General features: G+C 33.9%; 9 protein-coding genes across 18 annotated transcripts; 6 read left to right on the forward strand and 3 right to left on the reverse strand.

Moving 5' to 3' along the window:
- Nucleotides 1–2,508: 2,508 nt before the first annotated feature.
- Gp150 (glycoprotein 150) lies at nt 2,509–18,955 on the forward strand. Of its 2 annotated transcripts, none has more exons than XM_070315929.1 (9): nt 2,509–2,688; nt 13,664–13,934; nt 14,235–14,536; nt 15,118–15,707; nt 15,925–16,267; nt 16,353–16,718; nt 16,835–17,008; nt 17,090–17,306; nt 17,467–18,955. In XM_070315929.1, the coding sequence occupies exons 2-9, from the start codon at nt 13,677–13,679 to the stop codon at nt 17,872–17,874; spliced, it is 2,658 nt and encodes an 885-aa protein (XP_070172030.1). In that variant the 5' UTR covers nt 2,509–2,688; nt 13,664–13,676; the 3' UTR covers nt 17,875–18,955. The 2 variants fall into 2 exon arrangements, with proteins under 2 accessions (XP_070172030.1, XP_070172031.1); XM_070315930.1 differs by lacking the exon at nt 2,509–2,688 and adding an exon at nt 12,243–12,490.
- A 985-nt stretch (nt 18,956–19,940) lies between these two features.
- On the forward strand, nt 19,941–23,933 carry LOC138944982 (hydroxyacid-oxoacid transhydrogenase, mitochondrial-like). Of its 2 annotated transcripts, XM_070316103.1 has the most exons (9): nt 19,941–20,114; nt 20,441–20,528; nt 20,584–20,692; nt 21,165–21,428; nt 21,819–22,051; nt 22,120–22,353; nt 23,007–23,169; nt 23,292–23,573; nt 23,716–23,933. In XM_070316103.1, exons 4-9 carry the CDS (start codon nt 21,165–21,167, stop codon nt 23,797–23,799), a joined length of 1,260 nt encoding a protein of 419 aa, XP_070172204.1. In that variant the 5' UTR covers nt 19,941–20,114; nt 20,441–20,528; nt 20,584–20,692; the 3' UTR covers nt 23,800–23,933. The 2 variants fall into 2 exon arrangements, with proteins under 2 accessions (XP_070172204.1, XP_070172203.1); XM_070316102.1 differs by lacking the exon at nt 20,441–20,528.
- A 687-nt stretch (nt 23,934–24,620) lies between these two features.
- Nucleotides 24,621–27,011, forward strand: LOC138944894 (glyceraldehyde-3-phosphate dehydrogenase). The gene is made up of 7 exons (XM_070315960.1): nt 24,621–24,698; nt 24,783–24,906; nt 25,248–25,363; nt 25,673–25,930; nt 26,218–26,393; nt 26,506–26,700; nt 26,894–27,011. Exons 1-7 carry the CDS (start codon nt 24,621–24,623, stop codon nt 27,009–27,011), a joined length of 1,065 nt encoding a protein of 354 aa, XP_070172061.1.
- Nucleotides 27,012–27,713: 702 nt separating this feature from the next.
- LOC138932083 (glyceraldehyde-3-phosphate dehydrogenase) lies at nt 27,714–31,744 on the forward strand. Its single transcript, XM_070293637.1, has 5 exons — nt 27,714–27,805; nt 29,792–29,888; nt 29,968–30,207; nt 30,300–30,554; nt 30,649–31,744. The coding sequence occupies exons 2-5, from the start codon at nt 29,811–29,813 to the stop codon at nt 31,075–31,077; spliced, it is 1,002 nt and encodes a 333-aa protein (XP_070149738.1). The 5' UTR covers nt 27,714–27,805; nt 29,792–29,810; the 3' UTR covers nt 31,078–31,744.
- Nucleotides 31,745–34,726: 2,982 nt separating this feature from the next.
- Reps (RALBP1 associated Eps domain containing) lies at nt 34,727–38,909 on the reverse strand. 2 transcript variants are annotated; one of them, XM_070293634.1, is made up of 7 exons: nt 38,873–38,909; nt 38,347–38,541; nt 37,688–38,274; nt 35,909–37,178; nt 35,755–35,819; nt 35,377–35,590; nt 34,727–35,107 (listed from the first exon to the last, which is right to left on the reverse strand). In XM_070293634.1, the coding sequence occupies exons 3-7, from the start codon at nt 37,859–37,861 to the stop codon at nt 34,926–34,928; spliced, it is 1,905 nt and encodes a 634-aa protein (XP_070149735.1). In that variant the 5' UTR covers nt 37,862–38,274; nt 38,347–38,541; nt 38,873–38,909; the 3' UTR covers nt 34,727–34,925. The 2 variants fall into 2 exon arrangements, with proteins under 2 accessions (XP_070149735.1, XP_070149736.1); XM_070293635.1 differs by lacking the exons at nt 37,688–38,274; nt 38,347–38,541; nt 38,873–38,909 and adding an exon at nt 37,263–37,333.
- Nucleotides 38,910–39,127: 218 nt separating this feature from the next.
- Nucleotides 39,128–40,750, reverse strand: LOC138944895 (uncharacterized; the record flags this gene model as incomplete). The annotated part of the gene is made up of 3 exons (XM_070315961.1): nt 39,128–39,362; nt 39,649–39,792; nt 39,878–40,750. Coding segments are annotated over 3 exons (1,251 nt in total), but the record flags the coding sequence as incomplete, so codon positions are not given.
- Nucleotides 40,698–47,912, reverse strand: LOC138932080 (ribonuclease P protein subunit p30-like). 7 transcript variants are annotated; one of them, XM_070293633.1, is made up of 9 exons: nt 47,494–47,912; nt 47,201–47,418; nt 46,894–46,962; nt 46,593–46,793; nt 46,344–46,411; nt 46,128–46,207; nt 46,020–46,056; nt 42,322–42,336; nt 41,003–41,349 (listed from the first exon to the last, which is right to left on the reverse strand). In XM_070293633.1, exons 1-9 carry the CDS (start codon nt 47,591–47,593, stop codon nt 41,091–41,093), a joined length of 1,047 nt encoding a protein of 348 aa, XP_070149734.1. In that variant the 5' UTR covers nt 47,594–47,912; the 3' UTR covers nt 41,003–41,090. The 7 variants fall into 7 exon arrangements, with proteins under 7 accessions (XP_070149729.1, XP_070149734.1, XP_070149728.1 ...); XM_070293632.1 differs by lacking the exons at nt 41,003–41,349; nt 42,322–42,336 and adding an exon at nt 44,888–44,974 and having other exon boundaries at nt 45,945–46,056; nt 47,494–47,604; nt 47,802–47,912; XM_070293630.1 differs by lacking the exons at nt 41,003–41,349; nt 42,322–42,336 and adding an exon at nt 44,888–44,974 and having other exon boundaries at nt 45,945–46,056; nt 47,494–47,604; nt 47,764–47,912.
- A 995-nt stretch (nt 47,913–48,907) lies between these two features.
- Nucleotides 48,908–50,716, forward strand: LOC138932054 (uncharacterized). The gene is made up of 3 exons (XM_070293536.1): nt 48,908–48,987; nt 49,371–49,747; nt 50,300–50,716. Exons 1-3 carry the CDS (start codon nt 48,937–48,939, stop codon nt 50,673–50,675), a joined length of 804 nt encoding a protein of 267 aa, XP_070149637.1. The 5' UTR covers nt 48,908–48,936; the 3' UTR covers nt 50,676–50,716.
- A 5,955-nt stretch (nt 50,717–56,671) lies between these two features.
- Nucleotides 56,672–65,321, forward strand: LOC138944896 (collagen alpha-1(I) chain-like). Its single transcript, XM_070315962.1, has 6 exons — nt 56,672–56,742; nt 57,201–57,470; nt 58,518–58,582; nt 62,020–62,048; nt 62,976–65,037; nt 65,101–65,321. Exons 1-6 carry the CDS (start codon nt 56,672–56,674, stop codon nt 65,319–65,321), a joined length of 2,718 nt encoding a protein of 905 aa, XP_070172063.1.
- Nucleotides 65,322–67,825: the final 2,504 nt, after the last annotated feature.

The raw sequence follows: 67,825 nt of genomic DNA on the forward strand, positions 1-67,825 counted from the left end.
CAATAATGGAAGGTTCAAACTCTTCCCATATTCTATAGAGGACAGCATTCACTTTGTATATCATATACTAACTACAGATCTCCATCCTATCGACGAACAAATGCATATCTCTCAAGGCTATTATATGCACTTTGCATATTTTTCTATAAAGTAATATCGCTGATGATCTTATATTTTATGTACGCTTTGTGTTTTAGCGTATCTTAATGATTGTAAAAAAGAGACTCACGCGATCATCCGCCAACAAATAATGGCATTTACAAAAGTATCTACGAATACATTATGCAAAGATCTTATATTGAATCTTTGAACTGTTCATAGGTAATTGTCTATGCAACGAAATTGTGTTTTCAAAATTGATATTTCTTATATATATAACAATATCGTCATTTATTAAATTTTATACGTTATTTATTAAATTTTATAGATAAATGTAATGACGAAATCTGTCTTTTTTTTCAAAATTCTATTATATGTCTTGAGAAAAATAGGATCTCCATGTTCCAGAGCTATAATCTGATTTTTTTTTTAACTACTCTAATTTTTTAGAGAAAGAGATACTTAGAAAATTTATAGAAATTAAACTAACCAACAACACGTACAACACGTTATATTTTACAGGATTAAATACTAGATGGCATGCTAAAGCAGTTTCGCACTAATAATAAGTAAAAGTTTATTCCTACAGTGTAATTACAATTATCATTAACATTAAACTATTTTTTGAAGACAAATTTTCATTTTTTCCAGAGTTGTATATAAAAATATTATTTATCTTATCTTTTATCTGTTTCACCTCTTCTCTCTTTTTTCCTCTATCACACACACACACACACACACAACGACATAATAAAATAGCGAAGCATTATGCTTTATTTATTACTACAATATAATAAGAATATAGATCTAATACAAATTATAATAATTATATAAAAGACTGACACGATACGATTGTGTAATATAATAAACTATTGTAATATAAAATGAATTAATCAAACATTATGTTGAGTAGAAACTAAACGCGGCATAGGAGTTTTATTTGTGATAGCTGCAAAATTATTATCTTATCTGACCTATTTTAAGCTTACCTTACCGTATCGTGTACAAATATTAAATTTGACGTAAAAAAATTCAGACAATTTTGTCATGAAGAAAGAAAACAACGGTCATAGTTCATTTAAAGTATATTTTGTTCCAATTACGTATATAATGCAATATAAATTTAATATTATATTTTTGCTTCTCTCATATATGCCTTAGCTTCAAATATTCTCGAATATGTAAGACACTTTGTGAATATATTACGCTGATTGATAATAAATTAGATCTATTTAAATCAACAAACAATTTCTCATTAGCATAATAATATCCGAATATAAACAGTATTTTCTTTATCAAAATATACTTTAGATATTATATAAGTTTCTAATTATAAACCACATTTTTACATTTAATATAGACGAAAAGAAAAATATTTAATATAAATGCGGATTAATATCTAATGTAGCTTGCTGCGTGTGATTATAAATTGCTTAATTTATTTGATGTAATTAGAGAAAGAATAATACGCTAAAATAAAAAAAAATTGTTAACACATTCCAATATTCTTGACATTATAATTATTTTTCACGGATTGCACACATTGCCATATTTTACCATACGTCAAAAAATATATAAAACATTCATTGTAATTCGCACCAATAACATCTCTCTATTATTATTATCTTATCTCTATAATATTTTCAGGATTTATGTGATATCATCGTTTGTATGTCACACCCTTTCGGCTTTAAACTACATTTGTACGTAGATATATATGAAAGATGCATTATTTTATCTGTAATCATCATCCGACTATCATCTTTAACCGTCTTTAAAAAATTTATCTCTATGAATTTATATATATATATATTTTTTATCCTCAAGAATTATTGATATTGTATAGTATTAATTATTATAGCGATAGCCTGATCTCTGTGATTACGCAATTATATTGCTAATAACTTTCTTCAATCTCTTGTTGATAATTTTTAGTTTAATTTAAAGATAAATCTTTTCATCCACGCGTCTATTTAATTCGTTATCGTTGACCCCAAAATCAGTCAACAAAAACATCGATCTGTGCCCTAAAATCGAAAATAGATTTCTCGCGTAATCTGCATGATCTACACTCATCCTTGTCGTCTACGTACTTTCTTCTAACCGGATCGCAGCATCTTGCTGTTGCATCGACACCCACGCAGTCGATCGGCAACCATAACGCCAACAACCTCTCTCTCTCTCTTTCTCTTTTATTCTCTTCTCTCTCTCTCTCTCTCTCTCTCTCCCTTTCTCTTTCTCTTTCTCTCTTTCAGCTCATTCTTCAGCTCATTCTTTTTCCAGGTGGCGCATTGGTGCTCACCTGTCAGCATAATTTTTACCTAAGACCCACCAACAAGTCCAGGGGATCAGCCCAACCAATCGGCGCGTCCGACCCTGGGGCCCCACGCTCTGCGTCCGTTCCGTCTCTCCGAAGGAAGGTACGCCGTATGCCTCGAATAGTTCGCTCAGTTCCGACAGGCGCTTTAGTTCAGAAATTCCGTCGTGCGCAATAAACGTGAGAACGATAAACGAAAACGTGAACCGGCTCCTTCCTGCTTGCACGAGCGAATCTCCCTCTGGAACCGTCAACAACACTCGCAGATCAGGGTGAGTACTCATCGCATCGCAGAATGGACTCGCGGATCCCTTACGATGCAGCAACGACGGTGAGATCGATGATCGGCAACGCGATCGATCGCCTCGTCAAAATGGCTCCGACCTCTCCGAAGATTCTTTAGCGCGTTAAGTTAGCGTATGACATTGATTACTATGGATTACTATTCCCAGGAACGTTATCTTATCACCCATTTACATTGCAAATTCATCGCGATATCTGTTTGTATTTTCCGGTTTACTTATCAGACTTTTGAGAAACTATCTTCTTCCCTTTTTCCTCATCGAGATTACACAAGACTTGCATTTTCGTTTCTTCACAATCGCCAACATTTCGAAGCACCACACAAACTGATTTTAACATTAGTCGATATTTTTTAAAGTACCGTTAATGGGATAGATTTGTGTCACGAAAATAAAATACACGTAACTTCTAAGAAATTTCGAAGCCTGCGTTTTCTTATCAGCAATTTCCTCATCTATAAAAGAATATGCTGAATAAGAATTTTATAAAAATGTTAGGAATTTCTCAAATATCAAAGCGTATAAATGTGTTTTGACACAAATTGAAAATTTCTATATCACAAAGTTATCATTTAATTCGAATTCGAAAGTTATTAATTAATTTGAAGATTTTCTAGCGGTTGTATTGACCTGTCACGTATTATACGTAAATTGTTACTGATTCTCATTGTCTTCAGCTTGCAATAATTATGACACTCAAACGCATTGTCTTCTCGAGTCATTCCTATTTCCGATTCTATTCTTCACGCATACGTCAATGTGACCTGGAAACTGCTACTGACTATCGAATGCAAATTTCAATCGCGAAGATATCGCGTCGATGTCAACTATCGTGAACGATCGCACAATTTTCTTCGAGCTTGTTACTCGGTGTATTTGCGCATCGGCGGAACCGTCGATGAAAATTCGCAGTTTGCACGCTCGTAGCGCAACGTGGTTATTGACTTGAAATGTCGCGTGTACGTAGTGATCTCATCGTATATTTTTAGACGTCATATATACGCGCGAATCTCGAATTGACGAATTCGATCGGAGTGATTCTCGATTTTAGGTCAATCTCCCTCATTGACCTTCGCAAAACTTTTCAGAAGGTTTACAGGCGAAGACACATAGGTGCGAGAAAATCCGTGAATCCTTCGCATAATATCGAAAACATGGAATAGTCTTTTTTTATTTTTCTGTATTATCTTATCGTTAGATACAAAATTCAAGAGTATAAATATGTAGATTAAAAAACTAGTTAATTTAGTTGCAGGCATAAACTTTTTGTTAAAAGAAAATTTTATTAACTTATCCTAACATATTCTAATTTCATGATTAATACGCAATTGATATGCATATCTTATTTAACAGATAACCCGCATATAAAATTTTATCATGTATTTTCAAAAATATATATCGTATATAAACCAGGAAAAAGCTTTTTATACGAAAGTTAAATAATGTACTAGTCAATCCGCTTTTACTAACTCGATAAATATTTAAATTCTTGTGTGTAAACGTATCTTCATCTTAATTTATCTAATAAGTAAAAATTGATGAAATGAATAGATAAGTCGATTATGTAATAATTTAAAAGATAGCAACTGTTGCTACTAAATAGCAAATAATTAAAAAGAAGGGCCTCTCTGGTCATTCTAAAAGCATCACAATGCGTATTATCTATAGACCTTTTTTATCACGATATTATTCCACACACGCTATTGGCAATATCGAGCTAATCAAGTCTATAGAACCTCCCATTATGTTTTCCAAAATATCGTCACTTTTCATTTTTAACGTTGATTTTTAACTTTTTGATTCCGTTTTTGATTTAAGAAAATAAATTCTTATCCACAAGCGAAATCTGACGTCTCGTGCTCGGTTCGCTACAATGCGGCGTATTTCGATTGACTATTATTATTATGTGCTTTCGCGAATCTCGCCATTACACAATAGCAAGGTCAGTGTCCACCCAGATGATCTATTTTTACATGTAAGAACCACAAGATCCATTGCGCGTCCGTCGAGTCTGGTTGTGAAAGCGGGCGAATGCCTGATGACGGTCAAGGTACGAATAAAGCCGCTACTGTATAGCGTATCTCTGACAAAATATGTCAGATCGTCATGTTACACATCTCACATTGAATGCTGTTATTTGAAATAATAGATATACATATCTCCGGAATATACCTCGTCTGTTTTATAGAAATTTATAATTTAAATTTTTGTATAAAATATTAATCTGAAATCTTGAATTATTTGAATAATTTATCCTACAATTGAAATATCTTATCCTACAATTATATAAATTATTTTTAATAATACATCAGATTTCTGTTAATATTATTTTTCTGCGATTTTCTCCAAATCAATCGAAATATTTTTCAATAGTATTATCTCGCTATTAAGCGTAAAGTCATTTCTTTGTCAGAGAACGCTTTTGTTGAATTTATCCCGGATATACAATATAAATATTGAATAGAAAAGCCAAATGTCATTCATTTCGTCTTTTTTATTCTAAGTCAAGCAAAGAGGAAAACATACACGATATTCTATGTAATGCGCTTCGGCAATTAAGCATTTTATCAATGCGATGAATAATGCGGTGCGATAAAAGAGATAATGATTAATACGTGTCGCTGATCGTATACTGAGTTTTAGGATTTTACTGGTGAACAAAGTAACCGGAGGAAAAATAAATCTTATTTAAAAAATTATTATATAATGCAATAATTTTTAGCGAATTGTATGAATGCTTTTATTATCGTTTATATATAAATAATATAAAGGACAGTATATAATCGCTATATCAACCGAAAGTGCTAATCGAAATTCAAGAATCGATCTACTATTAATCGAGAAACAGTTTGCTGAGAAAAATTGCACGAGAGCGATAGAATATACATATGTATTTTTTTTCTTCGAACACGTTTTCTTTGTGTTTCTGATATTAACAAACAAAGCCTGATATTAGAATGCAAGTGCAGCAAAATTATTAAAAATCATCATCTGAAGTTATCGGTATAATGTTTTTTTATTTAATTATTGTACTTGTAATTATTCAATATCATTTTTATAATTTAGGAAATATTTCAGAAATATCCCATCTCATTTTTCTCAGTTTAATTTTTTTTTTTTTTTTTTGACTGAAAATGATAACTCAACGAGACTCAGACTTGAGTATCTCCAGTAATGATTTCAGTATTATTAACAAAGAGCATTTATAAGAACGCTACTCCCGGAAGATATCGCGGCTTAATTCATGTGCAACTATAAAAGGCTACATGGCGACAAATGTGCTTTCGTTCTACGACACACGAACCATCGGAACGATTTTCTCAATGCCATGCGGTTACGACGAGGCCGCACGATGATGGGACAATGCCGACATTTCGAAAACATTAAATAGTTTCTGCATACTTTTTGAATCACAAGAAAGGCAATGTCAACTTTGTCGCAATCGCATCCAAGTAAAAAAAATAATCGTATTAATTATTTCATCACAAGGCACTATAATATAAACAATTTGTTAAAAATCACACATATCATTTATTTCTTAATAGAATTTATATGCTCTGAGTTCTAGATAATATTGAATGATAAGAAAATCCAAAACGGTAAATTCCTATTATCGCAATGTTGAACTCTCTATAAATTGGAAACATATATAATTGCAGACTATTAGGTTTCAGAATCTTATTAGTATATCGTATGCTGAAAATATCTAGCAAAATACAAAAGATTTAAGAAAGTATAATTGTAGACGATTAAGTTATCACGTAGATTGCATCAATACATACATATGTACACATTGCAAATGTCCATACAAAAGATTCGAAGAGATGTAACAAGAACGAGATGTAACAAGATTTATGATTATGAAAAAATTACTCATTGTCAAGATCAAGAAATGAATGTACATGCTAATATATTGTTCTTTATAATCGTCCTTTGTAGAACTGTTGCATATCTAAATCATAAATAAAATAGATTAATATATCTAATTTTCACCAATGAACACATCAAATTAATTAAATAAATTAAAATATAAAAACAAATGAAAAACAATCAGAAATATTCTATAGAACCACATGATTTTTTAGTACTACATATTTCTATCTGCGTTCTATGCAGTATATGAAAATATCATAAGCCGTATTTACATTCGAGCAAAGTACGTATATGTCTTTTGTCCTTCGCATCATTCATAAGCGGACAACTGAACAGCCTCATATCTTCCGTCTGTATCGAATACAAAATATCGATACGTGTGGCCGTATCATCCGTACTCACTACTTCCATTTCTCTTTCTCTTCTACCGAATCACGTAGACCTAAAAGGTCAACGACGTGGATTGACCTCCAGCGAGTTGACGGTTACTGACATGAAAAAAGCCATGTCATACGAGAAGTACAAATTAAATTGGATATTAACGAGATATTATCATCATTAATTAATGATTTCTAGGAATTAATGCTCTCGAGGAAAATGTAGTGAAGTAATCGAAATACGATATTTTCGAAGGAATTTCCTATGTGAAATTAGAAAATACAATTCGAAAATGTCTAGAAATAAAAGAATGCTCATATACATATATTCGTGAACTTATTTCTGTACATATATATATGAATGTGCGCGGTGTGATTTTTTAGAGAAACGAAGAAAGAGAGAATTTTAAGAAGCTGAGAATGCGAAAAAAGTAAAAAAAAAATAATAATAAATAAAGAGAAAATAGTCTGCGAATTTTTGTTCAAGTAAATGATTTGGATCAAAAAACTCCTATTCTCTCCTTCAATCAAAATAATTTTTTATTATCGAGAAAGAGAAAAAGACAGAAAAGAGAGATAAAGAGGGAAAAAGTTTAAAGAAATTCAAAACAGAATTTTGAAAAAATCTGACATATATACACGGATGCAACTACACGCTATTTGAACACATGCACAAACGCACACATAACGTTTATTGACTATACACTAAATTACAACAGGTAATAACGCAGCCGGAGACAAAACAAATATGTTCTTCGAGTACAGAGTACGAGAGATAAATATACCGATATCACGAAGAGATAAAACTCTATGATATCTTTCGCGATAAAAGAAAAATTGCGGAGCTGTTCTTAAGAGTTAAATCGTAACTATATATATAAGAGGATAAATGTTATTTAATTAAAAAGTTAATTTACACGTAGAACTTTTTTTAGATTTTTAAAATAAATTGATAATAACAACTAAATTAAAGATATACTATCTAAGAGTTCAGATCCAAGTCCAAGTCCAAAGTTATTATTTTCGTATTTTACGCTTTTATAAAAACGTAAATGTGTCGTAAATATTTTAATTATTTAATAATAATATATCTATATCATTGGCATTACAATGAGATTTACTATGTAATGATTGAAATCTAAATTACATCATTAAGATAAGGAATATCTTAAACAATATATAAGAAACATTGACGGTACAAACTAATTTGTAATACCAATACCGGATAATTGCGCAATAATATATTCATCACAATACGACGGTTTTAAAAGAAGTTAAATATAAATATATATATATATATGACCATACGTACTGCCGGATCTATTGTGTATCTAATATCTGCTTTGCATACAGCCATTAAACTGAAGAAACCAGACGCGCGATCCATCATTGTAGCATTCGCGTTATTAATATAATTGCGACGGTCGCGGAATTGCATAAGTCCCAATTACGATGCGAGAAACATTTACACGACGAAACAAGAGCATCACAATTACGGAGAATAATAGAATCCGGTTTTCGCAAAAAGAAAAAAAAAAGAAAAAGAAATGAGAATGTACTCTTACATTTAACATCTGCGTTTAATAAAACGATATATATTACGATTTATACATATTTGCCGATCAAAGTTGTATGTATGTGTATGTATACATATGTGAATAATAATCAATAGCTACCGTATATTCACTGGCATTCCACATTATACACACACATATTTGTGCTACATAGAGATGGTGACATTTTACACATCAATCTGGAATTTCTAATGCGGGACCAACAGATTCTTTGCGTATAATGCTACTAATAAAAAAGATTTCTATATAAACTATTAAGCATGTATATTACTACGTATGTATGCATCTACATACAATGAGTAGCAAAATTATTTATTATTATTACATCATTGATAGTTGACGATAATATTCTTTTAAACTTGTATACTTTTATTAATTCGCAAATGCGGGCTAATCGCGCAAGAAATTATTTGTTATTAAATAAACATAGAAAATACGAATAGTACAAGAGTACTAGAGTGTTTGTTAGCCCCTGTATGTGTGCCATTCCTATTTGGAAAGTAAAATACGCCTCCTCGAAGCGCATTCGCGTCGTACATAAACATAAAGAATGTACAATACATGTTTGCGTACGTTCGATGGAATGTGATTAAGTGGTATGGGTAATCGCAAAAAATATCAGACTGCAAAAGCAATCATATTTTAATATGGATATTTTTCCGTGTAAGATTTCCGTATAGGATTAAAACGTGCAATTTATGACAATCACGTTGTAATTTTAAAATTATCCGCGCTGCATAATTATAAGTTTTATTATAAAAAGAAAAGATTGATCAATGCAGTATAATTGCCATCGGCCAATCGCGCTACATACTTGAGTAAGGCGTTAACAACTTGGTCGAGAGAACACGGTAAACTGATTTGATAATTGATTTGAAGATTTTATAGAAATAAAATTGTAAATAAAAAAAAAAAGGATTTTTAAAAAGCTATTTATTTAATTAATGTTCAATATATTTAAATAAAGCATAAAAAGATTTATATATGTTTTCTCATTACTAGTTTGACATAACTACAACATAAAGCTTTACATAACATATTATGTCCTGGTCTTTTTCTCGGCATTTTCCTCTTCAATAAAAAAATTATATATAAAATTTTCTGATGTAGTTATATGTCAAACCAGTAATGTGACAAAACATATTATATATCCAAAAATTTTATATACATATAAAATTTCTTTATCGAAATTATCTTAGAATTTCGCGAACAACAAGAATTCTTTAAACAATTATATTTGTCAAACACAGAGGAGTTTACCTGTACAAGTATTTTTAAGCATAATAAAAATAATCAGTATTTTGCTTGCTCAGCTAACAATAAGTCAAAATCCTTTTAAACTTCCAAGTTTATTTTTAACTTGCGTCTTAAAATTCTTCCAAGAATATTTTCTCATAATTTTCTGTTTTAACTCTCTATTGGCGCGTTATTTCCACGCAATGCATTCTTGTTATCTACATAATCTGCTGTCTTATTCGAAAAAATGCCAGCTTATGTAGAGATTCATTGGGAGGCCTCTTTCGAATCAGGTTGATCTTCCGCTCCGCGCTTCTGGACCCTCCAACAATTTAGGGCTTAAAGGAAGGGACCCGACCACCTGCGCTTGCCTTGCCTCGGAGCAAGTAACACTACCTGGTCCAAACTTGGCCGAGTTATCTTTCAGAGATCGAACAAAGACTCCAGATGGAACTCGCGGGCCCTATACTTAGCTTCCGTCTCTTAAACTCACATTCACACGTATGTTTGTTCACTTTACGCATTCGATCTTCTGGAGTTTTGTATACCATTTAACAACGGCGGACCATTTTTTTTTAACAATTTCTTCACAGAATCTTTCAACAAAGAAAGGCTTCGTATAACGCTAAAAGGAAGAAAGCTGAATTTTTGTGGGAAAAAACGTTTCTTTAATATTTTCTTTCGGTTGATCTCAAAGGAACGTGTTACGATGTAGCCGAGACAACAAGAAATACTGATGTTGGCGCGGATGTCAAATATGAAGATCTCTTAATTCGTAAAGATTATTTGACCGAATAACCGAGATTTAAAATGGCATTCCAAGGATCGAAGGGAATCTTAAATCCTATTCTTTGTTCGTTCACAATACAATTTAAAGAAATCACCGAGTAACGTGAATAAATATCAACGAACTCTCGTGAAATCGCACCTTAGCGATTACTCATGTTGCCAAGCGAGATAAACAGAAGAGGCATCAGTGTAAGATAACTCTATTGTCCTTAAGAGACGAGAGGCACCTCGAGTGATTATTGCGCAGCGCGTTGATTAAAACACGTATCGTAAATTTCCCGAGAAATAAAATAACTTAGTCGCGCGATTTTCACTCAAATACGCTTACCAAAATAATATCGTTAAATAAATATCGTCAGTCTTATTGCGCTGCTTTTTCAATTTTAATTGCAATTCTAATTGAAAACTATTTAGAATTGTTCTCCGTATTTCTGACACGCGAAAATAACTTCGTGATTTTAGCATTTGCATGTCACTCCGTGACGTTTCTCTACCGCATACTAATGTACTTCTTATGTAGGATATACGTATCGCTGATAACCATTCTTTGCACATTTCCATTTGAATATTTCGCCGCGCCAAGAAATTGTTTACGCAGAAGAAAGCCTATGAACGACGCAGCTTACTCGCCGCTTACTCATCCTATACAATTCTAATCGGTGTTTGTCTGAAAATTTTTTGCCATCTTAAGAACTTTCGTTTGTACTTGTTCATACTTACGACGTTTCGAATAGATTTTTCGATTAACATAATATAACGCATCTCGGGAGCGAAAAATATTGAATATCGTGACTGATAAAAGCTATCAATCAGAAAATCGATCTTTGTATCTAAGCGGACTCGACTCTTGATAAAAAAAAGTGCGTGATGTAAAAACAAAGAAAAAAAAAGAATAAACTTGTGTAATATTTGTACAAATTGCTATATAATAATTCCAAAATAAGTGAAATTTAGATGCTAAAAATGTTAAATGTTCGCAAATCTTTTCTCTTTTCTTCTATCGCTCATTATTTATAAAATTGAAGCTCTTTATTACAATTGCATATGTTATTATATTTTGCAACAGCTGAATAAATTTTGAAGACAATAATATTCCTTCGCGTCGTTTAGGATATTGTTCTTCTCATCAAATTTATAACCAAAGACATCTGTAAAGGAAGCAAAGATTTCCTCTCGTGTTTAATAATCAAGTGTTATATGAAAATGATATAATATTCGATTTATAAAGACGTTATCGTAATTAGAATAATTCTTATTGTAATAATAATTATAATGATAATCGTGTTCTTTTTCTACTGCAAAAAAAAAAAATAACACCCTTGACACAAATATAGCTGTAAATTGAGTAATTTAACGATTGGTACCAATGGTTAAAATTGTATAAAAGTATAAGATAATGAGACATATAGCATCGGGATTTTATAACATTATCAACGTGATTTTGTACATTATTCAATCACGTATTAGATATCTATTTTCCAAGTAAAATACTTCCTCATCTTATCATTTATAGATATATTAAGACAATGTTGTGCAATAACAATAATTGCCCAATGTAATGTGTTCAATAATAATCGCGGGTTGTTCAATAATCACTGGGGCGCAATATTTCTGATTTTTTCATACTTCGAATTCCTTCTGAATTTGCAGTCGTCAAACGAGAATTCGTCACGCGTTTTCATTTCTGTCGAAAAGTTCGCACCGAATCCGATCTATTCACGTACGTGCCAGAAGTCGCGCCGGTCTGCAAACCGTCACGGTTATCTAACGTCAGCGTTCGTAGGTGGGGCATGAACGTTGTGCAGTAACAGCGCTACATCGGGTGCAACTGCGTCCGCTAAAATCTCTGATATCACGAACAGAGCGCAGTTTGTATTGTTCCTCGAGCTCGTGTAACACAGTCTCCCTTGAATCGGAATAAAGGTATATTTTCGCGAATATGATAGAACTTTTAATTATCATTGTTTAATCAAATGTTTGACAGTTTGATTCCGCGGAATCTTGGAATTTATGGACTGCGTTGCGTAGAAAGAATTAACGTTCCGCGATAAGTATTTTATTTATTTATTTATTTATTTATTTATTTTGCGGAGTGTCAAGAGAAGCGTTCGTAATTTAACGTAAGAAATTGTAATAGCGAATGGTTTTATTCTGAGAAAAAAATCATCTTGTTTATTTGGAATCGTCAGAGCTTTCGCTCTATTTGATTGCAATATGAACGTGATACTCCGAGGTAGCAATCGATTTCTTGGAACTTTAATATAGATTTGTCATGCAACATGACAATATAAAAGTATATTTGTAGTATTATGAATTGTGAGCGTACAAGTGATTATAAAAATTAGTAATAATAATTTTTTTAACATATCTTTTAAATTTTCGTTCATTTTTCGGTTTATCATTCAGTAACATTTCGAGAAGTCTAACAAAGCACCATTTGTCTTCGCAAACTGGCCACCAGATGTTACTCGAGAAAAAATGAAAGAAAGTTTCGTGTTACACGAAATGGCTAAAAAAATGGTGCATTTCTTATGGACCATAGATTTTAGAAATTTTTAGAATGCTAAAAAAAAGTATTTAATTATTTATAGGAAATACAAAGGATGAGCTAGTAATTCTTCCAAAGTCAAATATTTTCAAATTTATAAAAATTCTGAATAAATATTAAATTTGCCCTATGTGAGAATTATTATAATTATTTATTAGAAATTTATAAAATTATTTATACATATTTATTCAAAATTATTATAATTGTATTGTATAATTATTTGTATTATAATAAAAAAAAAAAAAAAAAATTAAATCTATTCCCTCATTCTGTATTGTTCGCTAACAATCTTTATTACAAAATAATTACAAACATTTATTATATGACCTCCCATCCAATATGTAATTAAAGTTATTCAATTATGATAGACTATTGTAATATAACAAAAAATTCATTATATCAATATTTTCGATCATAATATGCGTCGGAACCATTGACAAGCACATATATATTAATTAACATATAAAAAAAAATTCTTCTCTAAAATATCCGTAAAAAATCTCATAAAATATCTTTATCGTCCAGTAATAAAATTGGATCATTTTCAGAATACGCCATAACATGGAAATCTCGGCAGCTTCGCTGCTGATCATCTTCTTGGCGGCTACTATTGTCACGGATGGCGTGCTCACAAGTACTGTTTCGATTTCACCTACTACTACGGAGTTTGTTCGCAACGAAGCGAATGCGATAACTACCGAATCTGTGAAATCGACGACGCGGAGCAAATTTATAGATTATGTTAGACCTTTCTCGAATATAAAGAATATATTGTTGCAAGAGATTCGCACTTTAGACAAAGATGTTTCCGATGTCAAGGTCAGTATTTAATTATATGAAAAACGTTGCATAATATTTTTAATCCTCTAATAAATTATAGTGGTCAGCCTCTCGTATCTCTTCCCGTATTAAAAGAAAAATTCAATTTCGCCGAATATCTTTTTATTACATGAATTATTGAGAGATCATAAATTATAATATATTTACGTTAAAGAATTAAAATCGTTGTATCAGATATAATTTCAAAAATCAAATATATATGTATCATATCCTGGAGTACGGTTAGTCCCAATCTGATCTTCATTGTGCTTTTAATCAAGACTAAAAACGATTATACAGATTCAGGAAGAGGTAGCGGAGACCTTGAAGGCTGAAGCGCAAAGAGACTATACAGATTTGCGAATCAAAACGACTGCTAAACCGAGCAACTTAACGACAGAGAAAGTGGAACTTGCGACGGAAAATGAAGAATTCAAGAAATTCGACGATATGCCCTATGAGGAATTAAATGAAAACAACGAGGAGGACTACTACGATGAAGACGGGGATACAGAGCTCGACGATGACGACGAAGAAGTCATGACGCAGTGTCCTGATTATTGCAAATGCGCAGGACAATACGCCGCCGCAATGACTGCCACGTATGTTTCGCAGCTTCTATAATCGGATTATTATATAACGGAATAACAACATCCCTTGGTGTGACGGTAGATAAAGAGCTCGCTGATAGACAATTTCCTGCTCAGAAAGAGAGAGCAATTATTATGACACATTTCTTTACATTAAAAAATCGAATGAATAATCCATTTTTGCTTCTCGCGATTTTGATCCTTTGAATGTCATTGTTTATGCAATTAGCTGAAGATATAACCATGAATAGATAATAAATAAGATATTTAAAAAATTACGACGAATGTAATAGTAATTATAATTATTTCATCACATTATAACGGTCTCCTTTAGATCTTTTCTAAATTTTTCCAAAATTAAAATATTCGCATTTAGTTTTATAATAAAACCGCATGATAGTCTTTTGCCAAATTCTTACAAAATATTTTCTGAAATAATTAAATCCCGTTAATTAATACCAAACATATGATTACTAATTTACATTTGTAGCAATTACATTTATAGCAATTATACGTAACCAAATAGTATTGATATGCAAATTTTTTCCAAAAATTATCCTTACATTTTTCTTTTCCCCTTTATTTCCCCTTAGATGCACCAAATTAGTGGACGAACAAGCCTTCGGACCAGGCATCGCGCATCTGCGAATCGAAAACGCCCCCCCGATTCAATTAGGACCGAATGCCCTGCGAGCTCGCGGTCTCCAGCAATTGGAGTCCATTGCCATCGTCGACACGCAGATAGACGAGCTAGATCGTACTGCATTTAACGGAATCACATATCTGTTTGCGGTGAACTTGACGCGCAATGGCCTTCACGATATCCATCCGAATACCTTCCAGAACAACACGCAGCTCAGTTTACTCACAATCTCCGGTAACATGTTGAAACACATGCACGATGTACACATGAAGCCGACAAAGCACTACCTGTTGCATGCATCATCGATCACTGATTTCGATTTCTCGAACAACGGGATAATGCGATTGAAACGCACCGCCTTTTCAAAGATGCAAAGCCTCAGTTATATCAATCTGCGCGGCAATAGATTGAAAGAAATCGATAGCGCGATCTTCGACTCGCTGGACTCGCTCATGGAAGTGGATCTCTCAGATAATATTCTGAATGAGCTCCCGCTCGATCTGTTCATTGGCAAAGAGTTACAAGTTCTTCGTGTCGCTGGTAAAAAAATGACCATATTTTTGCAATGTAATTTAAATTAGAAAATAAGCGCAAGTGTGCAAGACAAAGTGTGCAATTGATAATTGAATTTAACAGAGAAATAATTGAGTAGATTTTTATTTTATCGGCTTATTGCTGATGCCGATGAATAAACTAAGATCGGACAGCTACTTCATTGTTGAGAAATACTGATTAATATAGAAGAAATTATTTTCAGGAAATAATCTATCTACGTTGGCCACCACAAATAGTTCGAGACTGACGACGCTTGACGTTTCGAGGAATAAGATCAGAGTAATCGCTAAAGAAGATTTTGATAGCGTACCATCATTGGACACACTATACATCAAATCGAACAATCTCAAAAGGATTCACCAACACGCTTTCAGCAATCTCGATCAATTGCAACATCTTGATATCAGTGACAACAAGCTCTCCTCGTTAACGGAGCATCATTTCAAAGCCAATCCGAGATTACAGATTCTGCTGATGAATGATAATCCCACTTTACAAACTTTACCAGTTTTCAAAACTTACGGTTTGATATATAATACGTTTAGGTAAAATATCTTAGCATATTGCTATATTTAAAAAATATAAGAAGCGAGCAAGTCTTTTATATCAATAATTGTCGTTTTTTAACAGCGTCTTCCGTTTTGAATGCGCGAATTGTGGCCTGGATAATATCAAATCGGGCACATTTGACGAAATGCCGGCGATAACTCGGTTGAATCTCGCGAAGAATCGTCTAAGCAGTTTCCCTATAGCACTCCTGCAACGCCTCTCGTCTCTACGAGAATTGGATCTCTCCGATAATATCATCTCTACTCTGCAACCCGGAATGTTCTACGGTGCCAAGAGTTTGGGCAGGCTGAATCTCGCACATAATCCATTGACTACACTGCAAGTGACGCCGTTCTTGAATATACCAGGACTCATGAAACTGGACGTGAGTCGTTGCAACCTCGAACGTATTTGGAGCGAAGCTAGAGTACCGTTGAAAAATCTTCGGTAAGATTTAAAGAAACAAACTTTCTTCCGTATAATCCTCATAACTTTATGTATTTACAACGAAGATATTAAGATATTCATCGATCAGTATATTTCATGCTTTCGTTCCTTTTCAGGTACCTGTCGGTCCGCGGTAATCTTTTACGACGAATCACTGTCGAAGAACTTAAAGTTACGCCAATACTGTCGGGTCTAGATTTGTCGCACAATCCTTTAGATTGTGACGAGGAATTTAATCAAGCTCTACAATGGCTCATCAATCGCGGTGTTATACCGACAGAGACACGTGGGTTAGTAAATATTTAAATTCGTTGTCCCCAGCTTGAATATTACACAAGAAATCTCTCGATATCTCATAATATTTTTTATAGATATGTCAATGATTTTGCTGATGTTGACGACGACGCCGATTCGAAGGGCATCAGTCAATGGACAGACTTGGCAAAGATAGCTTGTGATGGAATCGAGGATGGCCCACCACCTAGACAGGCTCCTGGTAAAAACATACAACCGAAGGACGTTTTTCTCGATACCCCAGATGACTCCGATTCTCTACTCACACTCACAAACGAGCTCGATAAGGACGAGGTAAGACGATAGCAAGTAACATTTCTCAGCAACATATCCATTGAAAATATCCTTTATGTACATTAATTATCTTCAATTTCTTCGAGATATTATAATGTTTCAATCTCGATAATATCATCGCGAAACAATGATACAATAATGCCAAACGCATTTGTTACAGAAGCTTCTCAAGCTGAATATTGATCATGGTATTGATCATGCCGATGACCCGCGATTTTTGGAAGATCAGGAGTACGACGAGGACTTCAGGATCACCACGGAATATCACTCTTGGTACAACTTGAGACCTGGTTTAAAAATCTGGCTAGTTTCCGGTACTGTCCTGTTCGTTTTGGTCGTGTTTCTGTTGGTAGCGCGCATCGCTTGTTGTTTGGCGAACAAACGAGGACGTGGCCCCGTTCTCAGGCCGCCTATGATCCTTCGTCAAGGTCTGGTCGACAATAAAAATTGCGGTTTGGTTTACAAACCCCTGCAGGAAGAAATAGCCACACCTCACATGCCGAAACGAGGTAGCTTCTATTCCAGCAGCACCTTCCATTACGATAAAATTGTGCCAGAGAGTGTATAAAGAAAACGTTTTTCCTGATTAATTAAGTGATCAATTACGAAGCGACCGACCGATGTGATTCATTTTAACCGCCAAAAACTACTTTGCGTCGCTTTCGCAAATCAAGAGATATTCTTTACAGATTGGACGACGAAGTCGATAAGAGAAGAGGGGAAAGCAATTTTTTTTCGCAAAAATATGTATTAATTACGGTTTCCAATTAGAACAAAATGAGGCAGACTCTTCTCTGTTTGATCATAGGTAACAATACATACACACATGATCTTATCTTATTTTCCATCATTTCTATTAAAAGGATATCAAAATCAAACAAATATAACTGTCAGCATTTAATTAGACCTTATAAAAATGTATACGATTTATCGAAATGCATCTCGTTTTTGAGCTTTATCACGTTTTCAAAGTTTACAAAAAAAGCGATTAATATATAAGTACGTTTATTATCGTTATTAACACAAAGACGATGTCTGATAGAATTAATAATTTAGATATAAGCTACAACGCTATATCTTACAATCAGTTCAGAACATAAATTCCTTTATATGTATATGAAGATGATAGCAAAGTACTTATTATTTATAGGTTTTATTTATAGCTTATAACTTTACTCGTTGCTTAAGCAGCGGCCAGGCAAATTTCAAAGTTTAATTTAAATTTTTTTAAACAGTACTGCTTGTTTATAGAAAGATATAATCCAATACAGAAATTATAAAGCTATAACTTAATAATATTGATATTGAAAATTAATGTAGAAAATTTGAGCAAAAATGTGTCAATTGGTGATCGATGATAGATAAATGTGGGAACTATGCGTATGATAAATGCAAAATTTTATACAAAACAAAATAAAACTGAGCTTTTTTAAGATGTCCAATCAAATTGATATACGCCAATACAGTACCACGTAACAGTACCATAAATAATTATAGTTTTCAATTACTTATGGTGACAATATTCTTATCCGGCGGAGGTTCGTAAACTTACATACAGCATTAACATTATGCAAAATGTTGTGTTGCTGCGCAAATATTATTATACACTACTATATATATGCTGTAAATAACATTTGTAATAATAAAAAAATATCGTTTTAATAAAATATTAAGTAAAATTAAAGTTTATTTTCCGTCTTAATCGATGTTGCAAAAAAGCGAGCATTTAAAAATAGGGATACTTACAGATATTAGAAATCATGAAGGTGCAATTAGAAACGGAAAATATTTTGTTAACTTATTTTTACACATGGCCGACATTCATTCAAGGTTCAATATGAAAACAAAACAACAGCTAATATACCTATAGAGATAAATAACGTGAACTGAACGTGCTTGATTGATTAATTTCTATCGTAACAAGAACCAACGCAAAAAAATTATGCAAAACAAGAATAGCTGATCAAAATCAGATTAGAATCATTGACGTATATCGAACAGTAGCTTTATACAACAACAAGATACATTAAAACTTGTTATTGACAAATTGTACAAGTAAAAATATTCTTCGTAATGTATATATATATATATATATATATATATATACACATTATGTCTAGTAAATAAAATATGCTTTAAATTTGCAATACATATATTTTGCTTATAATGTGAAAAGTTAGATTAAACGTCTACATATGTAATCAATCAAAGCTTTTCAATTATCAGTTCAATTGTCAGCTTTAAAATAAATAATTGATATGGATGTAGAATTATTTAATGATGATTTGCGATAAAGTGTTATTCAAAGAACAAATAAATTTAAACCTGCAGAAATTTAAGAACATTAAATGCAAAACTTTCAAGTTGTGCGCCGAGCACTGAAAAGCACTTAAAAGTTTAAAATTCCAATGTCCAAAAGCAAGATTTCAGAAATTGTTCTTTAGTTATTCGAACGCGATAAACAGCAAGAAGCATCATAAAACGCATGATAAAATTCTATCGGTACAGCCCTGTCTACACATGAATACGAACACATATGACGAAATGACCTCATCAGAAACTTAAGTGGTAAATATGCTATAGTAAAAAGAGGGGGCATATGAACTGGTCGTGGTATCAAGCCGACTATGAGGATAGAGTGAAGCACGAGAGTTCGTAGAGAGCATTGCTTTATAATATTTCCGATCGGAAGACTTGTTCTAATTTTCTCCAATCGGCATTTGTGCAATCCTATTTGTAAAATATTGCGTATAAAATGCTACCGAGACGACGCGTCATCGATCTTTTGCAAGTTATCTCAACTCAATCGTAAGTAAACCAAATGTTTATGGAAAATTTTATATGGAAAAAAATAAGAATAGCGATATTGTGTGTCAAATGGTATCACGCAGAGTATTTTCACTGTACGCGATAATATAGGCCAGTATAATAATGATAAATTTAATCGAAAAATACACTATACATCTTATCTTATGGAATCAATATGGACAACGATAAGTACGATAATTGAGATAACATCGCACTTTATTTCGTCAAAATTATAAAAACAATTTGTGTGAATTTTTCGAAGGTATTGCATAAAAAATTATCAAAAAAAGTGGGATGTAATAATATCAAGTGGCCATCTGTCACAGGAATCTACACAATATTCATTAAGGCACCACATATTAGATCGAAAGCAATGCTTATTGTTAGTGACGAAGAATGGAATATTATTTGACGGTAAACATAAAAAATAAAAATTTTAGATGCAATTATTTTGACTAACATTTTTTAGATGCAGATGTCCAGCACATGGAAATCCAGGAGTTACCAGCGTATGGGAACATGGGAAAACACGGAGCACCGCGACAAACATCACGTCCAACAAGGAGTATGCATTCGAAGTAAGTCACAAAATTTTGTATACAATAAAAACAAAGCCAATAATCATTAAATATTTGTTAATTGATTATATCGCAGACCGTTAAATCTCAAAAGTGTGTTGTGTTCAGATAAAAATTATCTTTAAAACCATATTTGTATTTGCTGCCGCATGTTTTTAAACTTCTGACAATAATCTGAATATCATATCATCAAACTATATCAGATGCAACTCTCGCGCGATTGCTCTAATAAAACTATTCAAAAATTTGTTTATTATATAAAATAATACATACGCTTAACGAGTGCCCAGAAACGAGTAAATTTAAATAATGCAAAAAAATATTTAAAAAGTATTTGAAAAATAATAAATTTTTTTCAATGGCTTATTTTTCTTATAAAAAGTTTGAAACAATTCGCGTTTGTAATATAATAATAATTTTATATAATATATATATTAGTTATTTACATAGTTTAAAAATAATAAAATTTTAGATGGCTTGTTCTACTGTAAGATATGGAGTAGGAGTAACGAGAGAATTGGGAATGGACATGCAAAATTTAGGAGCGAAAAAAACATGCCTGATGACTGATCCTAATTTGGTGACTTTAGCGCCTGTAAAAACTGCTATTGATAGTCTCGCTAAGTACGGGATTCAATTCGAGATTTATGATAAAGTACGGGTGGAACCAACAGAACAAAGTTTGCAGGAGTCGATCGAGTTCGCCAAGCGTGGAAATTTCGATGCTTTCATAGCGGTATATATGCGAAAACACAATTACATTAACGTAGGATTTCATCGATAATCTTAATTGACTAAATTTTGTCAATAGTTCTCTATCTCTTTTTATATTGCGACCGATATGATATCGTCAGAATAGTAAAGTTGGATTATTATCAAAAATGATTAAGCTAAATGTTTTAAATAATTTTATATTAGATCTTGTATTTTCTTAGATTTTATATTAGATCTCTCTATAAGAAAAACGCAAAAGTTTTTTTTATGATATTATATAACTTGTTTATAATTAAGCACACGATAATACCATAAAAAAGTTCTTATTTAAAGTTCACGATAGATAAACAAACAAAATAAGAATTACCTGTACGTGAGATAAGTTCGTAAATTATTAATTTAAGTGCCATAGGTTGGCGGTGGCTCCGTGATGGATACCTGCAAAGCGGCTAATCTATACAGTTGCGATGGAGACGCCGAATTTTTAGATTACGTGAACGCGCCGATCGGAAAAGGGAAACCTATTCAAGTTCCTTTGAAACCGCTTATCGCCGTTCCGACAACCTCTGGTACCGGTTCTGAAACAACTGGAGTATCTATTTTCGATTATCGGCCACTAAAGGCCAAAACGGGAATCGCGAACAGGTAATAATTATTGTATATCATTTAAAAAGATATACAGAAAAATAAATTCGTTAACGCTTTTATCGCAGAGCTCTACGTCCAACATTGGGAATCATCGATCCTCAACACACCTTGACTCTACCGGAGAGAGTATGTGTTTATTCCGGTTTCGATGTGCTTTGTCACGCCTTAGAATCCTTCACGGCGATACCCTATACAGAGAGAACGCCGTGCCCATCAAATCCGATTTTGAGACCAGCCTATCAAGGTAGCAATCCTATCAGCGATGTCTGGGCGCGATATGCTCTACAAATTATGCGCAAGTAATGAATCAATCAATTGCTTATGTAAAATGTCCTAAGATATGCGTACTTATTTGAAATTATAGAGATTTGAAATCAAATTAAAATACAAAATTGACATATTTAAAATTAAATATTGGCTAAATCCTTATCAAGCTAGAAATATGTAACATTTAAAAATAATATTCCAAAGTTATATAATATCAAAAATAAAAATTTCCCTTTCTAAAAAAGGCACGAAACCTCGAACTCCAATATATCGAAGCGTTGAGGCCTCTTTTTTGTCCGCGATGCTGATTGGCTATCTCGCTTGTGCGCTGCGACTTGCTTCATTCGTGTTATTTGCAATTGTCAAATCATGCGAATTTTGACAGTTCGACAATTTGTGAAAGAAAAGTTAAGAGAATTGTAAAATTTCCATAAATAAAAGCGCGCGCCTGTGTTGTTCTAGTACTAATAAATAACAAAACTTGATCTCTTTTAATTTTCAATCAGTTTTAGTTTGCCGTAAATCAAATTTATAGAAATTAAAAAATTTTTTAAATTGCAAGTTTTCATGCAAAAAATGATTGACTTTAAATTCTACGAAGAAAATACGCATTTTTTTAAACGCATGCTTTCTAAAAATAGATTGATAAAAGGCATATATCAATATTTATTAATTTCTTGCACAGATACTTTGAACGAGCGGTTTATAATCCAAACGATTTGGAAGCAAGGAGTTGTATGCATTTAGCGAGTACAATGGCAGGCGTTGGTTTCGGAAACGCCGGTGTTCATCTTTGTCATGGACTTTCGTATCCCATCAGCGGAAACGTTCGAAATTTCCAGCCAAAGGTAATGGAAACTTAAATTTATACGCTTATACAATTATTTCTGTATTTTTTATTATATTAAACGTTTGTAAAACTTTATAATATTTTTCCAACTTAAATATATTCATTGCTATCTTATTTAAGGGATACAGCAACGATCATCCCATAGTTCCTCACGGTCTATCCGTGGTAATTTCCGCGCCAGCCGTCTTTTCCTTTACCGGAAACGCGTGCCCAGAAAGGCATTTAGAAGCTGCGGAATTACTCGGCGCAGATGTCAAAAATGCCAAACGTGCCGACGCCGGGAAAATTCTGGCCGACACGGTGAAAGAATATATGCGCGTTATGAAAATCGAAAACGGCTTGACAGAGCTCGGTTTCAAGAAAGAAGACATTCCTACTCTAGTACAGGGAACATTGCCACAGGTGAATAATGTATTTAATAAGGAATATTTTTCTGATATCTTTTATCAAACGAAAAAAAAATGTGACAAATTTAACCGATACAATCGATCAATATTGTATAGCCTCTATTTCGACAGTGCATATTGAATTAATTTTTTTCCAGCATCGCATCACGAAATTGGCGCCTCGAGAACAATCGGAAGAGGACCTCGCACAATTATTCGAAAATTCGTTTACCATCTATTAATAAATTTACGATAATTACGATATATACATATATTACCAGAAGATTGTAATAATAATAAATAAAAATTCTATTTTTTATGAAAAGGAGAACTTATAAAATAGTGCATTAATTTTATTTATTAGATATCATGTAGCTTATTCTGTTATCTTAAAACGCTTTATTAAACACGAAAATAAATATTTTCGATTAACTCAGGACTATTTTATCCATGTTCATAAGTATAATGATTTTTAATTATTTTATTTAATATATATTATAATTAATGTGACATAGTCACGTAATACGACATAAGATACTAATGGACTCGTTAATTTAATAATATAAAATTATCAATTAACTGCCATTAAAATTATCAATTAACTATCTATATAAAAAGAAATTGTTTTATTTAGTTTATTTTTACTTATTTTATTTACTTAGTTTATTTATTTTTCTTGAAACAACTATAATTAATTTTAATAGCAACTTGATTCACGTTTAATCAAATAATGAACTTTAATTAACTTCGTCTATTGTTGCAGGTATAATTTCTAGTAAAGTAAGTCTGTATGTGCGATAGTGGGTAAAAATAGAATAAAATGTAATATAAGTTTTATAATCATAATTCTTTCTTTTTTTCTCCCTCCTAATTAAATTTATAATAATGTTAAATAACAAAACTGTGACGCGTGTGTACAACTTCTCTCATAAAGTTTCGTAATCAGTTTCGTACTATTTGTTGTTTGAGATAATGTCATTCCAATAATGAGATTCTTAAATCTTTTTGTCTCTGAATAAGAATTGCTAAATATTAGCTGAAATAACAATCTTGCACAGAAATCATGGCAGTTGTAGGAATTAACGGATTTGGAAGAATAGGAAGAATGTGTCTTCGCGCTTGCCTCGAAAAGCATATTGAAGTAAATCTCCGATTATACGCAATATAAATACGATATATCACTGATTAATAAATAAATAAATAATATATTGATAAATATCACTAGGTAAAATTAATCAATGATCCATTCCTTACCACCGACTATATGATATATCTTTTTAAACATGATTCTACTCACGGGCCGTATAGTCTACATTTGGAATGTGACAGGGAATATATAGTTAGTGGTGGTAAATATAATTGTAATTTTTTCAGTGATATAAAGAAAAAATTCTGAATCAAATAAATTTTTTTTCCTCTCTGTGTAAATCATATTTTGAAAGAAAATATTGTAAATTTTGATAAAGTTAAAAATCTATAAAATTAAAATAAAAAAAGAATCGCGCGTATTCCAAAATTGTACATAATTATTGGAAAGATTTTTCCATAATAATAAATCTCAATTTTCCTAAACTCTCAAAAACATTCTAGTTACTTCTTGTTTTATCTAATATTTAGAAGAACATAATATAATAATATTTTTATGTGATAAAAAATTATGAACGTGTTTATTATTGGATCGTTCGATGAGAGCTAAGAATTGCCACATCGCAAGAAAAGCAACCGTGGAAAATACCATGGAAAGAAATGGGAGTGACATATGTCATAGAGGCTAGTGGAGCATTTACAACTTTAGAGAAAGCAAGCGTAAGATCGATGTTTTTCTTTGTACTCACTCAAAATAACAGAATTTATGTTGATGGATAAAACTGCTAGGCCATCCTCAAAATTCTGAAAAAAAAAAAAAAAATTATTTTCAACAAGTTATCAGTTTTATATTAATTTTGCCATTATATTTAGGCTTGAATAGATTTACTCAAACTCTATGCAATTTTTGAGATATAGTATTTTATTAATTATATTTTATTTTTTATTTTATTTTATATATGATTAAATTGTCCAATTATACAATATCTTAAAAATCCGTAACCCTAACGCTACGTGATACTTTTACAGTTACACATCGATGGTGGCGCGAAAAGAGTTATTATCACCGCACCATCAATCGATGCACCGATGCTCGTTTTCGGAGTCAATCACATGTGTTACAATCCTAAGAAAGATGGAGTCGTTTCTGCTACGTCCTGTACAACAAACTGTGCAGCTCCAATCGTCAAAATCATGCACGATAACTTTGAAGTTCTTGAAGCAATGATAACTAGTATACACGCGGTGACAGCATCCCAAAACACCGTAGATGGTCCGATAGAGAAGGTTATTCAATCTAATGTAAAACTTTAATGCTAATAATATCTTTTGCGTACGAAAAAAATTACTATAAGATCCATAAAAGAAGCACAAAAGGTTAAATGCATGCTTTTTTAATTAATTATTATATATTAATCACATAATATCATATTTCTGAGTTTCTATCCTCAATAAATTTTTATTTATCCTCGGAATCAATATCACAATTTATTTTTAGCTTAATTAATTTAAAATAAAATAAATAAGAAAAATTATCAAAGCTTTATTGTTTTGCGTGATTATTTTTGTTGCAGTGTCGGCCTACCACGTTATGGAGAGATGGCAGAGGCGCTCTTCAGAATATCATTCCTACTGCAACCGGCGCCGCCAAGTCATTAGCCAAAATTATCCCCGAGCTCAAGGGCAAGATTTCAGCCATAGCGTTTAGGGTACCGATCCCTAATGTTTCATTATGCGACATAACATTCAGGTACGGATGCAAGTTTGCCACAACTTTATCGAACAACTGACCCATAAAATCTGGCAACGGTAGATCTTGTGTTTGAAAATCGTTTTTGATTTTCCGTGATGTCATTTCTCAGAATTAATAAACCGACAACATACGAGGAAGTAAAAGAAGCGATGAGAGAAGCATCCGAAGGGCAGCTAAAAGAAGTACTGGGATACACGGAAGATGACTGTGTGTCGTCGGATTTTAATCACACTACCTATTCCTGTGTGTTCGACGCCAAAGCAGGCATTCCACAGACCAGTTCTTTCATCAAGATCGTCGCCTGGTAATAAAATTATTAATACCATTATAAAATTTTCTCTCAAAATTCATAAATTATATAAATTATTTAATTTATATTATTCAAAACATACAATCAATGTCTCATATATATATAGAATTTATATGCAGGAGATTTATAATTTTTTCTCGATCAGAGAATATATGTATTATTATTGAAAGTTTCGATTTTTTTACAGGTATGACAATGAATATGGTTATGCATATCGTATAGCCGATCTAGTTCAATACATGTATAACGCCGATTACGGTAATGTTCCTGAAACTCGACAAACTATCGAGCATGGTGATGCTTAAAGATTATTTAATGATACTTAAAAACTTACTTTTTATGGATACACAATCACGTGTTTTCTTTATATAAATAAAATAGAATAAACATTTTGACTGATATTTATCGAAACAGATGTCTTCAAGATATGAATAGAAATTGAAAAATTAGAACTATATGTGAGGTTAGCGCGTTTTGCCTCTGCATGCAAGATGTAAAAAGATACTATTATGGAAAGTTGTAAAAACTACGATTTTCGTATTATAACTATGTATTGTATATTGTACGTTTTGTGTAGCAAGATAACTCATATATATGTATATCGTATCTCACTGCCATTTTGCGAACAATTATCTCCAAGTACGAAACATCTTTGAAAAAAAGAGCTTTTGTCCTTACCTTCCGCTAAGCACACTTCGTTGCACTTTCATTCACACGAACCGTGAGATGAACACGATGATAAACACTGACTTTACACCACTCCATCGCTTTCAAGAAGTATTTACTTTAACTGATTCGATTCTTCACACACAAATGTGGATCCGAAAGAAACGACAAGATTTAAAATTTGAACGGACACCGGCGTCGGTTACTATCGTCGAACTTCGCGGCGCGGCACACGTCGATAATCGGATCACGTGACTCGTCTGACTCGCCGGCGTTGACAAGTCACGTGACGCCGAGCGTCGACGATGATGCACGAGATGGCGTCGGTTACGCGCCAGCGCGGGCGGGCATGGTTTATATTAGCGATCCGTGCCCTTCAAGTGACACTACTTCGTTAGTATCCGCGACGAACGGAACTGTTCTTTCTTACGTGGTGAGTATCTTCCTCTCAATTTGACACGTATTTCGTAGTTTTATCTTTATTAGTATGATGAATCATCCTCGCCGGTCGCTCGTTACATGGAGTTCGTTCCTGTTAAACATAATACACGCGTACGTGTCGAATGTCTCCCATTTCGCGACGAATGCCGCATCGGCCATTCTCGTGACGTCGAATGAACGAGTATCCTCTATCCTCATCGGGAATATCGAGATCACGAGAGGCGATCGGTTTTCTGCATTCCTACGGGAGAACTTTCGAAGAAACATGTCGCGATGATGTAACAACGAGACGAGATATCTTTTAGCCGGCCGCGAAAATTAATCTCGAGAAATGTCCTTCGCTTATGTATAGATGACGATCATTAAACGGTCCTCGCACAATCAATATTATTGCTCAACAATTATTGGCTATTAATAGGATCAATATTTGGCATACTACAATCACACTTATCGATCGGTTATTGTTAGTCGTTTAAAATATAATTTGCATATTGAGATTATTATTTTATTAGGTACAATATATTGCATCAGTTAGTAACAGAGAATACATATTGATTATTAAGATTTTTTACGCCAATAAAATATAAATTATTGTAGATATATTAGTAACAATATTATTTTTATTAAATATTGTACAATAATTCCTTGAAATTTAGTAATCTGTGCTTATTTTTGTCTCTCCTTTTTGCACTTTATTATTTTATTTATATATATAACTGTTTATATTCCAAATATTTGACGAAAACATTTACAAACATCGTTTTGTGATTTAACGAATTGTTGTAAAAATAAGAAATGAGTTTTCAGCTAATTATTAAAATAGAAAGATTAATATTGTATGAGCTTCATAAATAAACACAAAATCATCATAATTTTGATGATTCGATTACAAACAAATTTGTTAAAATAAAATAATAATTACAAAAAAATGTATCGCACTCTCGAGAAAAATTTAATGATATTTATATTGTAATATTTTTTTATTCGCCTGCATGTTTGACTAAAGATCCGAATAGTTTCCTCAATCCAAATTATATCATATGTAATTGTAAGAATGCATCTTTGCGTCTAATCGTAAGCATCGAATGATGCTGGCATTACGTGCGATTTATATTAATTTTATCAAATACTATCCAATAATTTCATATATGCCAGATCATGATCATCCTCAAGAATGTCGAGCTATTAAAAAAATCTAGCCACACCCCCTTTAACCTTGCTTAATCTCCAAGATCTGCTCATCCAATCCGACGTGGTGTTTTCGAGCAATGTGCCAAAATGTTGCTGTCACAGCTGCTTTCGTAGTCAAGTCATAAAATCAAGATTAACAATAAGTAACATTGAATAATTTCACATTGGAAATTACATAAACGATTATAAACGAATCTCTTCGATAATTAGTTTATTTATATTTTAATCGTATTTTTAAACTTAATAAATATTAAAATTTTTTAAAAATTTATCTAATATATTGGCAATGATATAATTATTAATGATAATGATTAATAATGATATAATTATTAATGATAATAATTAATAATTTATCTGTTTAATATATTGGCAATGATATCGTGAGAAATTCGCTTCAAACAATGTAATTTGTACTTAATAAAAGAAGATAATCTTTATAAGCACAGTGACGTGCATAATTAGTAATATTTAGTGCATCTACGTATATATGTGCGATATAAATAACAGCATCGATAATATCAATTGCAATTTATATGATATTTATCAATATCCTTGAAATATAGAGCAATTAGTATCCCGAAAGTAATGAAGAAATAAACCATGCGCTGCAGTCATCATAAATCACTTTCTGCAGTCTAACCTATCTAATAACGAGATTTATTACGATGAGATTTATTTTCTCGCATCTGTTTGACGTAACCGCGCAAGCATCATTAATCGCAATCGCGCAGAAAATATACGGCCGTCATGCAGCACTTTATAATACTCTCATTCGTCGATTTTCCAGTTGCGATCAAGAAGACAACATGAGCAAAATCGGAATTAACGGATTTGGCCGTATCGGCCGTCTCGTACTGAGGGCTTCCTTGGAGCGTGGTGGTCAGGTACGTTGAAGAGCTAACAATCTATGAATCGGACCGAATCACAATCGTTTTGATAATCCGAGATCTCTCTATCAAGCAGGTCGTCGCCATCAATGATCCTTTCATCGGTCTCGATTACATGGTCTACATGTTCAAGTATGACTCCACCCATGGCAAATTCAAGGGAGAAGTCAAGGCCGAGGATAACTGCCTCGTTGTCAATGGAACTAAGATCGTCGTCTTCAGTGAGCGCGAACCGAAGGCGATTCCTTGGGCGAAGGCCGGTGCCGAGTACGTCGTCGAATCCACCGGCGTGTTCACGACCATCGAGAAGGCATCTGTATGTCCTGAGATCAAAATATCCAATTTTTTATATCCAATTCATTGGTTCTTCAGTATTTTTGAGTTCAATGTCTTTTGGCATATTTGCAGGCTCACTTGGAAGGCGGTGCCAAGAAGGTCATCATCTCCGCTCCGTCAGCTGATGCACCAATGTTCGTGGTCGGTGTAAATTTAGAGGCTTACAATCCGAGCTACAATATAGTCTCTAACGCCTCTTGCACTACCAACTGCTTAGCACCTCTTGCCAAGGTGGTCCATGACAACTTCGAGATTGTCGAGGGTCTCATGACGACCGTACATGCGATTACAGCCACTCAGAAAACCGTCGATGGACCTTCTGGCAAGGTACGTATGATAGCTATTTAGCAAAAGAAAATCATTTAAGATGATGATTATATGCTGTTATATAACAACGTTTATTACTCTTTTCTAATGACAGTTGTGGCGTGATGGTCGTGGTGCGGCGCAAAACATTATTCCCGCTGCAACCGGCGCTGCCAAAGCAGTAGGCAAGGTTATTCCAGCTCTCAATGGGAAACTCACCGGCATGGCTTTCCGTGTACCTGTACACAACGTGTCCGTAGTCGATTTGACCGTTCGACTTGCCAAACCCGCCACATACGAAGCTATCAAAGCCAAAGTAAAGGAAGCTTCCGAAGGTTCTCTGAAAGGTATTTTGGGTTACACCGAGGACGATGTTGTCTCATCCGATTTCATTGGCGATAACCACTCCAGCATCTTCGACGCCAAGGCTGGCATACCTCTCAACGACAACTTCGTAAAGTTGATCTCGTGGTACGACAATGAGTTTGGTTATTCCAGTCGAGTCATTGACTTGATCAAGTTCATGCAGAGCAAAGACAACTAAACAGTTTTCGCGATTCGATTATTCATCCGCATTCTTTTAGCTCCGGTCTCGCCGTATGGCGAATCAATCGCTGTATGGTGCATATCATTATAAAAAAAGCTGTTATAAAAAACCATATTTAATCAACATCATTACTAACTTGTAGCAGATATACACGGAATAAGCAAGGCGTATAGCATACATTCTTTCTTGCACAGTTGATAGAGTTGTTGATTGAGTGTGTTCATCGCTAATTGGAATATAAAACAAGACAGGCTCTAGTGTTCATCGTATTTGAAAATCTATATTTATCTGGTTACACTGTGTCGGAGTTTAGCTACGAATCGTAAATATAAATGTGAATATTGCTACATAAATATTATGCAACAGTATGATCGCGAAAATTATGCTGCGTAAAATCGAGGTGAAATAAAAGTAGAGAGAAATGTATGACAATATAATTGCAATTAAATTTCATTGTATTAAATCCACAATAAACTCAAATAATTTTATTCATGAGAAAATGAAGAATATTTTCGTCACAATTTTTTTTGTGAGCACGAAAGTTTTATTGTACTTGTATCCTACCATGATAGAATTATAAGCATATATACTCGTCTTTCATCACTCGTTCATTCGTACACTAGAGATACATTATAAGTACTTGTGATTTTCTTCTGTATATTTGACATTTTTCATTCACACATACAATAACATCAATAAAAGTTCTTAGGAAACTAAAATAGTTCCTTTATTTAAATTCGGCAGACACTTTTGTCTATATGTATAGTCTACATTACATATTTTTACAAGATCGCAGACTGATAATAAGTCGAAGAATTCTAATATAAGCATTAATCTTATACAATTTTTACACAATATCTAAACAATTACAAAAGATTTATTTTGTCCCATGATTTCATTGTGAAAATTTTATCTCTCTAAATAGTTCCGTGATTTGTATTTAACAAGACAATACTGTCGGCCTCATCGTTAATGATAGTAATATAAACTTTAAAATTCCGCGGTATATGGCACAAAGAATTATTAGTTTAGTAACAACGATCACACTTGGCAATTTTATTTATCTGCTATTTGTATAATAAATAGCAGTGAAAATATTTATGAACGCATAATATAAATCTCTTGTATATTATATATAATCACGGATTAATATATAAATAGAGAAATATAGTTATAGAGAAATAGCGAATTGGGAATAAAGCACTAAGATATAGAACTACGCCATATAAAGGTTAAACTTTCAAAAACATAAAAAGAATTTATTTGAAAATATTATTCAATTTAAAAATAAAAACTTTGCTCATGTATTTATTGTAAGGCAATTGTATATGTGTGAAAAATCACTATGTTATTGAAAATCTATTCGAGTAGCTAGAGAAAACAAATTATTATATCGATTTTATGACTTTAATAGATCTATTTTTAGATCTATATTATTCTCAAACTTTAAATAGTATGTAACCAACTACAACACATATTTCTTCAAATCTACAATATAAATTTATATAATCATTTCAATGAATTAATACACAATCTCGACATATTTAACGCGAATTGATTCTGAGCATCATATATATATATATCTATATAAATTCATTTCCGTAGTATTCTGTTCCTGCAGATTTCACGTTTTTTATCTTATATATATCTTTTTTAATATTTAATAAGTATTTTATATAGATTACAAAGTAACAGTCCTGATTATCTCATTTCTCAGTTGACGTTATCTTTTTTATGTGAAAATTTTATATAATTAGATAATAAACACAATCAAAAATGCGTATTCGGGTATGCAAAGCAGCAAACTTTCCGAAGAGATAAATGATGATAAAAAGAACAAGGAATTAGATATGCAAAATCGTGTGACTTGTAAACATCATCAGTGCGCAAAGCTCTTTTCTTGGAAAAACTCTGTAGCAAGTTTGGTAAATTTCGACTTTACTGGGACGATACCTAGTCATCAAGGTTACGAGAAATTACACTTATGTATGCAAAAAAAACATGCAAGATATTTAGAACAAGGTAAAATAGTAAAAAACGATAGATAAAACTTCACGCATCGTTACTATTAGACAATACTGTTCTACGAACAATATCAATGTAGCAAAAAACAATCCTTGGAAAACAGTAACGCGACAATTATGGCAAATTTTGTTCTGCAAGGAAAGCAATAGTGTGTCATAATATGCACATCAAGAATTTTTTGCGCGCATATACATCCCACGATCGCAGATATTAAAAATAAATTATGAAAATACTTTCGTATTAGAACATTATATCACTACCATGTTACATATGACAGACATTTTAAGTGGAAGAATTAGCCGCTATATGATTAAAGCAACTTGTCAAGAAGTAAGGAATTAATTTTACTGTAAGGAACGGATATTCTTTTTATGAATCTCCATCCCTTAATTGGGATACAATATCTTTTACTTATAACAATGAAATGAATTCTTTATCTCTTGGTTACTTGTTATCATAATGTAGTAATTTACACTTAAAATCCCTTAATTCATGTACAGGGTCAGGAAGCAACTGAACTCGGATTTCCTGAATGACAAATATTCTAATACCGAGCTACCCACACACACAGCATTTCAACCTCTCATCTTATAATTATAGTAAGTATGCGTTACCGAGAGCGCGACATGAGTAAAGCATTGTTTAGAAAAAAACTTCCAATATATGTCACGAGTATTTTAACGATATTTCCTAAACATTACTATATGAATTTGATTATTTAGATGAACTTTAACATCTTTCTATGCTTTACTATTTTACATATTGTTTGACAGCTGGTCCTGATGATCCAAATAAAAGATCGACACATACGATTTTGAACAATTAATAAATCACATTTGAAGGAAAACTTGCGCTTCGATTACCGCGTCTGGCTCTCGATTAGTCATTTCACATCTTTTCTTTTCATATTTTGCATAAAAATAACATAGAAAAACAAACTATCGTAGAATATGTAATGCATTTAGGTGTGCTATATACCATATAATTACTCGAATGTCACTTATCAGATTGTCAAGTTGTTTCAGGTCATTATTGATAGGATTTTGATGAAAGCAAATAATCAATGTGGCTTTAACGTCTTTCACGATTCTCAAGTAAAAAGCAAATACTAAAATACCATCGACGACAATAATACACGATACATTAATTCTCTCTCATTTTATAAAAAGGACAACAAGAATATCAAAACCAATTGTTAATACCAATGATTAATACTGGTACCATAAAAAAAAATATTACAAAAGTTAGCTTACGAATCCCTCTCGGATTGTCAGGTTCGATAACATGTACCGTGTCTTCATTGTATTCGATTCTCGTCAATCTTGGAAATATATATAAATCTATGGCGAGAGACGAAAAAGGAAGCTATTATGCAAAATGTAACACGCAAGTTAATAAATCACAAATTTGATAATATAAGCTTTAAATTTTAGTGAATTTCTTAATACTTTTTCATATAAATATGAACAATAGTTCATCAATTTGAAAAAGCAAAAGTGAATTCATAAACATTTATAAATCTGAATATATAGGAATCATTTATGTAAAATCAATTTTGTATATACATAATTTATAATTTATATATCATACACTTCTTTGATTTTCAAGTAAAATACTTAGAAGTAATCTTTTTTGTAAATTCCCTTGCCGTATTTGTCCGTCTATATTGATTATTATGAATATGAATGAATACATCGTTGGGAAAAGAAGAATTTTAGACTAGCATAACATATAATAAATACATATGTTTACAATGAATTGAGGATGCATAGTACCTCATGCAGCTTTGATCGAATGGATGATAGCGAATAATAATCACATCAAGTCAAGAGCAGGAGTTTAGCACGTAGATTTATACGTTCTTGAAGCGCGCTAGCTAGTTCTCTTGTCAATTCTTCACAGACTAAGCGTAATTCCGCATTCTTCTCCCTTAATTCTTGCAAAGTTAGTGTTTTCCTGTCCTCCGATTCGTCTTTATTATCTTCTTCACCGCAATCTCGTTCTGTAACAAGAGATTATATTTTAACTATCAGATATAATTAAGAAAAACAAAAATATGATATTAAAAAACATTTGTTTTATAAAAATAAAAAATACTTTTAAATACTTTCACAAATTCATTTTCTTTAAAAAAAAAATCAGATATTTCAGCTTAAATATAATAATATTAATTACAGAAAGTTTACGTATTATAAAAAACTGTATATAATGAATATAAAAAAAACAGAAAATGCTAAATGTTTTTAAAAAAATAATGAGAAAATTTTTTACTTGGACTGGGTTTTCTATAAATATGAAACGCTCCGCACACTCCGGTGAATTGTTGAGATTGTGGCACTGTATTTTCTATAGATGACATTGTAGTCTCAGGTACTTCACTCTTGGGTGAAAAATGAGAGAAGTCAGCAACAAAAGCTTGACTTTCACTTAAGGTTCTTTGTCCTTCACCTTCGCTTCTTTGTCCGACCAATTTACGAGGCGAAGTCTGCAATAAAAATACATCATTACATCTTTCATAGAATATTATATAATCTATATTTTAAATATGTATGTTTTAAAAATAATATTATCTCTCTCTCTTATAAGATTATATAAAGCGTTTTTCTCTAAAAATAAAAAGAAGTTTCTTATTATATATAAAGAACTTACGATTCCTGGTGAGATTCTAGGTGGTACTAATGGTGGTGCCCCAAGAAAACTTTGACCATTTTTCCCTACAAAAAGATATGTGCATATAAGTCAAAACATGTAACTTTAGTTTAATAATCACAAAAATATGTCACAGATTATCAGCAATATATACCTAATTTATTAAGATCGAGACTAGAACTGCGCGCATGTGTTCTATATGGTCTGGGTGGCGGTGGAGGTGGTGGTTCCTTCTTGGGAGTCACGATTACGGTGTCTTCAGAAGCTGCGGAGGGTTTCTTTGTAAGAGGTCGTTGCACCAATGATGCCGCAGAATGTTGCAGATCATCATCCACCAAGGTAGTACAACTGTTACTGCTGCCATTAGCGCCAGAAGCGAGAATTGCCGCTTCGGGCGTTAAACGCAACGGCACTGGATGCAAAATCTTCGGATCTCGTTCGACGGCTGATTTTTGGAAATCGAAATTCACTAGCTGCAATCCTGGGCTGGTAACTGAACTACTCGCTCCAGTCGGCGAATCTACAAACTTCGTCCATTCTCTATTCTTCTCACGAGCATTCGCAGAATTCGGCGGCGATTTTTGAACAGTTGTTGCCGGTGGGATTTGCGATGCGGCAGTTGTTTGCATGACTAATGGAATTGACAAGGACGGAGGTAAAACGTCCGGTAGAGGCACATGATTTCTCCTCAGCACAACAAGATGCATAGCTACGTAAAATTCTTGTAAACTGAGCGCTCCGTCTCTAGTAACATCTGCAAGCTGCCAAATACGTCTTAACTCGGAAACGGGAAGTCGCGATTTCTCGAAAAACGTTCTGGCTACAGGTCCTGCCAGAAGACCTTCTGGATCAGGTTGCAGTTGCGCAAATTGCGCAGTGTAATAATCACGTTGCTCATCACTAATAATCCATACTTCTTCCGGTGGGAAACCCGAACCGTCGCCTTCTCCTTCACCTTCATCACTGCTATGACGTTCTGAACTTTCCTCCTCTGTACCCAATAGCTGTCTTTGCTCTTCAGAAACTAATAAACCTTGCCAACCTCCAGAAACAGAATCCAGGATTGTCTCACTACCCAACATACCATCATTCCTTTCTTGAGTCACACTGTTTGTTGGAGTAGGGGAATCTGTGCTGCCACCAGTCTCACGCGGAGATTCTGCTTCACTTTCGCTTTCGGTAGTACTTTCTGGAGGGTGGTGCCTACCTTTTATTCCTCTAATTGAATCTGAACTCCTTCCACCATCCTCGTCACCAGTTGGCCATGTAAATCTTGGTAAAGTAATAATATCCGAAGATCCAGTTATCATATCTCTGGAGATTTCCAAGCCAGCCTGATGGACAGCTACGAGTTTCAACGCTGCATAAAATTGTTTCTTGCCCAGAAGTGTGTTGTTTTTAGTTCCCATACAAATATCCAATATCTACAAATTGAAAGGACCATTTATTATTAAAAAATATATATCTATGTAGCAATATATAGTCATATTTCTATAATATTCCAATACCTGTATATTGTAGATTAATTTATCAGATATTTTAATAAATCAATCAATTTTTATTTTCTTTTCTTTAAAATGTCAATGATTTTATAATCACATCATTCTAATGATAGTAATCCGCTTTGCACTAAAAATAATGTACACTTTACAGAACGTAAACATTTAATCTCACGATGCCCTAGATTACGTTAAAAGCTACGGAAATTATTCAATATATTCCTACTAGTAGATTAATTGATTCAGCTGATACGACATAACCTCCACGAGTAAATCCGACACATTTCAATCATAAAATCTATATTATATCTATTTGATCTCGGCATCAGGAGCAACGAATCTCTCGAAAACTAGATAAATTCTATTCGCGCTATCCGCTATCAATGATGGAAGATAAAATACCGATTCAAACTCGAACCAGCTATCAAACTCACCTTCATCATGATATCCCTGGGTAAGTTAGCCGAGCGCAACAACTCGGCGACTTTGATAACGGGCACGCTGTCGCTGTCCGTGTTCTCGCAGCAGTATATAAATATGTCACCGTAATAGCGATGCTCGGTTGATGTCAGATGCAGACTCGCCATCGTCATCATGTCCCAATCCATCTTGAACGGTCGAGGACGTCCAGGCCGAGACCTCCGAGAATGCGTGCCGTCCCGGCTCTCGCGTTTCTCTTAACGTTTTTATTCCAACGTCCCGTTCTTCTCGTCCCGCTACTTTTCGTCAATCGCGACACGGTCTACTTCTTCACGTTACGGCCGCGATCTGTGCGGTCACATCTCGTCGCGCGAATCTCGGCGAGTCCCGCGGGAATACGAGAAACATTCATTTACAAGCTACACCCCCGTGCGCGATTATCGGATGATCGCTATCTCCGGCCTCCGGCTGGCTGCTGGCTGGCACGTTTGACATTACCATAATCCGTGTAGACTAACTCTCTCCCCTGCCGTGCATCTTCCGCGCGGTCTGTGCGTGGTAACTTCAGTTTCTAATTGTTCGCATCGGTCGATTCCGTCGACTGGCGGGAAACTCGAGATAATGTTGACAACGTTGTGATTATATAAATCCAATGAAAAAAATAGATTAATACCTTCCTAGTTGCGCATTCTATATTTTCTCGCAGTTTTCCTGCCTTTTTCTACCTAGTATCTGAATATTATTCTCTCTCTCCTCTTGTCTTGGGATGTAGTCGAGCAATAAACTATATATATTAATTATAGCCATTTGGATAAATAACTATTTCTACATGTAATTTTTCCGCATGTTGTGTACTATACATACAAAACTGAAAAAAAAAAATATATATAATTCAAAAGAATAACGATATATATAGATTGGTCAATATAATATATTTCACGATTCATATTATTCTGATCTAACGACACCTCAACAAAAGTATCGAAGTTAAAAAGATGGAAATCATTCATTAGTAATAGAGCCGTAACAATAAACGTGGAAATTACATTATTGTTGGTACGTTCTTTTACAAGAATAAATTCAATATCTGTCGATACACATTCACACGTTTTATATTATTTAATACAGATTTTTTTCATAAAGATATCGCTATATGAGATTGGGATAGAGTTATGAATTAGCAGAATACACACGCGCACATTTCAAAGTCGATGAAAATCGTCCAGAATCCCGTCTCTTCGAAAGTCAAGACAGAAAAGATATCGCTTTTCGATAATGGAAAGAAACGAGATATTATTAATTAATCATACAAAATGTGACTCGTGACTAGAAGAAATTATTACAATACAATATTTCCCCGATTAATACAACGATAATGCTAGTTTCATTAGCAGGATGCAATAGTGTTTTAAATCGGTCGATTTGGAGTTTGTAGGTTTAGATGAATAGCAACAGTCAGTGAAACGAAGAATTCTCCACGTTGGCCAACGAAGAAGTGCCCTTCTTTATGCTATCGCAGCGTCCTGCGTTCGATTTCTGTCCGGTCGTTTTCAATCGCAGCTGCACCGATGAATCTTCTCTCGGACCTTCGATAATATTTTCAAAGTCCCAATTGTCGAAATGTTCTTCGAGTAGGTCTTCCAATTTCTTCGAGAGCGCCTCAATCTTTTTTGTTCGCTCATCATCATGCTGTAATGAAACAACTTCCTGAGAATGGAACTTGAAAATCTAACACGAATTTTAAAAAATCGAAAAAAAATTATGAACCTTGTGAAATTAAATTTTCATCTTTTTTTTTTGAAATTGTATATTAAGATATTATATTCATAATCTTTGATTTATGTATGTGCGAAGATTAAATAATCTAAAATTGTATATATAATAATTCTATATATAATAATCTTTTTTTATCGAATGAATATCACATATCAATTAAAAGAGCTAAATACATTTTATACAACTGTTGATTACAAACCTGATGATATAGTCTTGCATTATGAATAATGCGACGGAAATCTTTTACGGCATGTTCAACTTTATGATAAATCCGATTCTTCAACTTGTACTCGACGATCTCGAGAAACATCGGACTCTTAACAACTTTACAGTAATCCTCCATCTGCGAATCGAGAAAAGAATATTTTCATCAAATATTATATATCTAAAAAAAAAATTTAATCTTTTTTTTTAAATCGTAAACTAACTATTTCTGCGGACAGAGACTGGTCATCCTTATTATTGCACGAGAGCGGATACTTGAAGATCTTCGCTTCGTCCATTTGCCAGACAGTTTGATGAATCGTTTCCAATTTACTCAGCGCAAGAGGACTGAGGCTCTGCTTTTTCTTGGAACTGTACCATACCGACCAACCGCGATCGCTCGATTTAATGGCACACTTATCTTTCGAGTGTTCCAGATCTTTCTTTCTATGCGTTTTCGCAGTAATTGACAATTTCGGCATTACGTTGTTCGATTTGGCACCGCTGACTTTTGCGCACGATCCCTCCTCCAATTGGAAATCGTTGCCGCCTGCACTTCTCACTGTCTTCTTATCAGCTGATTTTCGCGATTTATGTAGAAGTTGATAAGATTGTTCCGGATCTTTTCTCTGACACTTGCGACCAGGAATCGGTATTACGGTAGCCATCGATGAGTTGATTGTGCACGGCTTACACGTCTCTTTTCTCTCCAAAGGCACATTGTTCGGTTTTATGGATCTTCGCACTGTCTCGGAATACGTAGCTCGTCCAACATAACTTTCCGATTCTTTCGTCGACGTTTCATCATTTCTCGAGAAAAAACCAGAGATACGCTCGCGGGAGAAGATCGCTGGATATTCGCTATCGACGATTATCGCAGGTGTTTTCATATCTGTATCCGCAGTTGACGATGTTGCGAAATGATCTAGTTTTACGTCGGCAATTTCCGAGCTATTCGAAGATTCTAAACTTCGTGGATCTACGTCGTCCTTGTGTCGCTTCTGTTTGCCGACGATATTCGCGTTATTGAGAGTCCTAATCAGCCAGGAATCCGTTTTCACGTTGGTTCTGATACCGAAAGCTGTTGAATATGCTTTTTAGAAAAGGTTTGTTTTGCTTATTATTAGGTACCACCTGCAAAGAGATCGCGATATATTTTTTAGTAGTTTTAATAATCTTTTAAAGTAACGAAATGCGCTAAATTTCCTCACGAGAAGATTTATTGTTTCGATAAAACTTTGAATTTTTGGCTTGTTATTGATTTAATCAGTTCTTATAAAAAATATATAACACGATAAAAGCTATTTATTTTAATCAGCGCGATAATAAAATCACAAATTCGCGCGACTAATACGTTTTGTGTGATGATATTATTAAATATATATAAAAAATATATTATAAATTGCGTCACGATATTACATTTACTACGTATATTTTTTAATGAACTCGAGAATTAATTGTGATAAATCGCGATATCTCTTTACCATTCTCTTCCACGCGCAACTGGGATGCTGATAGGACGCTCGTACTGGGCGATAGTCTGCATGTAGATCCCGAATCGTCTTCCGAGGCTTCATAGGACGAGGCATAATCGACGTTATTACGCTTTAGTAATTTCAGATCGCTCTGCTGCGACGTCTCAGCATTCTCTTTATTCTTATTATTTTTTTCGGTATTATCATTGCAATCGATCTTTCTGCACGTATTGCCACAGTCCTTTATGTTAAGAGCCTCGAGAAGTATCTCGGCCGAAGCGCATGCAGCTTTCCATGTAACATCCTGATGAGCATTCTGCGATGAAGATCCCGTACGCTTTAAAATCCTAGGTGAGTTCTCGAGATTGAACAGAGGAGCAGGTAATTGCGAAGCCGGCGGGAACGACGTCTTTATTAGCGTAGCGTTACTGATGTTGGTGGTCGATGCATTTATATGCGATAAAGGTGTCGAAGACGCAAGTATCGATATACCCTTCCCTTTATTGCCACATACGTTGTGATGACTGTTCGTCGCGTGCGCGTTGCGAGACGTCGCGTTGTTGTTGTCCGATCGACGATTGAATCTTCTCTGGTGCCTCTTCCTCGGGACGTTGTAGCTTCCTGGTTTCATGTACACTCGCACGTCCTCGGAGCTATCGTATTCCTCCGGCGTGTGTTGCGCCTGATAAGGATTGATAAAGTTACTGGCAGCCCATGGTGTACTTTGAATATTCGGCAGATTTTGCAAGGCTTGAAACTGTCGATTCGGGTCAATCTGCGGCTGCTTGGAAATGCTCATCGAGTATTTTGGCATCTCTTGCTGAGCAAATAATCGCGATCCTGAGTTCTCATTTATCTTCGATTCCTCAAAAGTGGACGCAGCCGGAGGCTGCGCGTTTCGCATGCTGGCAAACCAGGCTGATAGATTGGCAGCCATTTCCTTGGACTCCTTGTCGAATGTTCTCGGCTCGATTTGGCTGAGCAGAGTCATTTTATTTCTAGGCACAACCGGAAATTCTATTTGATCGGTCTGCGATTTGCCGACGTACGTCGGATGGATCTTCGCGCTTTTAGTTCTGTAATTTTGCTCGGAATTTCTACTACTTTTTGAATTGATATCGGTAACTGGATAAGAATATCTCGAAGAGAGATAACCACCGTAAGTTAAAATCCCCGGATTGGGCACAGGATACGAAGAGCCCGAGTTACTGGGCAAAGGAAATGTGAAGGATAAACAATTCTGTGCGTATAGTCCACTATAAGTTACAGGAGTATTCGTCGCTGGATGTTGCAGTCGGATGGATTGGTCGGTATTACCACGTGATGCTAAAAGTTTATTTTCTGATTTAAAGTCATGTCTTTTGTCCTTCGTCGTATCCGTACTGCTCTCCATCATTTTATTCCTCAACTGATAGAACTCGGCGTTCAGCGATTTTTGAATGGAATCGTTCGTCCGCGACGCAGAGAGCGCATTCTTCGTACGCAATTTTGTACTCATCAGATTATTAACATTCATGTGATACACGGAGACGTTAGGCACGGACTTGGTGGTATTAATCACGGATGATAAATTCTCTGTAATCGTCCATTTGCTTCGTAATTTACTTTCTTTCTGAGCAGCCGATTGCTGTTCCTGTTGACCGGAATTGTATTGAAAATTATGTAGGCTGCTCGTTGATAATGGTGCCGATGTTGCATTAGTTGGATTTTCTCGAGAAGAGGCTTTTCTAACTATGTTCTGTTGAACAAAGGAGCTCGAAGACGGTTGAGCGAAGAGATTATAGTTCGTATAAAGCGACACATCGCCTGGAAATGAGGATGATCCGCAAATCGGATTGCATTTTCGATCTGTTATTTCGTTATTCTCTCCGAATTTCTGGAAGGTCCGCACTATTTGCTTCAGTAATTCGCATGTGCTCTCTTCCCACGCATGAAAGCATGTGATTAACTCGGGCTCCAATCTATCAAACAAATTGGGAAAATGTTGTTTGTTCAAATAATTGTCGAGACTCAACCATCCGTTGCTGATACGTAGAAGAGCATTTATAAGATCATTAGCGAGAACTCGATCTCCCGCGAAGACCGGGATACAAGTCGAAGACTTGGTAATCGCCGTCCTGGTAGCGGATGACAAACACGTTAACCAGCTTTGTTTAGAGTCCGTATCGGAATCCGTATGGGAATCATTGGAGCCGAGCACAATCTCGGCTTCCGTGCATCCCCAGTAAGCTGTCTTCCGAATCAACTCTGGATACTGTGATCTATCAGTACATGGATAAGCATCTGTTTGAACGCCTATCGACGTTCCATTTTCGTATTCGGAACAAAAATCGGTGAACCAATTCGCCTTATTAGACACGTTGTCGCCGGCGCCGCTAAACAACGGTGTGGAATCAGTTTTGTTATCGGGTTTCGATTCCTCCTTACCCAAATCATTCGAGGATGCGGTATTGCATAGAGCCGAGACCATCTTTTCGGCCTCAATAGTAAAATCGAAGCTGTTCGAAGATTCATCCGAGTAATGCTCCTCGTCGGTCTTCTCGGAAATGGGTTTCTGCGAATCGCGATCAGTAGATTCGAGACTCTTGTTGTTGCCCGCGATAGCCGCGTCGCATGAAATCTTGGCAGACGTTTCGATCTGAAGTGGCCAGCCGTTGAAATTATCGCTATGACTGACAGGAACGATTCGAGATTCACAGATGCTTGATGGTGTCTTGTTCGCATTATTTTTGAACGATGAGAAATCAGATGTGGGCGAAAACTTGTCCCTCTCCATTGGAGTGAGGACTAAACCAACAGGCGGATTCGTGAAGAGCGGGGAGGATTGCACCATCGCTGGGAATTGATTGCTATTGAAAGCAGTTAGATTGGTGTAAGGATTGAGGCTGGGAAGCGGGAAGGATGAATTGGGGTTGACGGTTTGCAAACTGCAAGTATTTGTGGCCGAGATATTGTAGTAAGAAGCCTGCATCGGATGCTGCTGCTGCGCGTTTTGTCGGTCCTGAATGAGGCAGAAGGTCTGTACGTTTGACGGCTTAAAATTGAAAGATTGCGGTAACAGATGCGTCACTCTGGAATTGTTGTTATAATGTTCGCTAGACAATGGTCCAGCATGAGCAAATGTGGATGAAGTTACTAAGAAGGACGTGGTCGACGACGGGATCGGGGCTCGGCTAGAAGACGGTTGGTCAAGGAGCACCACAGGTTTCGGGTTGCAAGAAAGCGGTTGTTGCTGTTGGTGACATAGTTGACCGCGGGATGGCTTGCTCTTGGAGTGCCATCGATTATTCTTACCTATATACAAAAGAATAATCGTCATTGCAATTGTAAAACAAAAAGATAGGAAAAAAATTTATATAATCTTATAAAATTGCGATTATGATTAATATATTATTTACAATTTATTTAATATCATTTTTTTCGCGTAGAACATTTAATTTTACGAAACAGATTTGAAAAAGAATTGAGGATAGAAAAAAAGAAATTGATCTTATAATATTAATCAAAATTAATTTCTTTTTCAGACCTTGAAGATGTAAAGCAGCGGAATTCGATGAACCAACATGAGATTGAACGTTTGGATAAACGCACGAAGGATGAAGTACTGTCCCATATGGTTGGAGAGTCACCATTGAATTACTGATGGGAGCATATAAAATTTGTTGTTGTTGTTGTGGTTGATGATAAACGGCCGTTGTCGATGGGCTTGGAATCGGGGATGATCGAGGATGATGTACAGATGATCGGTTTGATCGTACAGCTGTTGGGCGCATGATCCGCTTGATCTTTAAATCAGAACTGAATCCACCACCGTCTCCGAGTCGATGTTAGCAGCTTCTATTAAATCTGTCAATGTTATGTTATCGATATCGTTATTGTCCGAAGTTCTTAATATCATTGCAAATTATTTCAGGAATGCAATTGGTTACGTCTTTCGCACGTCAATTTACATTTTTTCAATATTAATTGCGCGATATTTCATCGTATATTTAATTTCATTAGAAAATAATTATTTACTTGATTAGGACCATAACGCCGCTCTAACAATGTATATTGCATGCAAAATGCATCCCACATTAAATGTAATAAAGTTAAAGTAATGTTATTTAAAAAAATCCTTATTTGAACTTATAGTGATAGTCGTTTATCTAAGTGAGATGAATATAGCCATTATATCAGCTGTTGATTGAAATTCATCTAACTTCTTGTTAAGAATTATGCGCATTCCTAAAAAAATCATTATTTTCGTTTCACAATATATTCTAATATAATAATTAATGTCTAGTTATAGTATAAAGTCTAGCTATGGTAATGTTGTTTATATATTTCATGGTAATGCCAATAACAATAGTATATATATATAGTATATGTATTAAATAAATACTATAAATAAAAACAATTTTTATTTAAAAAAAGAGAAATTATTATGTGGTGATTTAAAAAATGTTAGTTAATATATCGTTCATTGTAATATTAATGTTGCTATGAATACAGTGAAAATATGTATATACAATCTATTACAAGAAACATATGGAATAAGAGACTAACAGAAAGATTTTTTGAATTAATGAATATTTTTGAATTTTTGTACAGTTAGAATTACAGCAGAAAAAAAAGTACAAAAATGAGTCTTTACAAACTAGCATAGATATTAAATTGCACAAGAATTATAAATAATAGAAAAGCTTAGCTTTAGAAAAGAGAACAATACCATATACTGTGAAATATACGTAATATAATATAAAAAAGATTTTTTTTTTTATAAAAATTTTTTATGAAGTTATAAAATTAAATTTTATAGTATTGGTCTTCATACATTTACTTTTTTTTCATTCTTTTTTATTATCAATATTTTTCCTCATTTTCTTCTTCTATCGGGTCTTCTGTAAACTCCACTGTAAATACTGCTTTGCCGGATATTCGTCTTTCTAAAATGAATAAAATGAAATTATACAATCTCTCTTGTGTAAAATATATAGACTTAACTATAACAACTAACCTGCTCTTAAAAGAAGCAGTTGACATTGATTTAATATAGCTGCTTTTGATTTGACTTCGCTTAAACCCAACATAGATCCACTATGCATGATATTAACTGGAGTAATTATGGATAATATAGATTATTTAAAAAATATTAGATAAAATAATTGGCAAAGAACTAAGTGTGATTTTATTGTTATACTATTCATTATTATCACATTAATTTCAAGGATACAGATTTATGATATCATAAGGGTTTCTGATTAAATTCGGATGATCTGCACCACTTGATATGATTACATTCTATAATAAATAAGTAAATATATATATAAATAAATAAATTATACATATATATATATGTGTGTGTGTGTGTGTATATATAGAGAGATTATATAAACATTCTTATTTATAATAGCGATAATCGCTTTCTATAGTTATTAAGAATTTAATATATGCACACATGCACTTCATCATATGCACCTACCATACACTTGTAATACATATGAAGTAGATGAGAGTAACGAATAGTTGCTACACGTGTTTTTCGATTCAAGAGATCTGCATATTGTATTTCAAAACATAAACCTCTTGCTACTGCCTGCCGATATAACTTTCTTTTCATTCTTATGCCAGAAACTAATGGTCTCATCGTAATAAGATCTACATTTAATTGTGAACAAGCAAACTATAAACAATAAAAGAAATTAATAAAATGAGACAAATTAAAATATATATTTATACATTGAAAAATCACAATTTATATTAAAATATGAATATGTTCTAACCTCCAACATATCTTGTTTAGTTGGAACAATAGCATATAAATGATATTTTTTCAAATTTGGGCACTGTGCCTGTAATAATAAAATTAATATACTGGTATCGCTTTAATGTATAAGTAAGCTTTTTGTTTTAAAAATTATGTAAAGTTTTCTACAGATTATTTATTATTTTCAGTAGGTATATATCATAGATTTATATATTTTAATAGTATTTTATCTAAATTATATTTTCCAAAAGTATACAATTACACTTTTTTTAAAATAAATGATTCAAATACAAATTTTATTAATATGTTACTAAAAATTATACCAATGTATGTGTTTTTGCAGGATTTGAACAAATAAATGTAATCCTGTTAAGTATACATAATTTTCCCTTAAATTTCTCATTTAGTTCGCACACATTAATTGGATCTGGCACCATATTTGGCACAGTTTTACTCTCTTCACCTTTTTTCTTCTTTTTTCTATCATTATCGACAGTACTTTCCTCTACAGTTTGATTTAACATCACTGTTTTATAACCCACTGATAACAAATAAATTTATAAATATATAAACATACCGAGATTAATTTATATCATTTATCTCACAGCTAACTTACTTTGATACAATTTTAATAAAATATCGTTCAAACGATCCTCATTCTCGTTCGATACATTTATACACAAGTCAAAAAATCCATTACTTGGTTTAAAATCCATCTCAACAAAATCTATAATTCATGAATTAATATATATATCAAATAAAGTGCAAATATAGTGAGTAGAATACACAATCGTAACACGAAAAGTCTTTTATACAGAATTTCTATATTTATTAGAACAGAAAAAATGTGCGAGTGTGTCTTCTATAAAAAAATTTATTAACACACATGTTGCGTTTTATTATATTTTATTATAGTTTTCTAACATTTGCTAATGACACTGTGTTGTCTGTATATATATATGCGTAATAACAGCACACACACAAAAATAAAAAGAATACTAAATACAATAATCTCCTATTATTTATGATTTATGTACACATGTACAGGAAGAGAAGCGAATCAGCTGATTCGCGATTAGTGAGATAGCTGTGGCTGCCGCCGATGCTAAGCCAGCCGAACTACATAGCCAGATTCAATATTTAGTGCTATGGTAAAACAGCCGGTTGGTGCATGTCCTTGCTAGATCTATATAATTGTAGATAAAAATGCGAAGAAATATTATAGATTTATTAATGTTTTATTTAGCTGCGCCTGATGTGGTAATCATGGAACGCCGATATTGTCGCTCTCAGGCTTCTCTCACTTAGTAATCGTTTCACGAATTTTTTTACTTAACAAATTTGCTTGCCAAATTAATCGATATTAATAATAAAATTAATATCTTAAAGTTTTGTGCGACAAAAAATTAAATATATGCTATGCAATTTATGAGGATGAACAAAAGAATGCCGAGATGACCATTCTTGTTTCTGTATTTAATGTAAACTTAAGTATAAACAGGCGCAATTCGAATGATATCAAAATAAAGATTACTACAAGAAACTATAAAAATCTAATTACAATATATAAATTCTAATAAAAAAATTATAATTATTATAAAAATTAAATTTAATAAAAAGAGTTATAGGGATTTTGTAGCAAGATAACAAAAAAAAAAAAAAAAAGCGATAGAAATTATATAAAATATATATATTAAGATGTTGCTTGAATAATATAAAGTGGCGTGACACAGCCCGAATTAACCATTACGAATAATTGATTTTTAACAGGATTATTTCTTATTCTTAACATCCTGTAAGATTAGATCAGGAATTGTATATTCAGCCGCTGTACATCGATGAGGATGATACCTCGTCTTTGTTACGTCATTTTTAATTACTGAAATACAGATTACCTTCGTCGGTTTATCTATTCGATCGAAGGATACGTCGTTTTGAATGAGCAATAATCTCGTGTACCCGAATTCACATTTCTATATAAAGACCGGGAACTATATAAAGACCGAGTTCATTTTCTGATTTGACTTTGTTAGCTGAAGATACCAGATTAAACCTGATTATGGAATTTAAACTAGGATTACTTCTTATATTTATCTTTGCAAATTGCATGGTACGTATTTTTTTGTAATAAAAAATTGCGCTATATCAGATTTATTATCATTTATTATTAATATCAAATATAATATCAAACTTGACAATTAAAAGTCGGTTAAAATAAAATTTGCTTGCGAAATAAAATCGAGATTTCATTTATTTCAAATCATGACATTTAAACAAAAAGAATCAAATTTTTTTTTTCTATAATTTAGAATATCATGTTTTAACATTTTTATTGAAAAATCTTCGATTAAAACTGATTGCGAGTCACAAAATTTATCCCTAACATTTATCTCGGATAAATGCTTTAAATTAAATATATATTTTTGCATATAGTGTTTTTTTTATATATATATAATATTATATATAGCAATATATTTTCAAAATATATACTAGGCGTATGTGCGTCGCAACGAGCGGCTGATTTACAATCAACGATACAGCTATCAATATCCGCGCTATCAATCAGGCGACAATGGAATTCCCGGTGTAGCTGGGATAGATTATCCGATCTTCCGTAAAGTTCCGTGGACGCAATTCGAATGCGAACAGCAACGACATCCGGGTTATTATGCCGACCCTGAGACCGACTGTCAGGCGTTCCACATCTGTCAACGCGGCGGCCGTAAGGATTCGTTCCTTTGTCCGAACGGTACGTTATTCAATCAGGAGAGACTGGTTTGCGAATGGTGGAACACCGTGGATTGCTCTCGCGCTCAAAGTTTCTACTCCATTAACGGGGCAGTTACAAAAGCAATGGAGGAAGCTGATAGGTGAGCCACGCATTATGTAACGAATTGTTCAAAATGCATACCTACCTATTTACTGTGCGTTCGCGCACGGTATTCGCGTGCGATTGCATAATCGGACCATAATCTTCTTATCTCTCGCGGGTTAAGTACGAAAAATGTTGCGGCAACATTTCTCTTAACATTCTCCTCAACGTCGAATCATTTCGTAATAAAATAAGGCGATAAAAGTCACACACGGCCAGTTTAATAATAAGCATTTCATTCGTACAGGAAATGTATAATCAGACTCCCCCGCTTTCAGTTTTCACCGCTGCGTTGAGTGATATTTAAAAAGACTCGATGGTCGTAACATGTAAACGTCACACATATTATTAATCCAAATTTATGATATTTTTAAAATATATTATTTTTTTGCACGCCATAAAGCTTACTTTAAATACGCAATTTGGAATTTTTATATCTTTTTTATTGTATTTGTGTTTTATCTACCTTTCTTCTCTTTACAATATTAGTTTTATTATATAGTTTTAGTATATACACTGCTAATCATTCCTGTACTCTTTTACAATGAAGACGCAAAATAGCTCCTGAAAAGAAGCTCTTCGGAGATTATTATCAGCGTGGCTATAACATTGAGGCTGGACCTTGGAATAAATACAATTGGCAAGGCGAACAACAAGGATGGAATGAAGACGATACATCGCTCCGTTACAATCAAAATTCGCATTTCGTTAACAAGCTTTTTTATGAAACTCCAAGGAGATTGGTTCTTCCATCTTCGCGATCCAAATTTTTCGTCAAATCTTTGCCGAATACAAGCACTCGTTACAGCAATTTTTATTCGCCGAAACCGAATTACGCGATCGTCGGTGATGAATTTAACAAACAAACGACGACGAATGATCTTGCAACACCGTCTAACGTTTACTTACCTCCCCTGATCCCGTAACTGGATAATGCCGTAATAATAATAATGTATTGTACTCAGCACGTGTCATATTTAATATTTTTAATGTACGAGTCTTATATTAATAAATAGCACTTTTAAGATAAATTGTCCATTTTATGAATCTGTCTTTATTTTTTCGTTTTTCTCGCGAAAAGCTTTTTTTTTTTTTTTATTATATTATTATTAATTCAATTTATCAAAATATTTGATCAAAGAAACGATTTATAATTTGTGAAGTATAGCAAAACACAACTAATTTAAGAATTAATTTTTTTAAGAAAATTATTATAAGATGTGTAAAAGGAAAGAGAAGAAAAAAAGAGAAAAGGAGGGAGAAAGTAACAGTCTAAGTAATGGAATTGCACAACCACAAAACTTAAGCAAAATTTTCTTTGGAGATTCTGCTTTCCTCTTTTGCTACAAGATTTTGCTGCCCCCAGTTAATAGACATAGAATCGTGCTTCATCAAATCGTGCTCTTTAGTTCGTTCTCCATCCTTTCAAATAACCAGGATATATATTGTATATATACAAAGCGGGATAATGTTTAAAAGTAATTGCGACTGATTGATAGAATTAAACTTTCATTACAAATCATATATGTAAAGTGTAGATGTGTTTTCTGAAACAGGTTTATTTTAAGAAAAAGAATCGTTATTCTTTTATAGCCACACTATTAATTATTACATACATACACGTGTACACAAATATCAAGTAAAAAATAAAAATAAAATATAAAAACTTACGACAGTGAGTAATTTTAAAATTTCGTACAAGCTCAACGAATTATGAAAATTAATATTGAATGCCTAATAGACTTCTCGTCTTGGATTTCTCCTTGTTTGGCGTTAAATGGATTTCTCCAACACGAGCAATCTATTTAATCCTCTCGTACTTTTGCGGGTATAGATGCAGTCGAGCTATATTCAAGACAACATCGGCTTATAATATCACGATTTATGGACGATGGAAGGGCTCCCATCATCGATAGACGCGCGATGAATAAGCGATGACGCAAGCGCAGATACAGCTAGTGTTTCTCTTTGATATTTCCCGGTTTCTGAAAGCAAAAGGGGCAAGCGTTTCGCGAGTACTATCGATTTCAATGAGAGATACAAGAGAGTACGCGATCCTCTAAAATATATATCTGTCCACTGTATCGCGTCGCTTGAGAGCCAAGATTAAACCGCCTTTGCAATCGTTCGCGCGAAGGTCGATCGTGATTCATGGATGTAGGCGCATCCCCTTAGTCTTATATTCTCACGGATCCCAACTTGAATGCTCCTATTCATAGATTTCGAACGGACATGACGTAGACATGGAACAAACGTCCGTCAATTATGACATATATGCGTATTGCACAAATTGTATATATTGTAATATTCATATACGATTCACAATTCTCTTGCAAATATGCGCAACGCACATTGAATAACATCAATCAAAAAGATGGATCTCCACGACCTTGATTGAACATCTCGTTCTTACAGGAAATTGCGCACTAAATGCTCGCTTCGCGATCGGAAAGCAGTTTGAAAAATCTCTCATTAGAGAAATAGTGAAATATGCAAAGAACGTTTACACTACCCGTATAATAGAACTTGTAAAAGCAGTTAACTTAACGTACAGCTACTAAAGACGGTTGTTAACTACAATTTACGCAAACTATGAAGAAATATCAACTTCTAAAGTTATGAAACGCAAAACAAACTAACAATTCCTAAGTAAAGAGACCTTATCGAAGCATTCTCGATATTATAGAAATACTGTCTCTTGATGCTTGGCATAATAATCTAATCGATCAACATGACAGTGGAGACTAATTTTTTTTGATCTTTTTTATTGAAAGCTTTATTCATAAATAAAATGACATTAGGCTGCTCAAACAATCTTTATGTTTTTAATGATTTGAATATTATTTTTATAAGAAAATATAGAAAAGATATAGAGAAAGATGGTGTTTTTATATTTTTCTTTTTTTTTAAGTATTTATCTTACGTACGACAAAATTCCTACGAGCATAAATTCCTACGAGTATAAATTCAGCAATTATCACGTACTTTAATTATCTCAATTCTTCCTTGATAGTTACAAAGTTCAATCAACAACCATAATTATAACTTCAGATAATAATCCGACAAATATGTATTATCGTGATGTGTGTGTGTGTGTGTGTGATGTGCACACGATCGGTACAATATAAAGTAATTATAAAAAATAAGAGGGTACAAGATGACAAGGACGACTTGTCTTTCATTCCGAACGATCCGTCATCGATGTGACGCAATTGTTATGAGAAAGAGACGATTGCTGATATAATTCAGACCTCTCCGCATCACTTGCCCTAATTTTGATAAAGTTTAATGGCGACGCGAACATTCGCGAATATAATATTATACGTTTACTATCTCGAGATTTTCTCACGATTATGTCGTAATTGTAATTCTTTCAAGGATTAACGTGATTGATTTGTTGCAATAAATCGCTTTGAGATTTTGTAACATCTGCCGGAGATCATTACTCCCCCTCCCCCCCCCCCTTTTTTTTCTTACTAATGGAAATTATTTATCGATGGTACAATACGACTTAACCGTTTCTTCTCACTTGGGAGAGCTCCAGCTGCGGATCGTGAGACACGGTTGTCGATGTTATACATAATACAATAAGCGCGCACACATTCCGAGCATGTTTTGTGAGGGAACCAAGTGCAGCGCGGAAAGCACGATTGATGTCCCGCGCGCGTGAGAACAAATTTGATGTAATTATCACGAAGAAGCATCATATACGAGAAGTGTTATATTAGAAATTCCATTCTAACTACACTTATAGATTTCCTTTTTCCGTATTCCCCATATTATCGCAAGACGCAAGGAAAAGATATATGTTATAAAAATTTAATATTCTCAATAATTTATTATTGATAAAATATTTCTATTAACGAAATATAAATATATTAATAAAAATAATGTCAACAAACAAAGATTATTTTTTTTTTTTTAACGTAATATTTTTCGAAACTTTTTTTCTTTTTCTTCTCCTGAAATTGAACATTTTCTTTTTGCTATGTAAACATATTACATACATGTTTTATCTGTATGTATGTGAATATATAATTTAAAAATTAAAATTAATTCATATATACGTGTATATAAATATTCATATACTTGCCACAATAAGATCTTATTCGTCACAGCGGCGAGTGACGAATGCATTGGATACTATTGCAATAAATTATAATAAAAGGTAATCAATTTTTTGTTTTATGACATTAAAACTATTTATTGTAGTCATATGTCACAAATGTAAAAGAATTCTTAAAATATTCATGAAATAGATGAGTTCTGATACAACCAATCGATAGACTTCATTAACGATTAGTTCTAGAGGAATGGATGATTTTGCAATGCGTAAGTGATTATCGCAATCGTATTAAATTGCTGATGGATCTTAGAAAAGACGACCTAGCTAATACGATTGGAGCCTTTCTATACTAGATTCTCGGATCATTGATGAATATTGCAAGCTTTACTGTTCAATAAAAATGAAAATAGTACTCCTGACATATCCAGATTTTAAGATTAATTTTAAGTTTTATTTTAACGTGAGTTTAAAAAAGCGCTATACGTAAGACAATAATTTTTAAATTCTAAACATAATCCTAAATATACTTTAGCAACTTTTATTTAACAGTTTTCTATCATGTGCAATAGTCCTAATTAAAAGCAGGATTAGTATTAACAATAAGTAGATTATTATATAAACTAATTTCTAAATTTACTACCTGTTTCATAAAGAAATTTCAGTTACAAGCACTTGATGATGGTGTAACATTTAACGCAACTAAACTGGTTTTTATAGTACAAGCAAGGAATCGCGGAGTTAAAGGGGCGAGCGGGGATATTCGCCTCAGGAGGTCGCATCTAGAACCCTCGAGGTTTTGTAAACTGAAATCCTCATCTGTGTAAGATAAATTAGCAAATAGCTATCGAGATGCCATCGTTACAGGACTCGCCGATTCTTATCTCTGCTAACTTGATGTCAACACGTACGCGAATGGCATTGTATACGAGGAGATTGAGAGAATAAATCGGACCGTATACGGGGATTACGTAGGATCGCGCGCGAGAAGCGCTATCGATATTGATACCCGCTTTTGTCTCACCGACGTGTGAGATACGCGCCTTTGTGCCGCCCACGCACGATGCAATAACTCGCACTCATCAGCGCGAACGGTGAAAGCCCCGAAGAGGAAGACGAGCGAAGACACGTCGTGTCACTACGAAGGATGATGATTACGCGATGATACGGGCCGATTATGAATTTGAAACGAAGCGCCCGATCCTTTGACGGCGATGGAGCGCGCTACGTCATTCTGCGGGGAGGCCATATGAGAGATTAGTCGAACAAAAGTAGGTCTTTTAAAAATTCGTCGAAGAGATAATAATGAATTAAACCGATCACCGATTCGAGATAAACATGTATATATATACAATACATGCACAAGATAATTGCTTTAAATTATTATATATTTTTTAAAATAAATAGTATATATATATAATTAATATTTCTAATTAATTCTTGTTTAAGAAATTTGTGTTTAATTTTGAATTAATTTTCTTTTTTAATCACGTGATAGAAACTCTTGGCACACTTTGCGCAAGGTGCTCTAAATTTACTATTAAATTCGACTTGCCCTTTTTCCTTCTCATTACAAAGTCTGAAAAAATTAATGCGATCTATTCTACTGCCCTTCTAATGATTTCTTGGAGGATAGCCTCGACATCTTGAATAGAAAACAAAGCAAAAGACTCTTTAGGTTGCAAGAGCGTTTGTGATCTCTTCTATGTCGAAGGGTATTATTCTCTCTACAGTTTTTCCGATACCATGTATTATTTATTAGGGAACACATCTCTCTTTTGATCAGAGAGGCAAAAGTTCAGAGGCAAGAATAATCATAACAGTTTTACGTATACAATTATTTCAGCAACTATTTATGGACCGCAATATAAAAATTTTTTAAAATATTATTGTATAAATTAGTAATAAATGAAAAAGGAAGTTTGCAAAAGTCTTTCCTTTTTTGTAAAATCTTTGTATTTTATTTCGCCCAATAATTTTTAAAATATATTATTTTAAATTTTATAGAAAAAAAAAAAATTATTGATGCACACAAATCGTAATTATTATAATTATAATGTAGACAATATTTTATATAATAAAAAAGGATTATTAGTAGGAATTATTTGCCAATAAAATCGGGTAAATATTTTTTTCACCAATTTCTCGTTTTATATTTAATGGCAATCTCATTTCGGAGAATAGATAATATAAAAATATTAAAAATTTATAATCTTCTATATTTAATTTATTCCCGAAGATATTACATTAATATAATACATAAATTGATGAAAAAATCATTCTTAACTCTGTTTTCAAAGATTACGCTCCATTATACCGATGACAATTTTTCATAGTTTTATCAGAAATTTGCAGAAAAAAATATTTTAAAAAAAAGTAAAAGAGAGAAAAAGAGAAAAACATATTTTCATTGATATAATTTCTCTCTCCTTTTCCCTCTCTCTTTCTCTCTCTCCACTTCTTATTTGATTTATTTATTTATCTATTAATAAAAGAGAGGCAAAATGTAAATTCTGGTCGAGCTCCAATTACATGGTAACCACGATAGTGGTGTGCATCTTTTTTACTTAGGCAAACAAGTGAATCGAGATGCAAAGACATCCTCACGATCTTCTCGATTTTCCTCCTCTAAGACATCCTCACTGCCGGTTAGAGCAACGTGAAATACACGGCACTCCAGTAGACGTTACTCTACTTGCAGTATTTCACTTTCACTAACCCCGGCCTCCCACGAGCTGCTCATCTTCGCGAGATTCCCCGTTCAGGACCCCCCCCCCCCACCCCTCTAGAGGAGGCCTTCCTCGGTCCCGCAGCGGGTCACTTACGTCGTGAGGTCGTTTCACGGATGGCGTATTGCTTATGGATAGTGATGAACTCGCGCTAGATCCATCCCCGCTATTACAGATCGAATCTGCCAATATTTACTTTAGGTAATCATTGGGGATTCGAAGAAGTCCGGATCATATCCGACATTTTTATTTTAGTCATGGTTCTTATACTTTATTATAAATTATTTACATAATTATATATAAAAATATGTGTATTATACAATTTAAATTAAATGTTTTAATTATAAATATCTATATAAATTTAATTATAAATATCTATATATATATATATATGTCTTGTAAATTATTCTTAGAATTTTGTATGTATAGGATTTGTGAAGTATCCATAAAAATTTTTATTTATTATTAATAACGACAAAAAAAGATGTCGCATCTTAGATTTAGATTCTCTTCTCTTATTAGAGTATCTAAATCGATCGAGCAAATCTTACATTATTATAAAGTAACAAGGAATTATACGATACACTCCTCTTAAAATTTGATGGGCGAAAGGTCAAAGAGTGCGGAGGTAACGTTCTTGTCTCTCCTATGATTTCCAGAAGTACAGACGACCCGCGCGAAAGGATCAATCCCATCGCTATTCGCGGTTTCGCGTGGTTCCCCACCTCGCATCCCGAGGAACAGAGGAAAAAAGGGGGCTCAATCTGGAGGAGGTCGAAGGATGAGCGCCGGAGCATCCCTGGTGGGGGCGTATCAGCACTCGGGGTGCTATCCAAGGATATATATGCCGACGAAGTTACTTCCATCATCAGTCACTGTCTTGACTTACCTCAGCACTGCGGTGTGTTTTGTACGTACGGATCGGTTGGGTGAGTCTGCACACGACACCATTTCATCCCCCTAAGATATGGCGATCGCGTTTTTGTCTGCCGCCCCGATTCCGCGAGTTCTCGCACAAATTGGATCCTTTTTCGGATCCGAGTCAGTGTTCGCTTCAGGGACCGAGATTGATATCACATTTTTTTCTATCTCTGTGCGCGTATCTCAACGTGGCACCGATAACACGCACGAATGACCTGACGAAGGTTCCGAACCTCCATACGTAATGCACGAGGGGGATCGGACAAGGAACTATCACAATGTGTTAAAGTAGTACGGTCAGTGATTTCCATTCCGGCGTATCTTTTGAAGTTCCGTCTTCTGTATCTTTTATCTTGTAAACATATTTAATACATCAAGTACCCTGAAGACCGCGTACAGAATACAGAAACAGGCGACATGAGTTATAGTAGCAGAAGACGTAAATACTTTCGAAAGTCGATATATGAGCACAAAGTCACAACATGAAAACATGAATGATCTAAATTTTTGCCTTTTAGTAGTGCCTGTTGTGATAATATTATTAAATTTGCATTGGTATATCGAAATCAAAATTTCTCTCTCTTTTTGTCTCTATACGTATATAGAAAAGTACATTTGTAAATTTTAATTCTTTAAACTTTTTTGCTTTTTTTTTCTATTTTGATATAGTTGCTTAATTTTTAAAATAAAAAATTAAACAACTTGACAAATAATACAAAAAGTATTAGGATTTATTAGAATTTTATTACTTTTTATTATTTTATTATATTTATTTTATATATAATAAGATATTAAAAATCATAGTATGATAGTACATTTTTGATAGAAATATATTATATAATATAACATATATAAAATAAAGAATATTTTTATATGGATATCAAGATGTATCTCAGATAAAATTTACTTGTAACATATACATTTGTATACATATGTACATAGAATAAAATTTACAAATTGCTCTACGGACGATTAAATACAATTTATTATTTTTCTCAATATTTTTGCGTGTACTAATTATATATAGAATAAATTAATCGATGATTGTATTTATTTTTCAGATTCGCCCATTTGAGGGTGCTAGCGCCAGCAAACATGCGGCCACGCTTGTTCTGGATCGGTAAGATCAAAATGATGATATTGATTGGAATATTGAATTCACTTAATCATATAGCTTCATCTCATATAATCATTTCATATAACTATCTGCAATAACCGAGTTGTTACGTTAACATATGACTGAATAAGCACATGAGCTAACAAAAAGCGACGCAAGAAGGTACGGCGGCAATATCTGTCGGTTTTTCTCTGGAGAAAACAGAAAGATTAGCAGAGATTGCAGTGTCGAGGATAGAGAAAAGAAAGTTCGCAATTTGTGACGTGTCCCAACGTCAAGTATAACCTTCGTCTCGATAATCGAAGGAGATGAAAAGTTTCCAAGCAATTGTTAAGCAATCCTATACCAACTTTACCTTCCGTTCATCGAATTATCATGCCATATAAGCTCTCATACACATCATTACACGCCACGCAATCATTATGACATTCTTTGACAATGCTTACATATTGTCTGCGTAGCACAAGTGTAAATCATTAAAGAAAAATGTAGAGAAACATGTGTACAAAATGTACATGTATGAACGATTATTATTAGTCGCGAATGTGACAGTATAAAAATAATTCCAACTAAATATGGTATTTTATATATCCTGATAATAATCGTAGAACAGAGACTACATTCTGTTCCTTATAAAAAAGGCGTTTCATATAAATTAAAAATAATTATTTTTTTATTAAATTTTGTATACATGATTTTAAATCTTTTATAAAAATAAAGAAATAATGAATGAATCGTTAATATTGTTATATTAATAACTCATATTAAATGATAATAAGAACGTGCAAAAAAATTTCTATCGAATACAAACTTTTTTGACAAGGCTCTTTTATTCTTTGAAACGATTACTTTGACGGATAATATCAGAATGGAAACATATACACGATTCTCATAATTCATAACGCTTTCAACGTCTCGGTTTCGATCACGATGTTTAACGGTCCAGACGAGTTTTAAATTTCGATAGCACCTTCGCGCAAGGTCTACAACATTTTTTCGTAACATCCTCTAATTAAAACAAATTAGAGATAAGCCAGTGCGCCGCTGACTGGTATTGTTCCAGCGCACTTTTACGGGGTCACCCTTTACGGTTACGATCATCCTCACTTAAAATAAAGGTCAAGTGTATGCAGCGTACCGTGTTAACGCAATTGCTATCGCCTTCTCTTTTCTTACGAATCTTAAAAATAAAAAGACATATGAGAAAGGCAAACATTTGCAAATTCAAAAAAAGACGAACCAATTTGAAACTATAAAACATAAACTTCTCTAATTTTTCTAAAATTAAATGATAAATATCGCTATCGAAAAATTTTCGGTTTAATATAAAGATACTAATCCATGAAAATTGACATTTTTTTTTAAAACGAAGATAATTAAAGTAGAGACTTTAATATATCTAGACCTTACTGTATCTAACAATAAATATAATATTTTTCTTGTAAAAATATTACGTAAGAAAAATTTGTGATATGAAAAAATAGTCAAAGAAGAGTTAAACTATTTCCGCCCCAGAGCTCCCTTCGGGCTGGTTACGTCAATACTCTGACGCGATCGTGCAACGCTAGTGTAACCACGTAACGGTCAAAGATCCTCTCGAACGATGCATCGAGTACCGCGTGCTCGGATTATCTTCGTAGATCACGCGAGGTTCGGGCTGCATCTTGATCTCCGCCCCATTGTTTCGAGGTAACCAAAACCGAAGCTATCAACCGGCAACAGGAAGATGTACGAATAATGGTACGGCAATATTGTTGCTTAGAATAGCTTTTGCTCAAATTATGCCTGGTATGAAAATGACGAGTGACGATAGAAGAGAAATGTCTATAAAATTATTCATAATGAAATATACAAATGAAAAAAGGTTTTCTTGATCACAAAATATTTCTTCTTCTTTTGATCATGTGTGATGACCCAGTTATGTGTGTCCAACAAGATTGAAAATTAATGAAAAGAAATTGTTGCAAGACGAAATATTTGCTCCATTTATGCTTTTATATATAATTGATTCCAAAAAGAAACTCTTGTTAGCAATGTTTTAGAGATTAAAATATAAACTGCGGAGAGAGGTTTGTGACTCTGAAAATGACAAATATGGTCATAAATTATATTATATTGAGATAGTTACTTTTCTTGTCACCAACTTAATTTATTTTACAGTAATTGTATACTTTATTATTCGAATAATTGATCAAAAATAATTTCAATAATTCACAAAGCTAATTCACATAATTCAATATATTTGGATTCATAAATTATTTTGAATTACGGAAAAACAAAGGCACGCGAGACGAAATGATTTTCTAGATTTCTCATAATCCGCTTATGGCAATGGTATTATTTGAGCTGCAGAGAAGTCATGTCAATCGTATTTGCTAAATTACATTAATCTACGTCGAAGTAAAGTCTCCATTAAATCTTAATTTATCAACGTCAAATTGGCCCCGCGGGTATCAATATTCAAAATCGTTTTATAATTATAGTTATTTATCATGAATGATATTCATCGCGATAACAAGAAAGACACAAGATATTTATAGTTCGCTTTGCTATTTCCTTGCATTTTACAACACTCGTTGAAGTTATTTTCAATAATTATATCCTTAGTGCTGTTACATGTTGTAAGAGATTAAGCGATATATTAATAAAGCGTGTGTTATAATTCATAACCAGGATTTACTTGAAAAGCAAAAAATATCCAAGGCAAAATGTACTCGAGAATAATTCTTTCTTTCTTATCACGTTTTCGATATAATCGACTTGATTATTTTTTTTTTATTCAAAAATATTATCTCATTTTTCTAAACTTCTACAGTGCTCAAGATTTTAATCTGTATCTCTCTTTGTATACCCAAGAACCAGACTTTTGTATCTGCTTAACGAGTAGTAGCTTGCGTGATCCGCGGACCAGCATGACGGTGTCATTGCGAAAATAGGAGTCTCTACAATCTCGTGGAACGCAACACGCACTTCTGAAGCCCGTCATTCGTGTTGCTCGCTTCTCTCTCTCTCTCTCTTTCTTTTTCTCTCTTATATGCACGATCCTTCTCTTTGCATTTGTTTCTCTTCATTTACGCTTTTTGACGCGATTTACGTACCGCCAAGCGTGCGAAGAACTCAGCTTCTTCGCGCCTACACTCTAAGCACGCTCGACAATGCTCCTTAATTAATTAGACGGGAAGTTATGTCAGAGATTTTTCAAGACACATTTCTCTTCTGTGAGACTTGCACGCAATCTCTCGACGAATTGCAGCGGTTACTGGCAGCGGCGTCGACAGCCTTTAGCGTTTGAGATAATTGATGTCATAATAAAAATTCTCTTCGTGATAAATTTGTAGTGAGCTGTCGTTATGTATAACTGTGCCAGATAAAGAACATGAAGACATTTGTCAAGGTGCAGGTGCCTAAAAATAATGCTGTCTTGCTTGTATCTGTTTCAGCCTTGCTGACTATCGCTCGATCAGCTCTGGTAAGTTGCTTCCGCTCTTAAATAGATATTATGTCATTAATAAACTTAAAATAAGAATACTTTATAAATAAAAAAAAACTCGTAATATTTAATTTATTTAATCTGTATGTAAATTCAAGCTGTTTCCTTTCTATTTCGTATATGTTTTCATTTTTCTTCATCGAAAAAATGTAATGTAAAATTCGTATAAATTATATACGAGCCATTTTAATTTTTTTACGATCAATATATCTCATTCGTTTTTTCTCCCACGTTGCGAAATAACATTTTCGGTTGCGCAAGTTTAAGCATTCTGATATTAATCGGTCGTGACTGTATTATTGTAACTTCACAAGAATCACAATAATCGAGAATACGAAGACGCTCCTTTAAATCTTTTTACAAGCGATTCTAGCGCGATGTCAGAATCTATAAATCTGATATATTTAATCGTTCAAGGGTATCGTGACTCCAGTAGATGGGTAAAATGTTACATGATATTAAAATATAATAAATGTATTCAAAACAGAGAATACAATACAGTGAGATAATAAAATATTATTTATAGCATTAATATCCTAATTTTATTTTTATTAAAATATTATTTAATTTCAACATGTGCGATTATGCCTCCCCATACAATTTTAAATTAATAAATCTTCTTCCAATAATGCTATTTTAATTTTCTATTAGAATAAAATTTATATAAATGTATAAAGAATGTGATTCTCTTTTTTATTTATACTTTTTAAGCTCAATTTTAACTTAATTGATTAATTAAATAGATATTATAATTTTCTATTTTTCAGAAGATTTTATAATTATTTATATAATTTTTCTTGAAAAGTTACAACTAATAACGTTTTTTTTTAATATTTTATTTTTATTTTTCATTAACTCTTTCATTTTTCGATTTAATATATATGTCCTACATATTTACCATTATAGGCTGATGAGGGATATAATTATCCCAGACCAACAAATGCGCTTGTACCAGGTGGTCCAGGAGGAGGCCCTGGCGCAAAACCAGGAGGAGGATTTCCAGGTACGTCCGGTGGATACCCATCCGGTCCAGGTATTTCTGGAGGACCGGGAGAACAAGGAAGACCGGACGGTTATCCATCTGGTCCATCAGGACCATCAGGATTTCCAGGTGGACGTCCAAGCGGTACACAACCAGGTGGGCAACAACCTGGATTTCCATCTAGCCAAGGGCCTTCTGGTGGGTATCCTAGTGGACGCCCTTCCATTCCATTTCCGAGTGGTGAACCAACAGGCAGACCTGGTCCAGGAACAGGTGGGTATCCATCTGGTAGGCCAGGTGCACCGACCGGGCCAAGTGCACGACCAGGAGGATTTCCAACAGGGCCAAGTACTGGATATCCTGGTAGCAGGCCTAATGGGCAAGCACCAGGCGGTTTTCCAAGTGGACAAAGACCTTCCGGATATCCAAGTGGACAACCAGAGAGTCCCGGATATCCTAGCGCACGACCGAGTGGACAAGGACCAAGCGAAGGATATCCCGGCGGTCAGATTCCTGGAGGCTATCCCAGTGGAATGCAAAAACCTGGTGGCCCGGGAGGTGAATATTCTGGTGGAAGACCAAGCACTGACTATCCAGGAAGTCCTCAGAGACCTGGCAGTGGTCCAAGTTCTCAAGGACCAAGTGGATATCCAGGACCCAGTAGCCCTCAAGGACCTGGAGGTCAGCAAGGTCCAGGTGGAACATCTACCGGCGGTTATCCTAGTACTAAACCAGGAGGACAGAGACCAGGAGGCTACCCGAGTGGCCCAAGTTCTCAAGGACCGAGCGGTTATCCTGGTGCCCCAGGATCACAAGCCCCAGGATCGCAAAGACCAGGATCGCAAAGACCAGGATTTCCAAGTGGGCCAGGACCACAAGGACCAGGAGGATTTCCAAGTGGGCCAGGTCCACAAGGACCAGGAGGATTTCCGGGTGGATCAAGTGCTGGCCATCCAGTAGGATCTGGAGAACATGGAGGACCTGGGGAATATACTCATGGTGACGAGGGAACATATGATGAAGGTGATTATTCAGCTATTCCAGGCGAACCTGGTCGCGATTATCCTATATACAGTGAAATTCCAGAAACTGGTTTTAGTTGCGATGCACAACAATTTCCTGGTTATTACGCTGATGTGGAAGCTCAGTGCCAAGTTTTTCATATATGTGCTAATAATAAGACGTACGATTTTCTTTGTCCAAATGGAACAATTTTCCATCAGCAATTTTTTGTTTGTGTATGGTGGAATCAATTTGATTGCAACTCCGCACCAAATTTTTACTATTTGAACGAGAATCTTTACGACTATACTATTATGGGAACACCTGGTCAAAGACCTGGTACTGAAGGACCTTCAGGACCTTCTGGACCCGGTACATATCCGGGAGGTCCAAGCGCACCTGGTGGTCCAAGTGGTCCAAGTACTTCTGGTCCAAGTGGTCCAGGTGGTTATCCGGGAGGCCCACAACGTCCTGGTGAAAAACCTCAAGGTCCCTCGAGACCAGGCCAATATCCAGAAAAACCTCAAGGCCCATCAAAACCAAGCGGATATCCGGGAAGACCTCAAGGCCCATCAGGATCAGGTACATATCCAGGAGGACCTTCAGGCCCGTCGGGACCAAATAGGTATCCAGGAGGACCTTCAGGCCCGTCAGGACCAACTGGACCAAGCGGTTATCCAAGTGGTTCTCAAGGACCAACAGGCCCAGAAGGTCCAAGCGGTTTTCCAGGGCGACCTGAAGGCCCAGGACCACAAGGTCCATCTAGTCGACCAGGACCCGCATATATAAGCCCACCGGCAGGACCATCAAGACCTCAAGTGCCTCAAGGACAAAGCGGAACAAGCTATCCCGGAAGACCTCAGGGACCTTTGGGTCCTAGTGGACCTTCGACGAGACCTCAAGGACCTAGTGGTCCCAGTGGTTACCCGGGACCAAGTGGACTATCTCCAGGATATCCAAATGGCCAGCCTCAAGGACCTAGTGGTCCCGGTGGTTACCCGAGACCAAGCGGACCATCTCCAGGATATCCAAATGGCCAGCCTCAAGGACCCACGCGACCGCAGGGTTACCCAGGTCCAAGTACACCGAGTGGTCATCCACAAGGACCTAGTGGACCAGGCGGATATCCCAGTGGTAGACCAAGCGGTCCATCATTTCCAAGTGGACCAAGCGGACCTACTGGGCCAGGCATTGGAACAAGTTCACCATTCCCACCACAAGGCCCTCCGAAGCCAGATCGTGAGTACTTACCGCCGCGGATTGGATAATCGTGAAGCTAAACTTCCAGCCAATATCTAACGACGATTCCCACCGTTGTTTAATGTTGGATCAAATGTGTAAATACGAGCGTACAATTTTACCTGCGTAATCTAGGTATCGATTATTCGTATTGCATTTACATTAACATATAGGGAATTCAATTCTGCTTACGCGTTTACTTATCCAAAGGTTTCCATATATTCAATTAAAGGTTTATATCGTTTGTTCTCAATTAACTTTATTAGTAAAATATATTTATATTATATATATATATATATATATATATATATATATATATATATATATATATTTCATATATCTTTTATAATATATTTTTTTATATTTTACTAATAACTACAAAATTTAAGCACATTTATATTATTTTATTAGTTATTAACAGAATGTGCGAAAAAGCTATGTAAAAGAGTTTATAAAATTATATCTTCATAAATTAAAAAAAATTTAATTTTAATATATGATTCTCTCTAATAGATTATTTACGAAATTCTATTTATTTATCATTATTAAGAAGAAACAACAATATATGACGATTAGTGCAAAAACATGTTTTAAATTTTAATATAACATTATATTAAAAAGAAATACTTTAACGCGGAAACCTTATGATAAAGTTATAAATAATATTAAGATATATATGTACGCTGAATGTATTCGTCGTTGTCTGATCAAATCTTAATAACTATAAGTAAACGTATTAATTGTTTTTCATTCTTTTCGATTGCTATCATGTAATTAATAATCTGTAATCCAATTTTATATTTTTATATGGAAGCAAACACATTGGCACTATTGTTAAAGTAATAATATTAGTATTATTAGTTACCAATGTAATTATTGTTAATATTATCATTATTACTACAACAGATTTTATCGATCAATCTGTATCAAAAGTAGTAAAAGGACATTAACGTAGAATACATGCAGCTTTTTTTATAAAAACGCGACATATTTATTTATTCAGCTTTAATAAAAATATAAATGTTACAACTTATACGAACATCAAAGGAGCTGAACCGGACGTCATACGGATGTCATCGATATTCAGATTTTGTACGGTGTGAAAAATAAGAATTGATTAAATATAATAATGCAATGAAACACGTGAAATTAAATGTATAGTTTCATATTTAAAGGCAGTTATATGCCTTATACGAAGTGTCATAATACACAACACAATTTTAACACAGTTATAAATATATTTATCATTACGCATATCTACCACAAAATTGTTGATTATAAAACGTATAAATTACATTTATAATGATTTATTTTATTAATATAATTTGAGCTGCAAGTACATATTATATTTGTAGGATTATATATACATAAGAAGCACACATATCTTAGCGAATAATTTATAAACAGCTTATAATATATTTAAACGCGTATTTTTTATGAGAATGTCATATAAGAAGTCAAGATTGAATATTTTAAAGCGGAAGCGTTACACAATATTATAAGTAAATTATAGCAGAAATTTTATAGCCTTTTTTATGCCTTTTCAATTTTTATCAGCTGCAAAAAATGCGCAATAATTATTTTTCAATAATTGTCTGATAAGATATTGTGTATTAAAACTATATATTATTAATTAATTACTCCAAGAATAACGAAGCAGTGAGAGTTTGATTTTTTTTTTTTTTTTTTTGAAAAAAAAATGCATCCTTGTCATATATAATTAAGCATCGCATGATATAATTATATATACATATATATCTATATTTTTATAACAATGGTTTGAGACTCCTACGTGGGATGCCATTATGTATATTTTATGCGCGAAATAAAGGAAACATCTTTGCAAGAATTATGTTGTCTCTATTCAGTATAGGTCCCGCGGGTTACTGAAATGCGCACGAGACGAGTAACATACGCGTTACTACATATTGCCTTTCCCTTTCCCCCTCATTACTATAATTAGTTATCTCAAATTGTTCGCGCGTCGGGGGAGGTTACATAAATTCGTATACGCGGCCTACGTGCGATCATCGTTTCGCGATTTATAGTTGCGTGTATTTCGCAACGAGCGAGCGAGACTCTTGTCTTTTGACGGGACGGGCCGAGTCATTCGACGGGCAAATGATTTTGCGGATTCCCAAGGTAGTGACGTTACATTAGATAAACGTTGCGAGAACCATACTCTGCGGTTCGTTCACGCGTCTTAAATTGTCTGACATAGCTAACTGGGTCGTACGAAATGCCTCATCCTGCTATTCACATCGTTCTCGTCGGATTGTTTCAGCACTACGTGACGCGTCGAGAGAGAAAGAAAAATGACACTTAATCATCGTGCGCGGGTGTCAGATGCGGATGAAAATATGCGGATGAAAATACTAGATGCGCGTCCTGTAATCGGTATATCTTCGAAATAGCACAGTGATTCCACTGGTTTTAATGTTTTCGCGCGTATAATCAAGCGCCCGTGTTTGTAATGAAAGGAGTTATATGCAGGACCAATTAAACTTTGGTCTGGAGCACACATACCTTCGGG

This window comes from Polyergus mexicanus, unplaced genomic scaffold, assembly GCF_030449975.1.
Source record: "Polyergus mexicanus isolate NDT 795.1 unplaced genomic scaffold, iyPolMexi1.0 SCAF_3, whole genome shotgun sequence".
Lineage (NCBI taxonomy): Eukaryota > Metazoa > Arthropoda > Insecta > Hymenoptera > Formicidae > Polyergus > Polyergus mexicanus.

What these genes read in the sequence shown, in the direction of transcription:
- Gp150 (XM_070315929.1), top strand. Translation starts at nt 13,677, where the DNA reads ATGGAAATCTCGGCAGCTTCGCTGCTGATCATCTTCTTGGCGGCTACT. An exon ending in TTGATATATAATACGTTTAG is followed by an intron (nt 16,268 to 16,352) that starts GTAAAATATCTT and finishes GTTTTTTAACAG; the next exon opens with CGTCTTCCGTTTTGAATGCG. An exon ending in ATACCGACAGAGACACGTGG is followed by an intron (nt 17,009 to 17,089) that starts GTTAGTAAATAT and finishes TATTTTTTATAG; the next exon opens with ATATGTCAATGATTTTGCTG.
- LOC138944982 (XM_070316102.1), top strand. Translation starts at nt 20,062, where the DNA reads ATGCTACCGAGACGACGCGTCATCGATCTTTTGCAAGTTATCTCAACT. An exon ending in ACAAGGAGTATGCATTCGAA is followed by an intron (nt 20,693 to 21,164) that starts GTAAGTCACAAA and finishes ATAAAATTTTAG; the next exon opens with ATGGCTTGTTCTACTGTAAG. An exon ending in ATTTCGATGCTTTCATAGCG is followed by an intron (nt 21,429 to 21,818) that starts GTATATATGCGA and finishes TAAGTGCCATAG; the next exon opens with GTTGGCGGTGGCTCCGTGAT.
- LOC138944894 (XM_070315960.1), top strand. Translation starts at nt 24,621, where the DNA reads ATGGCAGTTGTAGGAATTAACGGATTTGGAAGAATAGGAAGAATGTGT. An exon ending in GCCTCGAAAAGCATATTGAA is followed by an intron (nt 24,699 to 24,782) that starts GTAAATCTCCGA and finishes AAATATCACTAG; the next exon opens with GTAAAATTAATCAATGATCC. An exon ending in TTATGCGACATAACATTCAG is followed by an intron (nt 26,394 to 26,505) that starts GTACGGATGCAA and finishes GTCATTTCTCAG; the next exon opens with AATTAATAAACCGACAACAT.
- LOC138932083 (XM_070293637.1), top strand. Translation starts at nt 29,811, where the DNA reads ATGAGCAAAATCGGAATTAACGGATTTGGCCGTATCGGCCGTCTCGTA. An exon ending in CCTTGGAGCGTGGTGGTCAG is followed by an intron (nt 29,889 to 29,967) that starts GTACGTTGAAGA and finishes TCTATCAAGCAG; the next exon opens with GTCGTCGCCATCAATGATCC. An exon ending in TCGATGGACCTTCTGGCAAG is followed by an intron (nt 30,555 to 30,648) that starts GTACGTATGATA and finishes TTCTAATGACAG; the next exon opens with TTGTGGCGTGATGGTCGTGG.
- Reps (XM_070293634.1), bottom strand. Translation starts at nt 37,861, where the DNA reads ATGGATTGGGACATGATGACGATGGCGAGTCTGCATCTGACATCAACC. An exon ending in CCAGGGATATCATGATGAAG is followed by an intron (nt 37,179 to 37,687) that starts GTGAGTTTGATA and finishes TTCAATTTGTAG; the next exon opens with ATATTGGATATTTGTATGGG. An exon ending in TTATAGAAAACCCAGTCCAA is followed by an intron (nt 35,108 to 35,376) that starts GTAAAAAATTTT and finishes CTCTTGTTACAG; the next exon opens with AACGAGATTGCGGTGAAGAA.
- LOC138932080 (XM_070293627.1), bottom strand. Translation starts at nt 44,901, where the DNA reads ATGCGCCCAACAGCTGTACGATCAAACCGATCATCTGTACATCATCCT. An exon ending in CGCTGCTTTACATCTTCAAG is followed by an intron (nt 44,423 to 44,654) that starts GTCTGAAAAAGA and finishes TTTTGTATATAG; the next exon opens with GTAAGAATAATCGATGGCAC.
- LOC138932054 (XM_070293536.1), top strand. Translation starts at nt 48,937, where the DNA reads ATGGAATTTAAACTAGGATTACTTCTTATATTTATCTTTGCAAATTGC. An exon ending in TTATCTTTGCAAATTGCATG is followed by an intron (nt 48,988 to 49,370) that starts GTACGTATTTTT and finishes AATATATACTAG; the next exon opens with GCGTATGTGCGTCGCAACGA. An exon ending in GCAATGGAGGAAGCTGATAG is followed by an intron (nt 49,748 to 50,299) that starts GTGAGCCACGCA and finishes TTTACAATGAAG; the next exon opens with ACGCAAAATAGCTCCTGAAA.
- LOC138944896 (XM_070315962.1), top strand. Translation starts at nt 56,672, where the DNA reads ATGGATAGTGATGAACTCGCGCTAGATCCATCCCCGCTATTACAGATC. An exon ending in GCCACGCTTGTTCTGGATCG is followed by an intron (nt 58,583 to 62,019) that starts GTAAGATCAAAA and finishes TATCTGTTTCAG; the next exon opens with CCTTGCTGACTATCGCTCGA. An exon ending in CCAGCCTCAAGGACCTAGTG is followed by an intron (nt 65,038 to 65,100) that starts GTCCCGGTGGTT and finishes GCCAGCCTCAAG; the next exon opens with GACCCACGCGACCGCAGGGT.